At 33.1% G+C, this 71284-nt stretch overlaps 6 protein-coding genes across 9 annotated transcripts in view; 4 read left to right on the top strand and 2 right to left on the bottom strand.

Annotated features, from left to right (window-relative positions):
* Positions 1 to 9902, top strand: part of LOC102629651 (uncharacterized) — a 16005-nt gene extending 6103 nt beyond the window's left edge. Inside the window, exons 9-24 of the mRNA XM_006493851.4 lie at positions 535 to 737; positions 835 to 978; positions 1101 to 1189; positions 2154 to 2298; positions 2459 to 2511; positions 2961 to 3016; positions 5595 to 5758; positions 6085 to 6272; positions 6645 to 6702; positions 6782 to 6854; positions 7921 to 8022; positions 8161 to 8257; positions 8346 to 8471; positions 8553 to 8794; positions 8944 to 9084; positions 9557 to 9902. Coding sequence (XP_006493914.2) covers positions 535 to 737; positions 835 to 978; positions 1101 to 1189; positions 2154 to 2298; positions 2459 to 2511; positions 2961 to 3016; positions 5595 to 5758; positions 6085 to 6272; positions 6645 to 6702; positions 6782 to 6854; positions 7921 to 8022; positions 8161 to 8257; positions 8346 to 8471; positions 8553 to 8794; positions 8944 to 9084; positions 9557 to 9736 — 2061 coding nt within the window. The 3' untranslated portion in view covers positions 9737 to 9902. The remainder of the gene's footprint in view (positions 1 to 534; positions 738 to 834; positions 979 to 1100; positions 1190 to 2153; positions 2299 to 2458; positions 2512 to 2960; positions 3017 to 5594; positions 5759 to 6084; positions 6273 to 6644; positions 6703 to 6781; positions 6855 to 7920; positions 8023 to 8160; positions 8258 to 8345; positions 8472 to 8552; positions 8795 to 8943; positions 9085 to 9556) is intronic.
* Positions 9903 to 22725: 12823 nt separating this feature from the next.
* LOC102628321 (protein HEAT STRESS TOLERANT DWD 1) lies at positions 22726 to 27532 on the top strand. 4 transcript variants are annotated; one of them, XM_006493848.4, is made up of 14 exons: positions 22846 to 23130; positions 23809 to 23842; positions 23928 to 24068; positions 24169 to 24332; positions 24643 to 24721; positions 24992 to 25174; positions 25287 to 25385; positions 25503 to 25671; positions 25770 to 25876; positions 26009 to 26148; positions 26244 to 26316; positions 26677 to 26792; positions 26919 to 27036; positions 27121 to 27532. In XM_006493848.4, the coding sequence occupies exons 3-14, from the start codon at positions 24021 to 24023 to the stop codon at positions 27250 to 27252; spliced, it is 1428 nt and encodes a 475-aa protein (XP_006493911.2). In that variant the 5' UTR covers positions 22846 to 23130; positions 23809 to 23842; positions 23928 to 24020; the 3' UTR covers positions 27253 to 27532. The 4 variants fall into 4 exon arrangements, with proteins under 4 accessions (XP_006493908.2, XP_006493911.2, XP_015381336.2 ...); XM_015525850.3 differs by having other exon boundaries at positions 23809 to 23847; XM_015525848.3 differs by having other exon boundaries at positions 23809 to 23863.
* Positions 27533 to 30902: 3370 nt separating this feature from the next.
* On the top strand, positions 30903 to 35059 carry LOC102627827 (uncharacterized). The gene is made up of 7 exons (XM_006493843.4): positions 30903 to 31058; positions 31385 to 31581; positions 31684 to 31880; positions 32014 to 32121; positions 32227 to 33983; positions 34121 to 34193; positions 34517 to 35059. The coding sequence occupies exons 2-7, from the start codon at positions 31476 to 31478 to the stop codon at positions 34670 to 34672; spliced, it is 2397 nt and encodes a 798-aa protein (XP_006493906.2). The 5' UTR covers positions 30903 to 31058; positions 31385 to 31475; the 3' UTR covers positions 34673 to 35059.
* A 2579-nt stretch (positions 35060 to 37638) lies between these two features.
* On the top strand, positions 37639 to 38858 carry LOC102627534 (dehydration-responsive element-binding protein 2F). The gene has a single exon (XM_025093739.2). It carries the CDS (start codon positions 37807 to 37809, stop codon positions 38686 to 38688), a length of 882 nt encoding a protein of 293 aa, XP_024949507.2. The 5' UTR covers positions 37639 to 37806; the 3' UTR covers positions 38689 to 38858.
* A 1747-nt stretch (positions 38859 to 40605) lies between these two features.
* On the bottom strand, positions 40606 to 46609 carry LOC102627247 (uncharacterized). The gene is made up of 15 exons (XM_006493841.4): positions 46438 to 46609; positions 46233 to 46337; positions 46061 to 46129; positions 45294 to 45383; positions 45094 to 45177; positions 44574 to 44738; positions 43838 to 44025; positions 43303 to 43375; positions 42997 to 43050; positions 42454 to 42711; positions 41935 to 42141; positions 41726 to 41829; positions 41470 to 41614; positions 41177 to 41311; positions 40606 to 41051 (listed from the first exon to the last, which is right to left on the bottom strand). The coding sequence occupies exons 1-15, from the start codon at positions 46525 to 46527 to the stop codon at positions 40875 to 40877; spliced, it is 1944 nt and encodes a 647-aa protein (XP_006493904.2). The 5' UTR covers positions 46528 to 46609; the 3' UTR covers positions 40606 to 40874.
* A 376-nt stretch (positions 46610 to 46985) lies between these two features.
* LOC102626965 (adenylosuccinate synthetase 2, chloroplastic) lies at positions 46986 to 50011 on the bottom strand. Its single transcript, XM_006493840.4, has 4 exons — positions 49623 to 50011; positions 48411 to 49103; positions 47945 to 48256; positions 46986 to 47573 (listed from the first exon to the last, which is right to left on the bottom strand). Exons 1-4 carry the CDS (start codon positions 49914 to 49916, stop codon positions 47403 to 47405), a joined length of 1470 nt encoding a protein of 489 aa, XP_006493903.2. The 5' UTR covers positions 49917 to 50011; the 3' UTR covers positions 46986 to 47402.
* Positions 50012 to 71284: the final 21273 nt, after the last annotated feature.

The raw sequence follows: 71284 nt of genomic DNA, 5'->3' as shown, positions 1-71284 counted from the left end.
GATGTTCTGTATTTTAGGAAGAAGGCTTTCCCTTTGGTGCTTCTGTTGTGTGATAGAGAGATTTCTCTTTTTGGCAATTTGTTTTTCATTGAGAAGGTTAAAGGACTTCAAATCATGGACTTCTTGATATATTGATTGGCATATGCATTTGCTTACAAGGTCTAGTGGATGAGGTAGCTATCATCATTTTTTGGAACTGTGATGAGTGTCGTTTCTATTGCTTAGTGTTGATTGACTGAATGGTGGATGTTGATTATATTAGCATTTTTTTATGAGTACACTTGCAGTAGTGCAGTATTGATTTTGATTATAATTATGATTGAATACAATCAGGAGGTTTTTTCGTTTATAGAGAACGATATAGACTTACTGTGCTGAGTACAAGTATCTATTATACAGTTTTGGGAATTCAGTTATCATGCAATGTTCTTATTTTTGCATTTAGATTCTGACTTTGAGAGTTACAGTCTGAAATCGTTGTATAACTGTAAGCATGCTCACATCTTGTTCTCCTTTTTCTTTATTTCCTTGAAGCTCCAATGTCATGACGAAGATGTGATAGAGGGGGTTGTTTGCATATTTAAGAGAGCCCTTTTCAAGGCAAATCATTCCCCTGGAAGCAGTCTCACTGACACCAGACAGATGGATTCTGTGCTACCGTTGCTACTTAATCTTCTAGATGAGCAGGATGGCACAGCTAGAGCTGTTGTTAAGCTCATAGCAGAATATTGCTCCATGTACTTTTTCTTGTAACTTTTTAAATTTTCTCTATTGGTTGTTTGTATCATCAATGAATTATCGTGGTTTATGTTTGATTTTCCTGACTTTCACCAGAAGTGTTGATGTTCACTGCCTTGAAAAAGTTTTGATACGACTCACCTCTGGAAACACCATACAGAGGAAGAACGCTCTTGATGTTATATCAGAACTTATGTGTATATTTTCCCGTTCAATTAATGCAAATTCTCATTTGGCATGGTATGTGGCTATTTTATTAGCTTGTACCATTTATAATTCATTGATGTTTTTACAGTTTTGGTTCCTTGGAACTTAGGGAATAATTTCTTATTTTTTTATTGTAACTTGTACAACTACTGCAGGCAAGATATAGCAAACAAATTGTTAGACCTTCTCACAGATGAAGACGATGTAATTCGTGAACAAACATCGAATTTGCTTCCATTGATTGGTTAGTTTTGAAAGTTACTTTTTACCGTAGCAGGCTCTCAGTATTGTTCTCGTACATGACTTCGCACTTGGCAATTGTGATAGCCATCACTAGGAATAGAGTATGATGGATGTGCTGGTTCTTGTTTGGAAAATAGAATTCTTCATCTGTGAACATTGAAATATCAAATTATTATTCCATGCATGGGACAATTGAAGTTAAAAACCTCTTTGTGGATAACTTCCAGTACTCCTTTTTTGAAGCCTGTGTAACAGTGGGAGGGCTTTACATTTATGTGATTCTTAGAAATCATCGATAGAAAGGCTCCTAGAGAGAATGGAATTGTGGGTGAGTGGCTCATTAGTTGCATTTGGGTTGTTTTCTATGGCCCTTAAGAAAAGAGTGGCTTGCAGTTGAATCTGTGTTTACATGTTAAATGTGAACAGTCACTCTATATTGTACTGGTTCTGAGTTTTAATTCTGTGATGTGGTGACTGAAAGTCCCACAAGAAATGGATCATTTCAGTTACAAATAATTAATGGAAAATTCGCCGATGTAGTTGACTTGGAAAGAACATCAACTTGTTCTATTGAAAACCCACATTTTATATGTAAAGGGGCTACAATACCACAATCATCTTCTATATAAAAAACTTCAACAAGCTTTCAATTGGGTTCTTTTATGAAGGACAATATACAAATGCATTTGGAGGGCTTACTGATAGAAGTATTCTAATGGGCTTCTAAGAACTGCTGCCATATTTATGTCTTTTATTTGTTGTACTGTGTCAGTGCCTTTGCTTAGTTTACTCTTCAGTTGTTGAGTATTCTGGCACTTGGTATTCCTTTCATATTCAACTTGTTGGTAATTTTCTTTTGAAGGTCATATGACCTTGCAGAAAAAAAAATTCTATTGCTTTGTTAATAAAAATTGACAATTGGGGTGCAGTACTTTGCTTTCTGAGTTATTTCTTTCTTCTTACAGACCCATCCTTAGTTCTGCCTGGTGTAGTTCGTCTTGTTTACTCATCTGATGGAAAAGTACAATCTTCTGCTTGTGAAGCCTGCATTGGGGTACTCAAATATCATAACAAATTTGAGGTTATATGTGTACTGCTTGATTGTCTCAGGTATATTTCTCCTTCCTTAATTGTTCCCCATTCCGGAGAGTGCAATCTATTGGGAGTTATATGAGATATACTTTTTTGTGGTAGATCTTTTCTTTGAATTATGCTCTGTTAATATCTTTATGTGCTAATTTTTTTTTCTTTCTATATTTATTGTTTGCAGCAACCTCAACCGGATACAAGAACTTCCGGAAACTGATGGATGTCTAGAGGAAGGCACGTCTCTTACTGTTTTGATGCTAAAGTTGGTCAATATGACTTGTGGTTCTCATCTTCTACTTTACATCATTTTCCATATGAAATCTTCCCCATTATTGGCACATAATCGGCTTTCTTTCACTGTTTGCTTAATATAACCTTTATAATATTGCAATTGTGCCATCTGGCTTGTAAGGTCTTAATGTTGCTCCAGAGTATAAAGAACCATGCAATCCTCTAGATTTGTTATCTAGAAATTGGAAATTGATTCCCCCCACCCCCCTGCAGGTCTTCTGTTTGTTAGCTGGCACATTGTTTTTCTGAAAAAGTTATCCATTTCTTGATGTATGCTTTCCTTTTAGAGTTGTGTTGGATTTTGAATAAAAAAGATGTTTCTAATCACGTTGCATTCATTTTGCTTCTAACTTGTTTCATAAGCTATGGATCTTTTTCATAATACTTGGCAGGAGCGAAGTTGGATACTGATCGAATATTCAAACTAATACCTCAGTGGGCTAAAAGTGTAAGACCACTTCTTTAATCAAGTCTAATTTGCATTATAGTTTACATTGTTAAAACAGAATGCAGTTATGAAGTATAGATACAGGTGTCGAATAATATTGATCCATATGCACTTATCACAATACATCTATTGGCAAAATATTAGAAAATGATGTGGTGAAGATACTTTGATATATAGATTTATGTTCTATGGATACACCTATCATTGGACTTGTCTTTAACACTAATGTTAGGTAAAGCTTTAACTCTTAACACCTATAATGCGAAAAGATTGTGGTCCTTAATATTTTTAGAGAGAATCAAATTGATTAAAAGTCTTCTAGGAAATAGCAACAGAAGAACCCACGTATAAATAGTTGGAATGTTTGCAAGCTTGCTATGAATTGAAATTTGCTAGTTTTGGTTGCTGAAAATCTCCTCTATACCCTTACAGATGTTAAAAATTTATGATAGCTGCTGCATACACCTACGTATTACAAGCACTTTGTTTCAACCATGGTTGGTTTCTAGGAGTCTTGACTTAACTTTTTTGACTTTTTGAAGAGATAGACTAGCCAGCTGGGTTTTGTTAGGTTTGATGTACTGTAGCTAGCATTTCTGAGATATGTATGTATATATATATATTTAGAGAGAGAGAGAGAGAGTGTGTGTGTGTGTGTGTGTGCCGTTCAGATGGGCAATGCAGCAAACCCAGCTGGCATTAAAAGGCTGCAGCAACTTTTGTTTTAATAATTTTTTGATTAAAAATTTGATCTCTCCTCCTCTTCATCTGTCCCCACTTCTTTTTCAATTTTTCCTCAATAAGTCAGAACCATTTTTCAACAAAGACTTTCAACTTAGCCAAAGGATTTAAAATAAAATTTCAAACTGAAAAAAATAAAATGCAACCATGAGAAAGAAACAATTAAAAGAGTTATACATACTTAATGGAAACCAAAATTCCGGTAAGGCAATACCACAATATAAGTTCACATTGAAACTTAAGAATAAATAAAATTGCAAAGTACTTTTATAATTGCCTTCATATATGATCACCTATCCTTGTTCAACTGTTACTACTGCTTTTAACTTGTTCAAAAGAATCCTATGCCTGGATATTGCATAATATTAGATCCTACAATCCGACATAATTAAATATTGGGTACACAAAATGCTAAATATAAGCTAAATAAATTTTTCATTTGTATAGAAAAAATAATAACACCAACATGAGATAGGAGTTCATCAATACTTATCATTATTATCAATCCGAAGCCATATTTTCATCATCAATTGTTGATCTACAAATGAGAAATCAAAGATGTTAAAAATATTTCTAATAATAAAATGAATAAATAATTAAATATAAAGACTAGTACCTAGGTGTAAAAAAAAAAAATATTAGTGAATCAATTGATTGCTTAGGTTCCAAATGTAAAAAGTCGGAGTAAGTGAGCAAGGATGTTTATTCAACTATTTAGTGCTTTCAATGATGAATGAATTTGGTAGTTGAATATACAGTGGGGTTAGTTGAGAAGAGAGGAGAGAGAGTCTTTTATTTAATTTTAAAGGGTTGCCGCGGCCTTTTGCTACCAGGTGGGATTAGGAGCGTGACATCGCCTGCCTTTTCATATATATATATATATAGAGAGAGAGAGAGAGAGTACTTCTCTAATGAGGAATCCCCCATTTTAATACAGCGAGTGTCGAGTAGCAAACTGAAAGACAAGAAAATAACCAAAAAAAGGGGAACTTCAATGCGTTAAAAGACGTCAAAACACTTTATTGTAGTTCGTGTTGTTTTATCTTTCAGCTTGGTTTTCACCTTATTAAAATGAGGGCCCTTTTACCAGAGAATGATTCTATATATGTATATGTGTGTGTATATAGAGTTAGCTTGCAATAAGGGATCCAACATTTTAGTTATAATGTGGGATGTGGGCTGTTAGAAATTTTTTTATTTTTTGTTTTGGGGGGGGGGGATCAAATCCAACGGCCACAATTAGGATCCCACATTTTTCCTAAAATTATGCTAGGTTCCTCAACTTAATTTTTATACTTAAAGTCACGACTTAATTTTTCATTCATTGGATTTGCTCAATCTATTGGTGCTAATCTAAAGTGAAAAGATAGCATTTAAGTCATCATTCATCTATTTGGTGTTTAGATAATTAGATCCAATTGATGAAAAATTAAGTCTTGATTTTAAATAAAAACTTAAGGGAGCCACCCCTACATATATATATTTATATATAAAATAATAGTTCTTGTGCCCAATGACATACGTAGCTTTTGCAGTTTTTTATTTTAAGTTAATCAGTAAAATGATTCATCCTTTTTCTTCATACATCTAAACTGGGATGGAGTTTTACGATAGGGAGTGATAACTGATTCTAGCCTTACATAGGGGTGATTGGGTATACTTTTGTATAGTACAAATAGTCCTAGTTTTTATTTTCTTAGTGGACAGCCAGTCCACTATCTGTTTTATATCTTCTTCATTAATACATTTTTGAGTTTCTTGTCAAAAAAACTTAATCGGTAAAATGATTCAGTGAAGGTCATCTTTTAAGCTTTTTTGTTGTTGTTTAATATTATAGGTTCAAGACTGGAACTCCTTGGTTGGATCATTGATTGATAAGATGTTTGCTGAGCCATCAAATGTGATTATCGTCAGGTTCTTGAATTGTATAAGTGAGTACTTGACGGAAGCTATAGATGTAGTCCTCCATCGTGTGCTGTCCCAGATGAGAGGACAGAAAGAGTGAGTGTTCCCTCATCAATAATTTATCACTTGTCTCATGTTCTTCATTTCGGATTTGGCTACGTTTATGAACGTACTTCATTTTAGGAATATCTACATCATTAGGTAAACAAACTAGGAGTATAGATATGTAAATTCTTTAGTTGTGTACTTCAAGATTATTGTTTGTGGCTGTGATGTACTCTACACTATGCGCATGATCCTATTTATTTCTAATAGCTTAACCATAAAAAAGGTTTTAGCAGGTGTAAGCATAACTGATAGCTATATGGCTTCTTTCTATGTTTGCAAATTGTAATGATTTCCAGCCATTTTTCTCTTATCAGGATTGATCAAAGCTTCATTAAATTGGGAAGTGGAACCTACAAAAGTGACGAGTCTGAGAGGAATTACCAATCTTTATTTGAGCGTCTTTGTCCGTTACTTGTGATTAGGCTGCTTCCACTGAGAATTTTTGATGACCTCAACTTGTCTATCATGTATGGTCAACTTCTCAATGAATTAACTACAAATGGTATGTAAATTTCATACATTTCTATTTCTTCTATTTATCCATCTTCATATGATCCGTTACTCCAACTGACAATGTTGTTAAGCGTCCAAAAGCTAGATTGAAAGTCCAAAATCTCAGGGTTTTCTTCTCTGTTTCTTGAAAACATAATTGCAATTTCCTAACTATTGAATTCTGCTCTGGATCTATTGTGCCATGTCTGCCACAATGTGGGTAAATGCTGTGATTCCTACTAACCAGTATACTAGCTCATATTTTTGTGTATTTCTTTGCCTATGTCTCTCCTTCTAGAATCAGTGACTTGCTAGGATGTTGGTAGAACCCACAACTGAAATAGCATTTTTAGCCTTGATGATTTTTACTTACTTTTGGCAGAATATGGAGACATCAATACAAATGGGCACGAGTGTGTTGTTGTGTTTCTTCTGAACAGGTTGATGCTCTAGCATAAATTGTTTTAAAGCTTCAGTAACCCAAGTGATTATTGATGTTCTTCTGTATTCTAATTACAGGGCATTTTCTACTTTTGAATTTCAAGATGTAAGGAAACTTGCTGCTGAGTTGTGCGGACGCATTCATCCTCAAGTATATAACAGTAACTTTGCCTGGACATTTTTTTGTTTATTTTCTTTAAAAAAGGGTAGGGGATGGGCAGACCCATAGATAATTTTTAACCCCCCACCCACCTCTGGAGTTGATCTTAGGTGGCTAGCCAAACAAAGAGGCTGAAAGCCACTTGGCTGTGCCCCCGGTGGCATACTTTTTTGTTATTTTTTCATCTTAAAATTTCTTAAAATATTATAATTACTGTCTTCAGATTAGGGATATGCGTCACAAATGAGATCTTAGGCCTCTTCCTCCCCTTTCGCTTTTTAAGTGATTGAAAACAACAGTGAGTGACAATGGTGGGTGGAGCTCCTTTCCTCATAATTTTCTCCCCCGTAGGGTTTGATCTGTGAAACTTCAAATGAGAGAAGGTATGACTTTGCTGCAAAGGCTGGTCGTAACCTTGGTTGTAAGTGTCAGAACAGATCTTGGAATTGAGTTTGAGTCTTGTACCCTATTGTATCATCCAGCTCTCAAAGAAAATGCCTGGCACGATATGATCTTGATGAGATATCCAGGTTGGTGTTAAGTGAAATTGATAGGAATAGCAAGTTTCACAGAAAAATGGGAGGAGATTCTTGCCATTCTCTCTTTTCTGTTGTTTTAAATTAGCATTTGAGTTGCGTTAGATCCTGCAGGAAATTGATTTCTCTCTGTCTCTCTCTTTATCTCTGTTTTGTCTTAAAATGATATTCTTGTGGGCATTTTCTGGGCCCTGGTCATATCACCATTTGAATTTACTAAATCCCTTTAGGGAACTATGCTGGAATTCCATATTTTTACTATAATCATTTCATTTTCTGCCTTCAATCTTCATTCCGCATTGATGATAATGAAATCCACGACATATAAAGGTTGTGGGATCTCTGGTTATTATAAAATGACTAAATGAATAAAATCCTCAGCATACAACTTGCATGTTGATATATAACCTAGATGTATGTTTTGCTTTCTTATGCTTTCCCATTGTGCTTAAACTTGATTGTTGTGTTTCTTTATTTTCATATCTGCTTTTCTTAACTCTCCCTGCCATTGGATTCTACAGGTGCTCCTTCCAATTGCTTGCTCTCAGTTAGAGCATGCTGCAGGTTTAAAGGATATTCTAAAGATGAAAGTTTGTTTATTTTCAGTCTGTGCTAGCATTAAGGTAATTGTCTTTTGTCATCATTATATATATTTATGTGATCTGCATTGCAGATTATTTAGCTTTCTCATCTTGTATAGGTGTAAGCTGTCATCTGTTCATTTATGCTGCTGCTAATTTAAAGTTTTTTCTGGTTCCTAGATTAGAGGAAAGGATTCAATTTCAAATCCTGCAATGATTAGAATTAGGAATACATTAGAAGCAGTTCTGTTATGGCCTTCTTTAGTTGATGATGAAGGTATGAACTACTTGGCTTTTCCATTTTTACCGAACCTCTTATTATGATTTTTCAAGTTTGGGGCTGAAGGTTATTTTTCTTCTCTCAGTTCATAAAGCACAACTTGGGTGTGTCGAATGTTTGGCATTGATGATATGTGCTGAACTGCAATCTCCTGAGTTACGCAAAGACTTCACATCAGTGAATAAAATTGCTGGGAAGAGTGTTGATCCTGGTCTGTATCGCATCTTTAATACAGTACAAGCATTTTTGTTGCTGGTTAGATCTAAGCTGACATATTTAGTTCAAATTGCAGGGAACGCTGTCTCTAGAAATTGTGTCCTCGAACATGTCGTTCTTCATATCGTTCATGATGAGAACAAAGGCATTTCTGAGTCTAATTTGGGTTGTGGAATCTCTGCACTACATGGGCCAATGCTGCTCTCTTTCCGTCTGTGCATGGTTAATGTTCTCATTAGTGCTTGTCAGAAGATCTCAGATTTCGGCAAGAAACCCTTCGCCCAGAATTCTCTTCCAGTTCTCATTCATTCCTCTGAGGTATTTGACTTTTTTCACTAATTCATCTACTATGGTTGTTCAGTTCACAAATTACGTTCTTTTCACTTTTGAGTTGCAAATAATAAAGATTCTCATTCTTTTAGTCATATTTTCTCCTGTTTTGCTTGGATAATTGATGTCAAATACAGAGGGTGATTGACCCAGATATTGGAGCAGCCTGTATCCAGTTTCTATTTTCAGCTGTGTACCATTTGAAGTCAGCAGTTCTTCCATATTCATCGGATCTTCTCAAACTCGCTCTAAAATTTCTTGGAAAAGAGTCAGAAAAGGTATTGAAACCTAGTTTTAAATATTTTATAGATTACATGAACGGCCCTTTTTGTTGCAGGACTTCTGTTTAGTCTTATATGACACTTGATAGGAATCAGTGACTTGCTTATAAGGCCCCTAATTTTGGAGCCTAAGTCAAATGTTCGTAATGATATAATTTCCCAATGACTAGGTGATTTTGCCGTCTATAAGTAAACCCTGTTTTTCCCCAAACCGAAGGCAAGTACTTCAATATGATGTATTATGCTGACATCTATCGGTGGAGATGCATCTCTCCCCATGTTTTAACTCGAATAAATGTCCTTACTAGAATTTGAAATAATTTGGACAGTTTTTTTATTGCTTTCTAATAAAGAAATTATGTTTTCTTTGTTTCATTTTTTCTATATTTCTGTTTTATTTCCATGTAATAAGTAAAGAAGAGAAAAATAAAAAAGCTCATGTTATTGGTTTCATTTCATTATTCATCAGGAAAAGATAGCTGGTGTAAAGCTAATGACAGCTCTTATGGCCACTGAAGATGTGATACCGGAGAGTATTTTATCAGAAGGACTTCTAGAGGCAAGATCTCTGTTTTCAAGTATATCTTTGACTGATCCTTCGCTTGATTTGCGGCAATTGTGCAATAAGTTGATGTCATGCCTAACTTAGTCCTAAACTGTTCTTTTCGTAAGCATATAGGACTGTTGTTTAGCTTCATGACCTGCACACTTAAGAAGGGTTGTACTTCATAGATGTACAGTAATATTCTGCATACAGTTCTATTTGGAGTTTCTGACAGATTTGAATAAAAGCAGTTGCGAGTAAAGTTCATTCAGCTCAAATTTGTTCGTCTAGCTTGTCGTCCATATAAGTTAATGCGGTTGCGGTTGTTGGTTTTTGGGCGTGCTTTCACATTTTGTGAGTGCAATTATTTGTAGAGATGCAATGAAGTTGCCTTTTGGAGGACTTGTCAAATACATCTCTTAAAATGCACCTCAAAATTCAAATGCTATTATGAACGCATAGGGCTTCTCTCTCCCTCTCTCTCTCTCTGTCTGTGAGATCCCTGTCTTTCTTCTTTTTTTTTTAACTTTTCCATTTCTGATTAAAATAATATCTAATTGCCTATCAAGTAATTGTTTTAGAAAGTGTGTTATTTTTTAAAAATACTGCTGCTTCTGGAAAACAAAAATGTGACTATTTTAAACCCGCTTCTAGCACATTGAAAGCACTCTCTGGTGCATTATTAAGGCTTTACTTTATACTGAGGTGGTGTTGAAAAAAAAAGGAAAAAAAATTATAACTATAAAATAAAAATTGATATTCCGTCATTATTTTTTTATAGTTATAATTTTTATGAAAGTATTACAAGTATTATAGTTTTTTTATTATACAAATATGTAATAAAATTAATTTAATTTTTAATTCACAACAATAAATATTTATTAATATTTTATTATTATAGTTTTTAAGTTATAACTATCCATCTACCGTATAAAAATTTTATTGTGAGTAAAAAATACATTTATATGTTTGTGGTGCATTCTAAAAAAAAAAAATTAGCTTTCATAAATATTGAGAAGTATTTATTCTATATCCAAATTTTTGGACGAGAAAAATTGAGCCCCTGTTTGTCTCCACTCTTGAACTAACTCACGCCCCACCACTAGTTGAGATCATCCAATGATTAAGTCTCGATAATTAGTGATTTGTCTTGGATAAGAAATAAAATATTTGAGATGATGCTAAACAGTAAGCAAGGTGACGTCGTTCGTTGAATTCTCAAAAATCAAATATTTGGCCAATTCAAAGTGATAATGATTTAATGATGTCGGCATTAGCAAATACTGTAGACACATTAAGACAATTAGATATGGCAACATCGACCACCACCAGTAGTTCTTATGATTAGGGAGCAATTTGTGAACCTCAAATTAGTGATCTGTGATTAGCATATTATGGAAGTTGATTAAGTGTGTGGAGCCACGTATCTTATAATAAGACCGCATGCATCTCAAGCTTTTATGTGGAGATTGTAGTAAACTTCATATACAATTCCTTCCAATAAAAATTAGACACGTGAATAGCTGAAATGCGTGCTTGGAGATTGGAATGGGTTACTTCAGAGGGCCCCGCTTCACATGCCAAACTTCGGTGACCTCATAATGAAGAGGAAAAATGGAAAAACATACAAATGGATAGTCCAGGCACTTATATGTAATAAAATAAAAATTGTGGATCCAAATGTAATTAAGAAACGCCGGATACGAACATAATTCGAGTGCAATCAGACAAACACAGCGCAACCAAATCTAAAGGGGCTTTTCATCGTTTTATTTTTGCCTATATTTGTATATATTCATTCATTCACTTCATTTGTTTTTTTTTTTTTGTCAGCTCATCACAACTCCAAAATCAAAAAAAAAAAAAAGAAGTAAACGAATCAAAATCCAGTTTCTATTTTCTTTCACTTGATATATTGTCGTTGACTTTGTTAACAAAAAAAGAAATTAAAAAAAAAAAAGATGATTGAATTATTCTTCGCGGTGGCCTTCTCGGCGGTGCCGTTGACTCTATACGTGCCGCCGATCAGGAGCCTGAACATCTTCGTCGAGACCGTCGAGCAGTTACTCCGTTGCTGCGCCGTTTACACTCTCACTGCTTATCCCCGCGTCCGCCACGCCTTCTCCCGTCTCTTTAACTCCGCTTTCCGCCGTTTAAGGTAAAACCCCATTTAATTAATTAATTAATTTTTTATGATTGTGAGAGTAAGATTTGTAATCATTTCGTTATACGCGAATGAAGGTTATTATTGTTGTTGTTGTTGTTGTTGCTGCCGCTGCTGCTGTAAATAAATAAATAAAATAAAAATCCATTTTGGGTTTTTTTTGTTTTCCTTGGAAAATAATAAGTTTTGTATTTTTCTTTTTGTAGTTAGTTGATGATTAATTTTTTCCCTTTTTAATATAATGATCTCAATTGGGGTTTTCATTGGGTTTTTTTAATTATTTTTATTTTTATTTGTTCTTGTATGAATATTAATTTTAGTCAGTGCATTGATTTTACAACTGAGTGATGTTTAGGACGACACGTTTGATAGACAAACGATGTGTATACAGTAACATTAACGACGAGATTTCTGTGCCCAGCATTGACGTGGCTTTTGCTGAGTTTGTTTTTATTTATTTATTTATTTATTTATCTAACATATGTGAGGTTGAAACCTAGGACTAGAGTCTGGAGTCTGGAAAAAAATAAAAAAAAAATAAAAACACTTTTTTAAGAGTTTTTTTTAAAATTAATTAATTAATTTAAAGCATATTATAGTGAGATTCGACTCGACTCGACTCCAACTTAAGATTAGAGTCTAATAAAAAGACTGCTTCTCACCACCGCTGTAGCTAGACGTTAACCTCAACGATTAATTTTTCTCTGTAGGTTGTAACGGAAAGTTTAGAGATCGCAATCGCTTTTTATCAAATTTCTTTTTTTGGGGGTTTAATTATTAGCCGGCTTTATTGATGAAAAGTGGACGTATCCTCACATGGAAGTCATGAATAGTAAAAGATGATTTCTTAGATTCTGGTGGTGGTGTTGTTGTGAAATGCTTTTGTCGTGGACTCGTAGTTGGGGGGCATAACATCAACTTTCAGTCGTGTTTGGTGCCAAAAGAGTTTGCTCAATAAAAACTATTGACTGATTTTTGCCCCCGTAAACCCTCATCTATAAAATTTTAATATACATCTATATATATATATATATATATATATATATACCATTTTCAAATGCCAAACTAGCTCTTCACTAAACTCTTATTCTTTAAAAAAAAAAAAACAATTTTACTGTCATAACACTCGAATCCTCTATTCCATCATATAGTTCAGGGAAGGAGGTGGGAATTTAAAGATTCGAGTTGTAATAATTGTAAGTTGTATGCGTGTGTTAAGTGGGTGTCAAGAGTAATTACTGTGTTCTGTCTATTTATGTTATATTGTCTGTAAGAGTGAACTGAATTATGGCTATTTTTGTAATAAAAATTTTCTATTAAAATATGGGTGTTTAGAATATATTTGGTGTGCAAATAGCTGCGCCGTTCGAAAAATTGTGCATGGATTGGTTTGAGAGACTTGTTATAATCTGAAGGAAAAATAATTAAGGATTCTAAAAATATCTTTCTTCTTGAATTAAGCAGCAGAGTAATCGAGTGTTAGATTGCGTCAATGGTCGGAAAAAAATCCCAGGCGGAAATCCTCCTCTAATCCACAGTATAAATGCCCTTCTTTCTGATGAGTTGTTCAACGTTCTTATTCTTTTTTCTCTGCTCTTCATGTTATGATTTTTAAAGGTAGTTATATATATATATATATAGGAAACTAACATGGGAAAATTATTTTAAATCAATTTCCTTCAACTCCCAATAACCGCACATGGTAACTGTTTTTCATGTGCGGATCGGTCAGGTTGGTCCATCATAGGCGGCCCACCCATTTAACATAATCGATATTAGTTGTCAATCTATCCAATCATTTAATGGATAAATGATATTACTCTTATATTGTAAAAATAGCGGTATTACTGGGAAAACATATTGTTACTCTTTCTTGCAATATTTTATCTATTGTAAAACAATAAGAAATAGATAGAACAATGAACATAAGTTCTTGGAAAATAGTGGAAATTATGGGGCAAAAAAAATTGGTCTTAAGAAAATTAAGAGTTGAGTTTATAATAAACACCAGTTGTATGTGTAATGTAACACCCATATACAAATACATATACCCATATTAATTTCAATAAATTAATAACAATTGACATGGTTAAATTGACCAAATCCTTACCATACGAAATCATGCATTGAGCTTTCGAGATTAGACCCAACCGACAAACTGAATCAATCGAAACGGATGGTTCTATTTACACCTTGTTATGTTGTCCATCCTTCTTTGGTTCAATAATTGTTTGTCAAGATTTTTCTGAAAGATAATAAATAATTATTACAGTGACATTGTATAATACTAAATAGAAGGAATAGTATATAGGTAATAATGCACATTCTAGGTAATTTTTCAATTTTTTTTCTTCGCATTTGATGTTACATTCGTGAATTAGATCAATTTTTATTTTTAAATTAATTATTTCACTATCTTATCGTCAAATTGATGAAGGTCACGATTATTCAAGTTTCTAATTATTTTAATAACGGGTAAGGTTATTTTAACTTAAAATTTTCATACGAATTCTCATCTATTGATCTAATGGAATCCATTTGTGGAAATAAGTTGAGTGGTTGATGCTTTAGTTAGAGCGGGTAAAACGGGTCATCAGGTTGTGTTTGTGTCGTGTCAAATTTAATTTAGGTTGACATAAACACGACCTATTTAATAATCGTATCAAAATACTGAGACCCTAACCCAACATAAAAAATAAATGAGTTGTCTATATATTTATATATTTAACAAAATTTTACATCACACACACAGACACATTTATTTTTATTGATATTATATCCACTGAAATGTTACACATTTACACTATTGAAATTTTAATTATATATATATAAATAATATTATATATCGATATTATAAAATATACATGTTTACCAATATTTTATACATTTACACTATTGAATTTCTAAATCTATATAAAATTTTATAAATGAAACACTATATATATGTTTATCCTTCTAGAAAATAAAAACAAAAAGAGAGAATCATGTCTGAAATTTATATTTCGATGACAAGAACGTATAAATTAATTTACAATAGAAAATATAATTGTGTTATTGATCGGGTAAATAGATTGTTAAGAACTTGAATCCTAACCTAACATGAAAAAAAATTGTGTTGACCCAAACCCAACCCATTTAACAATTGTGTCAAATTTGACGACCCATACTCATTTGTTCATGTCGTGTTTGTGTTGGTAATCGGCTTATGTCTACTTTTACCAGCTCTAGCTTTAGTAAAATCTAAAATGCAATAAACTTATTGATGAAAAATAGGTAGAAAAAATGAGCACAAATTTTACGTGATAGTCATCGACGCTATCTGTTCAAAATCCTATATATATAAATGGCATAGAGTGGTAAGAGTTTAAAATATATGTATGTATGCACACACAAAATGATACCATAAAATCTAATTTATGTGCATTTTAAATTCATATTCTTGGAGGTTTATATATACAAATTACATATATTGAAATGTTGGAAGAAAAAGTAAGGTGTACGTATTTGGACATCTCATTCACATATCCATTTAAACTCTTCACAGAATGTGCATGGCTTGAGCGCCCAACAATAATGGCAAGGGATCTACTAATTGGGCTGCCATCTCTTATAAAAGCTTTTTCTATTTTCTCTTCTAATAAAACTACATTGTGGTGGATGCTGATGAGAACCATCAAAAGAATACCATTAAAACTTCAAGTGATCATTTGCACACTCATGGAGGCCCAATTATAAGAGCAAAAGCCAAAACGATGCAAGCTGCTTTAAATGGATTAATTGAGAACATATGGATTGAAAATGCAATTTAAGATATAAGACATCATGAATTGGGCTTGAAGAGAAGACAAGGCATTGTGGGCATTATTCAAGTTATTGGGCAACCGAATACACAATTTGTATCAAATGTAGAAAGGTCAAATTCGGAATAAAAACTGTATTGATTGAGCCAGAATTAATGTGCAAGCTATATACCGTTGGAAAGATAATTAAGTTAGCTTTCCAATAAATTTTACAGAGCTGGATTTGGAGTTCTCTAGAAAGAGTTATGACTAATTCATTACAGCTTGTTCAGACTTGGGATTTTCAATGACTCATTTGTTTTTCAACTTCATTTGTTTGTTTTGTTTCAAGTTTGTCAATGTGTAAGGTAAGTCTATCATCAATGATGGTGGGCTAACATTAAGTTTGTCAATGATAGCATTAATTATAGTAGGCTAGCATTAAGTTTGTCAAAGATAACATTAATTATGGTGGGTTTGTAAAGACTTTTGAAGCATCCTTTGACAAACCTACTTGGAGGGTTGTTCCAATGTTTCCATTTGTATTTTTAGGATCTTGGGTTTCTTTTAGCCTATTTAAATTCAGCAACCTTGTATGTAAGAATATTAGAGATTAATGTTATTTGAATTTGAAAGATTATTCTTTCTTTGGTTCTTTGAGAACTAGTGAACTTATCAAGAATTTGTATTCTTGTGGCGTTCTAAATTTAGACTTATCACTCACTTTCTCATCTATTTTTTGAGTGTGGCGTCAATATCATTCTCTATACCTTTGGTTCATGTTTTCTTAAGCATTGGGTCAAGGTTTTGTTTGTCATAAATCTATTTAGAACTTTCTTGGGAAGTTGAAACTACAAATTAAGTGTGAGTTTCAAAGTTTCATTGTGGGATTCACATTATTTGGTATCAGAGCTAGTTTCTAATCAGGTTTGAATGTCTTATTTATTTTGATTATCAAAAAGAAAAAGAAAAAAAAGAGAAAAAACGTACAAAAAAAAAGATTACAAAAGGATTCAAGTATTTCTACTTTCATCAAATTGAATTTTAGTTATTCATTTTCCTTGACATAGTTTACACACATATCAATTGTGTTGCTTTCCTTTCTTCAATTTCCTTTTCATTCTTTGTGTTCTCTTAACTTCTTTTCTTTGTTAGTGTGCTGGATTGTCATATTTGGTGTGATACTTGGGTTTTTTTTTCTTGATTTTGTTTATTTAGTTCAATAAAGAACTGAAAGAAAGGATTAAGTGTGGTAAAAGGCAAAAGTTTGTGAGATCATTAGAGGGTAAAAGTCAATTTGTGTGTTAAACACGAGAGTTAAGTGACATCAAATTGAGTGAAACATGTGAGGGAGTGTTGTGAGGTCTTTTTGCTAACATTCTTTTCAGATCACAAATATGTCAAAAGATCAAGAAGCTATAGACCAATCAATCATGCTCAAAGCCATGCAACAACAATTTGAGCACATGAATCTGATGCTTGGAGAGATCTGTGACAAATTGGAGAGGCAAGACACTGCCATAGTCAATCTACAAAGGGGGCAACAACTAATAGCTCATAATGTAAGAGGTAATCAAGGGTGTGCTGTCATGGGATAAGAAGATGGCGATGACATAGATGATTTTGATGACCAGGCCACCGTTAATATGCGTGGAAGAGATAATAAAAGGGCAAGACATATAGATCGCGATTTGGGGAGTATCAAACTGAAAACTCCTTCTTTTCAAGGTAAAAATGATCCGGAAGCTTATTTGGAGTGGAAAAAAAAAGGTGGAGCTAGTATTTGATTGCCACAACTACTCTGAGGAGAAAAAGGTAAAATTAGCTGCTGTTGAATTTACTGATTATGCTATTATTTGGTGGGATCAACTTGTTTTAAGTAGGAGACGAAATCGTGAAAGGCCTATAAACACTTGGGAGGAGATGAAGGCCATCATGAGGAGGAGATTTGTTCATAGTCATTATTATAGAGAGCTGCACCAAAGGCTTCAAAGTCTTACACAAGGTTCTAGAAGTGTGGAAGATTACCACAAGGAGATGGAAATAATCATGATTCGAGCCAACATTGAAGAAGAATGAGAGGCCACTATGGCAAGATTTTTACATGGTTTAAATCAAGATATTGCTAATATGGTTGACTTCCAGCACTATATTGAGTTGGAAGACATGGTTCACATGGCATGAAAGTGGAACGACAACTAAAAAAAAAAGGTTCCACTAGAACCAATTTGGGTTCATCTTCCTCATAGAAGTCAAAATGGAGCAAAAATGAAAAGATTGTTTCAAAGCCTAAGATTGAGCCAATCAAGGATCATAAAGAGGGAGGCAATCAAAGCAAAGGTAAATCTGATTCCCAACACTCTAGAAATAGAGATATTAAGTGTTTTAAATGTTTGGGGACATGTCATATTGTATCTCAATGCCCAAATAAGAGAGTAATGATCTTGAGGGATGATGGTGATGTTGAAACCGAGAGTGAATCATATGATGATCCTATGCCACCTTTGGAGGATGCTAATGATGGTGTAGAATATCTTGTTGATGGTAAATTGATGGTTGCTAGGCGTGCTCTTAACATGCAAGTAAAAGAGGATGCGGAGATACAATGTGATAACATCTTTCATACTAGATGTCACATCAAAGATAAAGTATGTAGTATGATAATTGATGGTGGAAGTTGTACTAATGTAGCTAGCACTAGTTTAGTTGAAAAATTAAATTTGAAAACTTTGAAACATCCGAGGCCATATAAGCTACAATGGCTAAATGATTGTGGGGAAGTTAGAGTAAATAAACAAGTGTTGGTTTCATTCTTTATTGAGAGATACAAGGATGAGGTTCTATGTGATGTAGTACCCATGCATGTTGGACACATTCTTTTGGGTCGACCTTGGCAATATGATAGGCATGTGACACATGATGGTTACTTAAATAGATATTCTTTTGTAATGAACAAAATGCAAATCACTCTCGTACCATTAACACCTAGGTAAGTGTATGAGGATCAAATGTCAATACAAAAAGAGAGTGATACAAAAAATGAAAATGAGAGTACAAAAGAATGAGAGATTGAAAGAAAAGCAAGTGAAAAGATAGAACAAAATATTGTTGAGAGAAAAGAGAGGCAGCAAGTGAACTTGTTTGCAAAAGAGAGCGAGGTTAAGAGGGCTTTCTTTTCAAAACAGCCTATCGTTGTACTTTGGTGCAAAGATGCTTGTTTACACACTAATGAGCTTAACTTTTCTTTCCCTAGTGCTATTGTGACTCTTTTGCAGGACTTTGATGATGTGTTTCCAAATGAAGTCCCTAATGGTTTGCCACCTATTAGGGGAATTGAGCATCAAATAGGTTTCGTCCCTGGAGCTACCATTCTTAATAGACCTGCATATAGAAGTAACCCCGAGGAGACAAATGAGCTTCAAAGGCAAGTTGAAGAACTCTTGGCAAAAGGATATGTGAGGGAGAGCATGAGTCCATCTGCGGTACCAGTTTTACTAATACCCAAAAAGGATGGAACATGGAGGATGTGCGTTAACTGCCGTGCAATTAATAAAATCATTGTAAAGTATTGACATCATATTCCTAAACTTGATGACATGCTTGATGAATTGCATGGTTCTTGTGTGTTTAGTAAAATTGATCTTAAAACTAGATATCATCAAATTAGGATTAGAGAGGGAGATTAGTGGAAAACTGTCTTTAAAACAAAATATGGTTTATATGAGTGGTTAATGATGCCATTTGGGTTATCTAATGCACCTAGCACTTTTATGAGGTTAATGAACCATGTTTTGCGTGCTTTTATTGGTAAATTCGTAGTTGTCTATTTTGATGATATTTTGATCTGTAACAAAGGTTTAGATGAACACATTGAACATTTGTAAAGTGTATTGACTATTTTAAGGAATGAAAAGTTGTATGCTAATTTGAAGAAGTGTTCATTTTGTACAAATCAGATTATTTTTCTTGGTTATGTTGTAAGTGCTAAAGGAATTGAGGTTGATGAAGAGAAGGTAAAGGCTATTAAAGAGTGGCCTACACTTAAAAGTGTAAGTGAGGTAGGAAGTTTTCATGGTTTGGCTAGTTTTTATAAAAGATTTGTGAAAGATTTTAGCACCCTTGCTGCACCATTAACTGAAATTGTGAAGAAACATGTAGGATTTAAGTGGGGTAGTGAACAAGAAAGGGCATTTAATCTAATTAAGGAGAAATTAGTTTCTGCACCATTACTTGCTTTACCTAATTTTACTAAAACTTTTGAAATTGAGTGTGATGCTTCAAGTATAGGTATTGGAGCTGTTTTGATGCAAGAATGGCGTCCAATTGCTTACTTTAGTGAGAAATTGAGTGGAGCAGCCCTAAACTATCTTACCTATGACAAAAAGATGTATGCATTGGTGAGAGCATTGGAAACTTGGCAACATTATCTTCTACCTAAAGAGTTTGTTATACACACTGATCATGAGTCCTTGAAGCATTTGAAAGGGCAAGGTAAGTCGCATAAGAGACATTCAAAATGGGTTGAATTTATTAAGTCATTTCCTTATGTGATCAAATATAAACAAGGTAAGGAGAATGTGGTGGCTGATGCATTATCTAGAAGGTATGCATTTATCTCTACATTAAATGCAAAGTTGTTAGGATTTGAGTACATTAAAGAATTATAGGTTAACGATCCTGATTTTGCTAATGTGTTTAATGCTTGTGAGAAAGTTACATTTGGTAAGTTCTATAGACATGATGGACTTTTATTTAGAGAAAATAAATTGTGTGTGCCTCATAGTTCTTTGCGTGAATTGCTTGTGCGTGAAGCTCATGGGGGTGGTTTAATGGGACATTTTGGCATTGCAAAGACTTTAAATGTTTTAAAAGAACACTTCTTTTGGCCACATATGAAACGTGATGTTGAAAGAATATGTGAGAAGTATATCACTTGTAAACATGCTAAGTTTAGAGTTTTACCCTATGAATTGTATAACCCTTTGTCCATACCTAGTGAACATTGGGTTGACATTTCTATGGACTTTGTTTTGGGTTTACCTAGGTCAAAAAAGGGAAATGATTCTGTTTTTGTTGTTGTTGATAGGTTTTCAAAGATTGCACATTTCATTCCATGTCACAAAACTGATGATGCAACAAACATAGCTAATTTGTTTTTCAAGGAAATAATCAGGTAGCATGGAGTACCAAGGAGCATAGTTTCAGATCGAGATGCTAAGTTCCTGAGCCACTTTTGGAAAACTTTGTGGGGCAAGTTGGGTACTAAACTTTTATTTTTTACTACTTGTCATCCACAAACTGATGGACAAACTGAGGTTGTAAATAGAACTATGTCTACTTTGTTGCGTGCCATTATTTAAAAGAACTTGAAAACTTGGGAAAAATGTTTGCCACATGTTGAATTTGCTTACAATAGAACTGTCTATTCAACTACTAAATTTTCACCATTTGAGATTGTATATGGTTTTAATCCATTAACTCCTTTGGATTTATTACCTTTACCTATTGATAAGCGTGCTAGTATGAATGGTAAAAAGAAAGCTGAATTTGTCAAGCAATTGCATGAGAGAACACGCCAACACATAGAAAAGAGAACTAAACAATATGCTACTCAAGCCAACAAAGGACGTAAGCAAGTGGTTTTTCAGCCTGGAGATTGGGTTTGGGTGCATATGAGAAAGGAGAGGTTCCCAGCACAAATGCGTTCCAAATTGCTTCCAAAGGGAGATGGTCCATTTCAAGTGGTTGCACGAATAAATGACAATGCCTACAAATTGGATCTTCCTGGTGAGTATAATGTGAGTGCTACTTTTAATGTTTCTGATCTTTATCCTTTCAATATAGGTGAAGATTCGAGGACGAATCCTTTTGAGGAGAGAGGCAATGATGAGAACCATCAAGAGAATACCATTAAAACTTCAAGTGATCTTTTGCACATTCATTGAGGCCCAATTACAAGAGCAAAAGTCAAAAAGATGCAAGCTGCTTTAAATGGATTAATTGAGAAAATATGGATTGAAAATGCAATTTAAGATGCAAGACATCATGAATTGGGCTTGAAGAGAAGACAATGCATTGTAGGCATTATTCAAGTTATTGGGCAGCCAAATACACAATTTGTATTAAATGCAGAAATGTCAAATTCGGAATAAAAACTGTATTGATTGAGCTAGAAGTAATGTGCAATCTATATACCGTTGGAAAGATAATTAAGTTAGCTTTCCAATAAATTTTACAGAGCTGGATTTGGAGTTCTCTAGAATGAGTTATGACCAATTTATTACAGCTTGTTCAGACTTGGGATTTTCAACGACTTCTTTGTTTTTCAACTTCATTTGTTTGTTTTGTTTCAAGTTTGTCAATGTGTAAGGTAAGTCTACCATCAATAATGGTGGGCTAACATTAAGTTTGTCAATGATAACATTAATTATAGTAGGCTAGCATTAAGTTTGTCAAAGATAGCATTAATTATGGTGGGTTGGTGAAGACTTTTGAAGCATCTTTTGACAAACCTACTTGGAGGGTTGTTCCAATGTTTCCATTTGTATTTTTAGGATCTTCGGTTTCTTTTAGCTTATTTAAATTCAGCAACCTTGTATGTAAGAATATTAGAGATTAATGTTATTTGAATTTGAAAGATTATTCTTTCTTTGGTTCTTTGAGAACTAGTGAACTTATCAAGAATTTACATTCTTGTAGCATTCTAAATTTAGACTTATCACTCACCTTCTCATCTATTTTTTGAGTGTGACGTCAATATCATTCTCTATACCTTTGGTTCATGTTTTCTTAAACATTAGGTCAATGTTTTGTTTGTTATAAATCTGTTTAGAACTTTCTTGAGAAGTTGAAACTACAAATTAAGTGTGGGTTTTAAAATTTCATTATGAGATTTACATCATATGCACATGTGGTAATCAGTGGCAATTAAAAAATTATATTTATTAAATTAAGAATTATTTATAGGACCTGTCTATGGTACAAATTTTGTAACAAACATCTCCCGTCATCCCACCTTTCGATTGTCTGTTGTTTAGTTTCTCACTCCACGTCCAACGGCTGATGCTGCAGTGTATAGCTTACGGATTCTGCAAGCTAGTCAAGTCCCTATTTACAAGGCAACGACCTGATTCTAATTTGAAACCTACGGCTTTTAGAAAAAGGAAAAATGTGTGTACGATGTATCGGGTGCGCGCGTACCCGACTCGATGGACGATGATTTCGCTTGGATTTCGACCACCCGGTTAAACTCGAACCCGACCCGAATAAGTTAAATCAAATAATAATAAAAAATCCCTATAATAAAAGTAAAACCCTAGACCCACACTCACCTCTCGCAGAACCCCAGACGCCACACCTCCAACGGAGCTTCCCCTTCCCGGCCGCCGCGTCGAACACCGGAAGAACAAGCTTCGCCGTCAACGCCGCTCTCCTCTCTTGCCTGAAGACCAAGCTTTGCCGCAGTCCGCTAACCCTTTCTCGACGGCGCTCTCATTTCTCACCGGCCTCGGACTCAACCACCCCTCGCCGCCTTCGCTGCCATTCGATCAATCTAGGTAATTTTTTTCTTTTTTTCTGCAGCATTTTAACACATACTGTCGATATAATTGTTTTGTTGCAGTGTGTAAATTCGCCATGTTGCATTTTAACAGAGGCGAAAATTTGATTCCAATAAAATTTGTTTCATTTGTTTGATGGACTATTGACTAATAAAATTGAATTTATGATGAGTTGCTTATACTTTTAAACTTTAGCACTCTAAATTCTTTATCCGTAAAAATTTTTGGAATGCTCTCTATTCTCTCTTTGTAATTTGTGAGGTTGATGGTGATGGGAGAATACGATGAAATCAAAGAAATCCGTTATTGGGAAGTTGAATTAAAAATTTTCAGGAATTTATGTTTTCGAGAATCTGTTTGTTTGTGTTGAAATGTTTTGTTGTTAAGTAGTGGGTTTCTTGCGTTTGCCTTTTTTCTTTTTCATTTTTAAATTTAAATGCTTCTTTGCTGATATTCTACTTCATGAGTTGGCTATGAAGAAAATATCTCATGTTTCGATTTTTTTTTCCCATTTCAGCTTTGATTTTAATATGAGAAAATGTGAATATTGCTCTAATTATAGTTTAATGATTTTATATTGTTTACTTATGTATTTTGGTGGACTGTTAATATTAGACTAACAATCATGTGCAAAAGAAAAGACTTTAATTTGCTGTCATTTTTTCATCTTTTCAGAGTTGAAGGGTGAAATCAACATTATGCAGTTATTGTGCGGTCAAACACTGTCAAGGTCTTAAAATGTAAACAATTTAAAAACTTGTGCCAAAATATTGAGACATTTGGTTATTTTGCAGCAAACAACCGGGACTGCAGTGTCAATAACCTGACAACAAAACCCACGATAGCATCATCAGTTTCAAAACCAACTGAAAAATACAAGTGATAAAATGGTTCGAAGCATCAAGAACCCCAAGAAGGCCAAAAGAAAGAACAAGGTTAAATTTGTAAACCATCTCATTTCCAATTCCTTCAGTTAATTATAATTATAATAAACGTTTTTTTCTTTTACCTTAATCATTGTTCACTTCTAAACAGGTCGCAAAAAAAGCAGATGGGTCATCTTCTTCTTCAATTCCGAGTTTACCAACAAAGGTGTGGCAACCAGGAGTTGACAAGTTAGAGGAAGGAGAGGAGCTTCAATGTGACCCTACTGCCTATAATTCCCTTCACGCCTTTCACATTGGTTGGCCTTGTTTAAGGTTCTTTTTTATCTTCATTATATGCGCTCTTCTTTTTCTTAGAAAGTTAGATTCTGTTGCTTAAGTGAAGGTATTGAAAGTTTGGATTCTGTAATGTCATTAAATGGAATAAAAATAAAAACAAAATTGGATTAGGATCATTGAATAAACTGAAAAAGTTGATAACTTTGTCTCAAATATGTTTGTCCTGTTTCTAGCAAAGCAAAGGCTGATATTAGCGATTTCTTTGCTTTTACTCATTTCTTTGAGAACAATGTTGATTATGAGAACTTTATTTAATTTTCTACTGGAATTTAATTCTTTTTGCCAGCTTTGACATTGTGCGTGATACCTTGGGTTTAGTACGGAATGAGTTTCCACATACAGCGTATTTTGTTGCAGGGACTCAGGTGATCTCATATACTCTTAGTCATATGTATATGTTCTGTGAACTAATTTTTCAATGTAGGCTGTTTTGTATTCATCATTTCAAGGTGCTTCTTGGGAATTTTTATACTTTAATTTAGAAAGACATGTCTGTTTTCTGAGCATATGGTGTAGAATTTATGGGTTTAGAGAAAACCCACTGCAGGATTCTCTGGTGGCACAAGTAAAAGATAAATGCATGCTTTTGTCTTATTTGGCCTATTTTATGTTGATTTTCATCTCTTCTCCTGCAGGCAGAGAAACCTTCTTGGAACTCTATTGGAGTATTTAAAGTCTCTAACATTTCTGGAAAGAGGCGTGAATTAGTACCTAACAAACCCTCTAATGATGATGAAGATGTGGATAGCGAAAGTAGCGACAGTGATGAAGATAGTGATGATGACGAGGAAGGTGGGTCTGGGACACCGATTTTGCAGGTAATATACCTTTTTTTTTTATATCCTATAAATTTCATGACAGATCCTATCAATTATTTTATTTATTTTCTAGTCTGTCTTTAGTCCTCAGTTTTCTTGTTCATATCCACAGTTGCGCAAGGTAGCTCATCAAGGATGTGTCAATCGTATACGTGCTATGACACAAAATCCTCATATATGTGCATCTTGGGCAGATACCGGTCATGTGCAGGTCAAAATTACATCCTTAGAATCTGGAGATGTTAATGTTCTGCATCATTTTTGTTTGATTACAACGGCAGACAAAAAAATGACTAAATTTCCATTTTGTTTGGCTATATTCACGTAGGTATGGGATCTCCGATCTCATCTAAATGCTTTAGCTGAATCAGAAACAATAGTTGGCCAGGGAGCTTCTCAAGTTTCTAATCAGAGTCCATTAGTTAAGTTTGGTGGCCACAAAGACGAGGGCTATGCTATAGATTGGAATCCCATCACAACTGGAAGGCTTGTAACTGGTATTGTTAAATATTATGCATTCTGACTATTACCAGTCGGTTACTTTACAAGTACATAATTGGTTCTCATGCTTTCATTTTCTTTTTCATTTCTGAAGGGGACTGCAATAGTTGCATTCATTTATGGGAGCCTGCATCTGATGCCACATGGAATGTTGACCCTAATCCTTTCATTGGACATTCTGCAAGCGTAGAAGATCTACAAGTATGTATTCTAACATGTGTAGCGAAACTTTATTTATTTATTTTTTTAATTTTCAACATTGTGATGTAACATGGATGGCTTATCATCAATTGCTCAATGTTTTAACCGTTTCTCCAACTTATCTCAATGCAGTGGAGCCCTACTGAACCTGATGTATTTGCCTCATGTTCTGTGGATGGACATATTGCAATTTGGGATGCACGTGTGGGGAAGTCAGCCTTAACGTCATTTAAGGCTCATAATGCAGATGTGAATGTTATCTCCTGGAACAGGTGTTTGAATGTTTTTACCAAATTTTTATTCCATTTTAACACTGTTTCTGATTATTTGTAAAGATGTTGATTGGTCATTCATTAATTTTGATTAGGCTGGCTAGCTGTCTGTTGGCATCTGGAAGTGATGATGGAACATTTTCTATTCATGATCTTAGATTGCTCAAGGTACGTCTTGTTTGACCCACGGGACAATTTTTAAAAAAGAAAAAGTCATTTGCATTGGTTGATTCTCAATGGAAGGAATTTTACTGTTCGGTTATGATGTTCTTATTTATATTGCTTTGTTAGGGTGCCCTATCCTTGATGTCTTCAACGTGTCCTCTCTTTTGTTCATGTTCTGTGTGATTCATTATAATTATACTGATACATCCTTTTTGCAGTGATCTTGAAAGGAATTCTATCTGAATATTTTTTTCAACCTTTAAATGAGAGAAAATTTCTTTTATGGATGGTAAATTGTGTTTGTTTTTTAGATTCTTGATGAGGCTGATCCATGTGTTTGTTATATTTTTTTTCTGTGAACAGGGGGGAGATTCGGTAGTAGCGCATTTTGAGTACCATAAGCATCCTGTTACATCCATCGAGTGGAGTCCACATGAAGGCTCAACTTTGGCAGTTTCATCAGCTGATAATCAGCTAACGTAAGTAAAGGGAATCATATGGGAGCCAGCACAAAAAAAATGATGGAAGGAAATGCCAGCTTAAGTTTGGTTTAAGCCCCTTTTAACCAGATTATAATTTCTTCCTCATTTGGTTTCCTCAACCAGGATATGGGACCTTTCTTTGGAAAAAGATGAGGAAGAGGAGGCAGAGTTCAAAGCTAAGACAAGAGAGCAAGTAAATGCCCCAGAAGATTTACCACCTCAACTTCTATTTATTCATCAGGTAAATTCAATTCTTATCTCTGATCCATCATAATTTTCGTTAACTATTCTAGACCATTAATACATGTACCATTTCTTCAAACAGGGACAGAAAGACTTGAAAGAATTTCATTGGCATGCTCAGATTCCAGGAATGATTGTGTCTACCGCAGCAGACGGCTTTAACATACTAATGCCATCAAACATTCAAAATACCCTGCCCCAGGATGCCGTTTAAGAGAAGATCCTAGTCAATTTTGCACTAATGCCCATGTATCAGCATCGTACATAGGTAAATTTTGCAAGTTTTTTGAGTCTGAAGCAAGGGATATGTTTTCTGTTTTGTGTATCACAAGTTTATTTTGAGTTCTATATGGTTGAGTTTTATGCAAAAATTAGCAACCTGATTGAGCAACTAATGTAGTGAAGGATATTATGGTCATGTAGTGAAGGATATTATGGTCATTTGCTCATCGGTTTTTGCATTAGAATCAAAGCAGATTTTTGGGTTTGTTTTATTTTACTTTGCTCGTCCTTTTAGTAATCAAATGAACTGCGTTATAGACATAAAACTGTAAGAACTCAAGGTACCCTATCATTCCGTCTTTGTCCGATTCAAGGTGTGGGGCTAGTGCCTCTTGGTTCCTTAATAAACATAATATTTTATTTTGCTTGTATAAATAGATAAAATAATCACTCTTTCGGATGCTTCAAAAAAAAAATATCCATTTTTTTTCTTTCTGATTTCAGATGATCCACAGCGTAATCCAAGGGATTGTTTACTTATTTGTATAAATGTTCTTACGTGTTTTTTTCAATTTACTGTTACTATTAAAAAAAAGGTAATAGTAATTAATCTGCCCATTATTTTTTCAATTTCGTGTTACCAAATCAGCTTAATACCAATTCATCGACGGAAAGGGAAAGAGAGGGCAGTAAGAGGATTGTAAGTATAATTAATTAGCAAACGGGAGCAAGATTTTTTTGATGGCCAACGTATAGGTAGACACATTAGGTGCAACTTTTCGCACCAATGTCGACCGTATAGAATTTTACTACCAGCGAACAAACGAGCAATGCAACATAAAACAAGATTAGGGGTTTGATTATTGTTCATTTATCTCGCTTAAAATTTGTGACACCACTGATCGTTGGAATTTTTGTTATTCTGTAAAACTGAGGGACATAATGGTAAATTAGCAAACCGAGTGGAACAATAACATAAAAATGTAAACCAAATGGGTCAAAATGCAAACTCGGTATGGAAAGATGTAAACTTTCAGTGAAGTCCATAATCTTTTTGAATTATTCTGGATCTAGGGAGAAGGGAGCCCATTATTCCCTTTCTTTTTTTTTGAATTTTCAATTCCACATAATGTAATATTCATTAATTGGATTATATATTATTGCAATGTTAACAATAATTTATTATCGTATTTTATCATTTTGCTTAATAATTTTTTGTTCCCCAATAAACATTCTGACCATTTTAGTGAAATGTGGAAAAATTATCGATTGCAAATAGGTAGGGGCAAATGAAAAAAGCACACAATTTTTTGTGATTTACCATCTTATAATGTATCAAAGTAACTCTTAACATGTATGGAAGATTTAATAAAGGTCAGTTTTTGACAAGATTTTTTATTCATAATTTTGTTACCCCTCTGAATTCATGTCACTTTAATAAGTTTTACAATTTGTATTCTTTTTTTTTTTTTGAAAAATTGGAGTACATTAAATTGGCTTATGCATTCGACTATTGTCTTTACATATTTTCAGCTTGTTATCGTCGAATTTATGAAAAGGTAATTTCAGTAGTAGGGGAGTAGGGACGTGTTTATTTGCTTGTTAACGTTATGGTTGTTTTATTTTATTTTATGGGTTTTCTTGTCAACTCATTCACCTACATGAAATCACAATTAAAATTCAAACTTCTAATTCAATAAAACACCCAACTCATAAATAGTCAAAGTAAACTTTAATACAAAATAAACACTCAATTAAATAAAAATCCACGATTAAGGTAAACCATAATAAAAAAAAAATAAGCATCCACTTCATAAGGCAAGGATTTACAATCATTTTTTATTTTGCGAGTTTTCTTTTGTAAAAGAAATAATATGGATAATTTAGGTAAAATTTAATGACCATACTTAAAATTGTAAATAAAAAATAAAGAAAGGGGCCCAATAAAATTTAATATCACAAAGAGGCAAAAGCGGGTTACACGCGGCAGTGGTAACGTAGTTTTGCCTTACATTAGATCATTTTTAAGTGTTAATTTTTCTTTTAATTGAGAAATTTTTTCAATAGAAACAATTAAACAAATAAAAAGACATGCAATCGTGCAACCCAACGATGAAAGCCTTACATTCGATGCCCTGACTCCTGAGCATGATGGGCCTAAGGCTCTAGGCAATACATAAATAGCAAAATACAATTTTTTTTTTAACAATTTTTATCGTTTCATGTTATATATGTAAATAATCAAATGGGTTATTTTCAGTTTCCCCCTAAAATTTGGGGTCGTTCCATTTTAATAAAAAGTATCACCGTATTTAATTTGATTATGTCTGTGTTTAAGAGATAACTACAATTATAGGGAAAATTGTACCTATAGTCATTTATGTATGAGATGTTATTTATAACTTCACAAACTCGATTACATATCCTATTATCTACATAAGCATGACTTGTCTTGTTTGTTTTCAAAAAATAGATGAAATGTCATAAATTAAAATTTTCATAAGACGCAATGTAGTACTTTATAGGGTTATAGTCAAGTTATTTATACTTACTGCCTTCTTGGTATGACTAAATAAGCATTTAGTTATCATAAATACTTATTTAATTCTATAGACTCTTATAAAAAACTTTACTATTTTTTCTTTATTTTTTTAATAAAGCTTTCAAATACTAAATAAGTTATTTTTTCTCTACTAACAAAAGTTTAAATTTTGAGTTTTTAGAAATGAAGGTTGAAAAGTTCTTTTTAAAAAAAGTTAAAATATCTTAATAGATTCTCTATTTATTTGACAATCTTATTTCATTATTTTAATAATATAACTTTAAAAAACTTGACTATTAAATTAATTTTATAATTTTTTAATAAAAACTTTCATTGACAACTAAACAACTAATATTTTTTTAGTAAAAGCTCTACTTCTAAAGTCTAAGAATAAAAACTCTAATTAAATAAAATTTATTTGGCATGTTACCACACAGAGCCTTACAACAAGTAAATAACTATAACATGCTGTTGATATTTTATTTTAGAGTAAAAATTTTTTTGAAATATTTTTATAAATTCATCAATATATGGGATTCAGCTATGGTGCAACTATGATACCATACCACAGTTGCTTTCAGCCATTGGATCCAGTTATGGTGAGAGCAATGACTGGATCCAATAGCTGAAAGCACAGTTGCACCATAGTTTTGTCTCAATATATGACATGTCTTATCGATTATGTATGACATAGCATAGAAGTTTTTACTCTTCGGTAAAAATTATATGTCCCGCATAACTCATGTTTTAAATGATTTAATAAATACTCATATTAAAATTTTGTCAAAATTATGTTAGTGGTTAAAGATGGTCAAGAGATGTTTATGGAAAAAAATAATTATTGGATTAATTGTTTAAACTTTTTATCTATTTGAATTAGTTTAAAGTATTGTGAATTTTTTTTAATTATTTTCCAAAACGGATGGGTTTTCGCAAATTGTGGTGAAAATATCTCACCCAAATAAAAATTTATCCAAGTTTTACAAGCATCCGGGGTTTAACATTATTCTATAAACTCCCTACACTCCCAAAATTTATCAAATTAACCCCCAATAACAAGTCCGCGGACGGAAACACCCCCCTCTCAAAATAATCACCATAACCTAAAATTTAAAAAATAATATTAATAATTATAAAAATTAACAAACGATTCGTCCCTCGTACGCTTCCTGTTTGTAGAGAGCTCGATTCAAACGAACACGCTCGACGTTAACGGCCTTTCCTTCTCATTCACTCATACGTTCGAATCTTCCCAGGTAATCAGCTTTGCGATTCTCTCAACATTAAACCCTCTATTGCTTTCAATTTTTCATTTTTTATTTCCTCTCGATTGCGGAAAGTAAATTAAATTTTGAATTTCCATTTAACCCAGGCTAAAAGAGCGAGCTTTGCTTAATATCAGTTCAAAAGAATATTTTTAATTTATTTTTATGTTATCAGAGGCATTACTATTACAACTTTGAAGCAATGGCTGCGAATTGTCTCTGCGTGGTGTCAGAAACAATGTGTTTTTAACTTTTATTATGCAATTCGTGCGTTGCCGATTGTAAAACCCTGAAAACTTGTATTATGATGGTTGTAGTTGACAGGTTGAGCGGATGCGAATCACCTGAATTTAGGTTACCGGAATAATTGTGCGGCTAAGGTCGGAAAAAAATTGTTTTTGATGAAAGATGGATGGTCTGGCTGATTTTTCGTCTGCGGGTTCCAGCCTTCTGTGGCTTTGGATAATTGAGTATTTGGCAAGCTTCAAGGAAGTAGATACGTCTATTTTGCATGGTACGTGTGCATTGCTACTGGAGGATGGATATGATATTTTGAATTGTGTTTAGAAGTGAGGATTGATTAGAGTTTGACGGGGTTTTTTTTTTTTGCACCCAGATTTGATTGAAACGGCTCCAGAAATTCCGGATGATTTGGCAAAAGTCACAAGGGAAATGGTTGCCTTGAGATGCTTGGAGGATTTGTTTGGTTCTAGTGATAAAGTTAATAATGACGGTCTTTCTTGTACGGAGAACAAAGTTGGGTTTGCTTTATCAGAAAGCTGCGAAGATGTTCTCCAGCAAATACTCCAGGAGGTAATGTATTTCAATTTCATTTATTTATTTGATTGCGTATTTTAAAGAAATAAAATTTAAGATACCATTTCATCTGTGAAACCATATTGGCCTTGGTTCTGTGATGTTGAGCCGTGACAATCTTGTTTGTCAGACATCAGCTTCTGATCTGAATATTGCTGGACCTGAGCTTTTGAAATGGGATGTCCATCCCTTTATTATGCATAAAAGAGCTTTGATGCCTAAATGTGCCTTACAACACGTAAGTTTTTTTTTTTTTTTAATTGTTTTTCTTGTTGTAGTACAATGAATTATAACTTAGGAATCTTAATTTGCTGTTTGTGTGGTTTATTTGGTTTACAAACAGCTGAAAGATACAATTCTTGAAGGAACACATCCATTGGCTGCCTCCTTGAAGGAAAGCAGTGGTTTGACGTGTGTAAGTGAGTGTGGCACAGCTCGTGTTGGTGATCTCGATCATAATGCCCTGGCAATGTCAGAAAAAGAGAATTTGCTTCCTTCAACATGTGAAAATAGGGATGGACAACCTAGAGATAATTTGCATATCAGAAATATGTTGCCTTTTAAGAGGAGTAGGGGTGACATGGCTACCAGAGATATGGCAGCACACACCAATGGAGTCCAGGAGAAGTGTGATCTCAATTATAATGCCAAGAAGCATAAGCAGGATGCAATTAGTAACCATCAGTCTGCAGATCAGATATCAGTTCCTACCTGTGGCAAAGAAATGGTGGAACCTCTTTCTGGAAGAGATGTTGCAGTGGCTGGCAGAGAAGGTTCCCATTTTTCAAACCAATCTCAAGATGCAGGCCTGGAGGAAAGCCAGTTTCCGGATGATGGTTGTGACAATTGCGATGACTTGAGGAGGCTTGGGCAGAATGGTGATGTTAATGATGACCAAATCCAGCATAATCAAGCAGAGGATGGCCATAATGCTGCCAGACTGCCTCGAGCCGAACCTGTTCAAAATGCAACAGTGGATGAAGCCAATATTACTGAACGCGTACCCTCTGTGGGTACTCAACACGAAGATACTGAGGATGAGTCTAGAGGTGAAGTGGAACATTCTTGTGAAGAAGAAACATTGAGTGATAATGATGCATACCATAATGATAGAATTGATGTTGCTGTGAAGAAAAGTCATTTTTTGAGCTCCCAAGCTGCATTAGGTCATGATTCCTTGGCTACGAGTGGGTGGACAGAACAAAACCTTTGTGTGAAGTGTAACAAGGATGGTCAGTTGCTATCTTGCAGCTCCAGTACTTGCCCACTAGCGGTGCATGAAAACTGCTTGGGTTTTCCCGTAAAATTTGATGAAAAGGGAAACTTTCATTGCCCTTTTTGTGCATATACTCTCTCCATTTCAGAGTACCTTGAAGCCAAGAAAAGAGCTTCTGTGGCAAGGAAAGAACTAGCTGCATTTATGCAAATGGGCTCTGTGTGTCATCAAATGGACCTTGCCAATAAATTACACAGCAAAGACCCAGGTCATTCAGGAAGCAATGGAGATAAAGACATTCATGAAAATGGGAATGTGGGAGAGCAAGAAAACAACCAAGAAAATCAAAATGGTCAACATTTACATGATGTTAGTGACCAACTATGTCAGAAACATAGAGCTAAGAAGAAAAAGGCAGAGCCTTTACATGATGTTAGTGACCCCTTATGTCAGAGACATAGTGCTAATAAGAAAAAGGCAGAGACTTCTGCATCATGTGTTAATGCCAATTCACCTTGTAGAGAAGAAGAGGCCAATGCATTTAGTGGGAGAGATTGTATCTCTAATGGAGATAAGGTAGTGGAAGAAAATATGGATAATTACTGCCCTTCTGAAAGAGGACTTGAAGGTCAACCAGAACGCACACCTCCTGAGTGTGGTAAACTAGCCTGTACAAACACATATGTTGAGCCTATGGATGATACAGAAGCTGAAGCCAAACTTCAGAAGGAAGATGTACAGCCTGCAAGTAGTGAATCTAGTGATCCACCAGAAAGTCCTGTTATTGCTCTTAATATTGATGAAGAGGAAATTTCTGAAAGTGAAGATGATAAGTTTATTATCTCTAATTACTCGATACGATTCCGAAGGCCGAAAACGCATTAGTAAGTATTTCATCATCCAGAGTTAACAATTTTTCTTGTTGTTACAACTTATGACAGGCATGTCTAATGCCTTGAAAGTATTAGTTGCACATTCCATTGAAGTGAATTACTGATGATAAATGTTGTTCATATTTCAGCACATACCCGCCTATTCCTCAGTTGAGACGAAAGAAAGTTCCATGGACAGCTAAAGAGGAAGAGATACTTAAGGTAATTTCCCCTTTTTTCCCTGGACATGTAAGTCAAAAGACAATAGTATTGGACTTCCTTTCTTCTGAAGGTCATATTCTTCATAAAAATGCTAAATTTTAGATACATCATTGTTTGAAAGTGTGAAATTCCAGATTTTGTTTTCCTTCATGTCTGCTACATTATGGGCACAATGAAATATTAGGAGTCTCTCAGTATTAGCATCATTAATACGAATTTTCACATTATAAATTCTTACCTACAATCTTTTGTAATTATTACTTCCTCCCTTTTCCATTTAGATGGGTAGTATCAGATACTAACCCCTGTTACTGCTTTTGCAGAAGGGAGTGCAGAAATTTGCTAGTGTTGACGACAGAATTATCCCATGGAAGAAGATATTAGAATTTGGTAGTTCTGTGTTTTTCGGTGGTCGCACAGCAATAGACCTGAAGGATAAGTGGAGAAACATGTGCAAAGGAAGCCCAAGGTCTAAATGACGTTTTATCATCCTGTTCAGTTTCTGGTCAGGTTGCTCATGTAAAAAGATTTCCCTGTTTCCTCCACCTCTTCAATTTTCTGGGGGACAGGTGTTTTTGTTGCTCCTGACAGTCAAAGATCATGTGAATATGAAAGAAAGTGATATTATTGTTGTATTTTAGTTTACCCCTTGATCTTCATTTCTGTAAATTACATTGTGTTGTCAATGATGGAAGGTTAGAGGATGATAGCTTGTAATGTCTTAATAATCTTTCTTTCTTCTGATTAGTACTGAATGTTTAATCAGAAGTACACTGCCTTTTTTTTTTTCCCCTTTCTTTTCTATTTCGTGTATACTCATGGGCAAACGATGTTAGGCAATGATAAGCAATCAGCTTGATATTGCTTCTCCTTCTAATGCAATTGAAAAGTTGTCTTTGTTGGGGAAGAGTAACAATTAGCATCCATCTCGAGGAGATTTATGTATTTCTTCTACAAGTTTTCTTAGCATGAAATCACTCTTGGTGGACTTAGATAATGATCATCCATGGGAGGATTGGTCTATTGAATCAAGGTGGGCAGCATAGATAACCAAAACATGGCGAGGATTTTATCAGAATTTACACAGGATCGTCTTTTGAAACATCTAACTCGGTGAGTCTGTGCTGCTTCAGATGAGAGGGGTGTATTTTGCAGTTCGGATTGAACTTCTGAAACAGCAATGATCTAGATTTTACGTGCTCTATGAAATTGTGTCGTTAATCATGTGATTCTGAAGAACCATTTCCTACATAATTTGTTGCAGCTATGTGTGAACCAAGTTGGAAAAGCAAAGATACCCAGATCAATCTTTGACTCTAGGTAATTGTCCTTGTCTGATGAGATCATTTCTCACATTTGGATTGTGTTATTGTGATGCCAAAAAGTGACCAAGAGTTTAGCTCTCTTCATGTTGAATGAGACAATTACAATCGATCTTCTCATCTCTTCATTTATATCAAGAAATTGGGGTTTGTGCTCCTCATTTTGGTTAAAAAAAAAAAAATGTCTTCTGGATTCAGTCTAGGCACTGACAGATAATGCATACATATCTACTCATGTCAGAAAGTAAATATTACCATTTCATTCAATTGAACATGTGACATGACATGAGGATAATTCAAGAATCTGGTGTTGCAGGCCTTGAGAATGAAAGAAAGAAAGAAAGAAAGAGAGAAATGGGATTGCATTTCACTTGCATGGGATAAAGGTGAAGCAAGTCCCGGGAATCAGGTTGTGAAGGTGCAGTACAACATGTGAAAGTGAAATTCAAGCTCGTGAAAATCAAAAATGTTTTTGTGATCTGAGGTGGTGGTGGCATGGCAAAATTCAATTCATCCATTCTCATGCGTATTTATTATGTAAGATTGCAGAAGAAACACGCTCACCACTCACACTACTCACTCCACTTTTATACAAAATAGAGGATCCGAGGGAGAGACGCACTCTCACTGTCAGGCTTCACTTAAAAGCAAAATCTATTTATACCCAAAAGAATTCATTCATTTGTCACCCGAAAGAATCATAATAAACCTCATTTATTTATTTGATGGTTTTTCAAATAGGAAAATTATCATTTGTATACCCTTAGTTTACTCCATTATTAAAAATACTATAATACTTTAATGGTGTATCAATCGTCCACTCTAAGTTGATAAAATATATCAGCCGACCACCAAACCGTTAGTTGCCATTTAAATATGATAACATCAAAAGGGTAATTTGGTCTTTTCATATGATACAAATGATAATTTAAGGGTATACAAGTGATAAAAAGAGAATTTAAGGATATACAAGTGATAATTTTTAAGGGTAAAATCGTCAATTCACTATAATTTCATTAACTTTCAAACGACAATTAACAGTTTGGTGGTCGGCTGATACATTTTATCAATTTAAAATGAACGACTGATACACTCTCAAAGTGTTATAATATTTTTAATAACGAAATAAATAAAAGGTATACGAATGATAATTTCCCTTTAAAATAAAACATCTAAATTTATTCGTTCCCTTAGTTTAGTAGGTCGTGAATGCACCCAGGATTGGCAAAGGTAACAGAACTTTGTTGGCTTTCCGTTTTAATGCTTAAATTTGATGAGGTGTCAAAGACCCACCAAGCTATCATTGACCTCTGTTTTGTTTTCTTCTGAGCAAATATTGAAAATTGAAATTCCATCCTGCCCGTGAGCTACTTTATGCAATTTTATCTGTCGAACTGATGGCATAATAATAATCCGGAAGCTTTTTATGTTAAAGAGTTTCCTGATTGTCCCACCGTGCCTCTAAAACTAAAAGCATGACCCCTATTGGCTCTGTAGGAGTAAGAAATTTTAATAATGTACACAACAAGCAGATCCAATAATCATTCTAAGAACATTCTAATCAATCCACTTCTGATTGGAATTACAGTTACATAAAACTATTTAATTTGACGGGCCCAAAAGTAGTGTACTTGTTTTGGTGATAAGATTTCTTCTTCTAGTTAAAACTCTAATTTGTAAGTAGTAACTTCAACTCCAAAGTTAATCATGAAAATACGATAATGAAATGAAATTATTGCTGTGTTTAGTCTTTAACAATTCTCTCACTCCCCTTAAACAGCCTTGACTTTATTATTAGCACGGCAACAATGGATGGTTTAGCATTTGGGACTAATCTTGATTAACACAATGACGATTAATTGTAGAAATTACTTTTGAAAATCATTATAATCTACCTTACTTAAAAAATTAGAATTAATGTTAATCAACATAACGATAATGACACTTGATATTCAAGGAGAAGTGGAATCCAATTGCACAATTTTATGTTTAGTCAAGTAAATTTTTGATTCTATAGAGTATCTCGATCACATTATTTGTCAATAATAATGACAATAAATAATTATTAAAACAACTAATTTTTTTAAGAAGAAAAAATTCATAGATCTTTTTTTTGGGGGGGATCTCAGTAACGGTCGAATGGGGGCTTAAAAAAGCTTTCCCCAAACGTGAAAACATTTAAATCAAACATCTCTCTCACACTCTACATATTCCGCGCCTTTCTTTCCCGTTTCTTCACACATTCACTCCGTCACTCTCTTTACTTCACTGAGCTTTCACTCAAAATCCCAATGGAGAGTTACAAAAAATCCCCATTAAAGCCATGGAAGAAAGGTCCAACAAGAGGCAAAGGTGGCCCTCTCAATGCTTCTTGCCAATACCGAGGGGTTAGGCAACGAACATGGGGAAAATGGGTGGCTGAGATCAGAGAGCCCAAGAAGAGAACTAGACTTTGGTTGGGTTCTTTTGCAACGGCTGAAGAAGCTGCCATGGCTTATGATGAAGCTGCTAGAAGATTATATGGCCCTGACGCTTATCTCAATCTTCCCCATCTTCATACTGACAATAATAATCCTTCATCAAACAATAAGTCACACAATAAGTTCAAATGGGTGCCTTCGAAGAACTTCATTTCAATGTTCCCTTCTTGTGGGTTGCTTAATGTAAATGCTCAGCCTAGTGTTCATGTTATTCACCAAAGGCTTGAGGAGCTTAAGAAAAATGGGGTTTTTAATCAAACCTCTTCTTCTAGTTCATCTTCCGGGGAATCAAAAGTCGAAGCTCCAACTACATGCATTGGTGACAAAACCCTTTTAGAGGCTGTTTCAGTGAGGGAGAAAGAGGTCGAAATTTCATCTGGGAATATGCTGGGATGGCGTGAAGAGAAGAAGCAGATTGATCTAAATGAGTTTCTGCAGCAACTGGGGATACTGAAAGAAGAGAGTCAAGCTGAGGTAACTGAAGGGACGGAAGGTTCTTCAGGAGCAGCAGAATCAGAATCTTCAATGAAAGATTATGGTGAACTTGCAGCCTTCGCAGACACGAGTTTCAATTGGGATGCACTGATCGAGATGCATGGAAATGGAATTGCAGGTCATCATCAACTAGGAGGCTTCCAGCTTTATGATGTTCAAGAAGAGGTGACTTTGCCTACCTCCATTTGGAACTTCTGAAAGAATCAGCTGATTTTGAACTTGACGTTTGCTTCACCAATCACTATATTGTCATAGAAATATAGTATGTTATCAGTCAGACTAGTCTATAGAGTACTTGGTTCTAGATCTACTGCAGGCTCTGCTTTAATCCCTATCTGATAGTACTAAAGAATCATAGGAGAAATTTCGTTACATTGTTGACCATTAAGAAAGAAAGAGGAGACATGCTGTAGAAGCTGAAAGTTCAACTTTCCAGGCTTGCAGCTATAGTAATGATCTTGTTTCCACTTTCCAGTCTATATTTAATTCAGTTGCATGAAGAAAAATGAGCATGAAAAATGAAAAAATGTATTGCCGGCCAAAAAATAGTTAGATGAACAAATAGTTAGGATTGGATCTTTACGTAAAGATGTTATAATCCAAACTAATTATGACTTGAGTTCTCAAGTCTATGAAGTACAATGACAACTACAAGTTTCATTAAGGCATATCACTGGAGAGAAATTAATGCATCGACAAACATACCCACTAAATATATATGCCACGTTGCAGTAATAATTAAGAAAGCAAAGCTCTGTTGGCAAGCTTCCCATGACCCTTTACAAAATTCCCACATTAATTGTTACTCTTTTGATTGGATATCTTTTTTTTTCATATTTTTTTAGTACTTAGATATACTTATAGTCAAAATTCTATTAAGACTATCAATACTAACTAGGCTATACTAAAAGGATATTTATTCCACCCTATTAATAAAAAGACATTTTTATCTCTGCCCAATTCCACCAATTTAATTAAGAGAAGAATTTAGTCCCAATCAAACTCATGTATTCAAACTAGAGTGCACGGGTTATGCCAATCGAGTTCTGCTATTTATCTCGGGTCAAACCTCGGGTTAAACCTCAAAGCCAATAAACGACACCGTTTCAATCCTTTTTTTTTTTCCTTTCATTCTCCATAAAACGACGTCGTTTTAGCTTGGTTAAGGCAGCAACGACAACCCCAAATTACTCAATTGGATCAGTTCATACTTCATAAAGCAGGAAAACTGGAAAAGAATTCTTCAACAAGAAAGAAGCTCAAATGATTTAAAAATTTCTGCATCCTTCTGGGTTTCTGAAACCTCTCCGACAAATTCAAAAACCATAAAGGAAAATCAGACAAAGTTAAATAAAAAATCTGTTGAAGAACTTCACAAAATTTACAAGTTTCGCTTTGACCACTGTGATTGTTCTTGCTTCTAAGAATAGTGATACTACATTTTGATTATAGTTGTTGTACTATACTTCCAGAATTTATTTGTCCATAAGTTTCGCCTATGATCTGCTTGGGGATTTCAGATGTTTCTCTTAGCCCAAGCTCTTTTTGCATAGAGTGAGAAAAACCCAAATAAAATATACATGTAATGCTGACATCTCATTAAATTGCTAACTAAGTCTTCATGCAAGTATCATTTACCAATGACAATGATACCAGTTGTGAAACGAAGGGGAAGAAAGCAGTGGTCTAACATAGAAATAGAAGGAGAATGGCTGTGGTGAGAGTAAGACGAAGAGGAGAGAAAGCAATTTAGGGCAACGAGCAATTTGGGACTGTCGTTGCTGCCTTAACCAAGCTAAAATGATGTCGTTTTAGGGAGAATGAAAGCGAAAAAAAAACAAAAAAAATTGAAATAGCATTGTTTATTAGTTTCGGGGTTTGACCCGGAATTTAACTCATGGTAAATAGTATTTTCGCATGCCAATCAGCCCATCGGCATCCTTTTTCTTCTTTTCAGAGTCACTATTAACTGGCTTGGCATTTCTAGTACAACTCCAGACTTCATAATTCTCGTGATGTTATAAGGCTCCCCGTATGCAGTCAATCTAACCGGAAGACAATTTACTTTGGACACAAAATAAAGTCTGGAGCGGAGTCGTTCATTGCATATCGATATTCTTGTAAAACTCATCAACTATCATTATTATCAGCACATGTACACTATACCTGGGTTTAGCATGATGCATAACACAGATGAATGGGGTGTGTCTAACCAGCCTATACTTCATATGACTAGGCAACAACCGCAAGAAATTCAACTTCTGGATAAAATCAACTTTCTACTGCTCCAATTTTCAGTAATTTGATACGCTATGAATCATATTCTACCATCAATAGATTGAAATGGCCCAACAGAGTTTACATCGAGTCTTCTTGGCAGATCCTTATTCATTGAGATACTCTGAGCCACTTAGATACTCAGCATGCTCTTCAAAATACTCAATCAATCGCTTTAAGAACCCATCACTACTTACTGTCTCAGTGTCGCAGACAAGACAACACTGTCTTCTTGCTCGTGTCACTGCCACGTTCATTCGTCTGCGGTCACTCAGAAACCCCACCTGAAATATTTCAAAAGAAGTCTTGAGTTGCAACCATTTTTACAACTTATTTCTTGGGCACAGTGAGACTATTAATATCTAAATGCTAAAAAGCAACAACAGTAGAGCATGGATGGTTAGACTACCTCTTTCTTTGAGTTTGATCGAACCATTGAAATAATAATCGCCTCCTTCTCCCGCCCTTGGAAACCATCAACTGTTGAGATCTCCATATTTTTTAGCTTATCATCCTTACTTCTCAATATCTTCAGTAAGACAACCTGCAGTATAAGTTGCAAAATAAATTATATACAGAGTTTATGCATGAAAAAGTTACTATGTTTCCATTTATTTGGTAACCAATTCAAACAGTCCCTAAATGCGTCGAGTTGTGAAATTAATTGTGATTGTTGAAAAAGTACCAAAGGAACTTTCATACCTGCGCAGCATAAGGGGTAATAATTCCAATATCAGAAGCATGGACTCCACTTTGAATCAATCTCTTTGCATGGGCCATGGCAACCTCAGCTTCACCTTCATTCATTGTGCTATCTTCTTCGTCCTTCTTTTCTTCCATGTCACATCTGAAGCAGATCAACATGAACAATTAACAATATTCATATGCATCATAATGGAGTTTACAGCTTATGGGGAACACAGATTAATTTAAAAAATTCCAGCAGTAAACAGTGTACCCGGCTATGTCTATGAGAAGAAGGGTTGGTTCTGTAGAAGATGTCCTCTTTACACCCTCAAGATCAAAAAGCATATGTGCTGCAACACTTGGATGGGCTTTGATCTGTAATCATTAATGACTGTGAACTATCATGAAAAGCCAAAATTTGACTTCTGTTTATTTACTTATTTTAACTATATAGCCTGCATCCAGAAAAGATTGGAGTACCTTGCTGTTGTAAAGCTCCTTAGATGACCAATTCATAATATGCTCATGCATGCGATACTGTACAGTCAGCATAGACGTTACTTCATCTCCATAAAGGTCTGCAAGACGCTCAAAGAGAGTTCTTCCTAATCCTTTCTTCTCAGCTTCCACACTTTGGACGGTTGGAGGAAGCTGAAGATGGTCTCCTGCGAGTATACATCTTGAACCCTGAAACAAGTACATATTGTTTGAGGATTAGTACCCAAAACCTTTTTCCCCTGAAATTCATTAATTCACCACAAATATGTTAACAAGAAAACACACATATCGGAAGCAAAAACAATTATGTCAACTCTCTTTGAAGATCACATTCATATTGCAATAGCCACCCAAAAAGAATAATCATTAACAATCCGATATGAGTAAAAATTAGTGCATTAAGATCCTGTAATGTAAGCCTGTGACTGTTTGTTTTAAGTGTATAAACATGTTTTCGCATTCAAAAGCCTATGCATACATTCCTGCAATAAGCACCAGTACCTTCAGTAGAGCTATCCAGCATGCTATCTCAAGTGCCTGAGCAGCTTCATCAATAATTACCAAATCAAATGATGTATTATCCAGCTTGCGAGAAACTGCACCAGTCAAAGTTGTCAACACTACATCTGCATTTTTAATCACATCTGTCACAGCTAACTGCTGTCTTTTACGCTCTTCTTTGGAAAGAGTCCTAAGCTCCTTCTGGATTTCTCTCCTAGTGTTTTTGTCCTTGGTTTTCAGCAATTTCCCATTTAATGCCTAAAAAGAACGTAAAGACATATTGAGATATTTATAAAATCAATATTGTCAGGCAAGCATGAAATTCATTCTTGCTCATATAAAAAATCAAAAGAGGAATGCCAACTAATGACTTCCATGAACCATTGGGACTGATTAGCTTATAACAGTGGTGTATCATCTTTCTGGAAAGTTCTCAATCTCATATCCAGGCAAAAGTAAATCATTAAAAATTTTAAAAAAAGGGCAAAGAAAACTTATAGTTGAACATCAAATATGAATAATAGTGTAGCTCTAGTTCTATACCTTCATTTCTTTTCGGATGTCACTTGCAAGAGAACTATTATCCCCTCGCAGAACCTACCAGAAAATAACCAAGTATAAGAATGTCAAATAACTGAATAATCCAGAAGGAAATATTCCATTACACTGCCATATTCAGTAACTAGAAGAGAGAGTTCTAGCAACTGATAACAGAGTATGCATTCATTTTTCATGAACGTATGAGTGCAGTGAATGGGCGGTATTTAAAATGTACCCAAAAAAATTAATGAAAAATTGAATTCCGGTTTTCTTTTTTTCTCATTTTCAAATTTGCAGGTTTATACATACCTGTGCATCCAGTGCACTTTCCAACACTTGAGGTAGTAAACGCGCAGGATGCCCTAGTCTCACCAGCCTTACTCTAATCAAAGAAGTGGAAATGAAAATACATTTTAGGTATAATAACTTACCACATAAAACCAAGTTAACACATACTATATGAAATCGAAATACAGACCCTTACAAGTTATTTTGCAATCCAGAGTCATTTGATCAGGATGGTAGTAATTTATTCAAGTCAAAGCACATATTTTCACTATTAAGGAAAAATTCAAATTGTGAAAATCACAGAAGTGTACCAAAACCACAAATTGGCAGCATAGTTCAAGAGTATAACATTTTTCATTCTTAATTATTTAATCAAGCTGCATTGCATGCCATCACTATGTTATCCATAACGGTAAACCATGTTCATACGGAAAAAGGACAATATTGGGATTATGATAAAATTAGAACATCTATGGCTTTGCCAAATACTTTTACCATAGTCCAAGTCAAGATTTAACATATGATATCATTTCCTAACGTATAAAGGCATCTATACCTGTGAGGAACAAGCCGTTCAACAATGTTATCAACAGCAATATTTGAAGCAGCACATGCAAGAATCTTTGATCCACGTTTCACTTCTTGTAAGATAATTTCTACCACTGTAGTGGTTTTTCCAGTTCCAGGGGGTCCATGCAGCATGAAGACATTCTTTGATGACAGGGCCTTTGAAATGGCATCTTTCTTGAACAAACATAAAAATAGACAAGTGAAACAAAAGCAAAGCAGAGAACGTGCTTTAGTTAGTGAGAAAAGAAGCATGGGATAAACCTTGCAACTAAATATCCAAATATATAAAGCCAACATGCATGAAGAACAAACACAAACTTAAATCACAGGATTCTATGTATCTGATCATTTGGACCATGCTAATTATCTATATAAGGCCCAACCGTCTGATTGCCTAATTTGAGCCAAAATATCTGAGCAGGATTACTTCTCTACTAGACAATAGAGTCTGCTCAGTAATCACTAAGATATACCAAAATACAGAATTTCTAAATAACAAGCAGAATTAGATTTTCATATAAAAAGAGAATGTTATATGCTCAAGTGCAAAATACTTGTATGATTGGAGAGTTAACATGTTCTGATATCAAAAATATTTTCACCATTGATCATATTGAAAAGAAATAAATATCTTGAAAAACAGTAACAAACTAAACAAGAAGAATAAGAAAGACTCATGAACCTTCCAGAAAGGAGAAATATAGAAGTGTTTTCTTATTCACCTGAGAGTGATCAAGGTTAGAGTTAAAAGGTTTGAAGGCAATGTCCTTTTTCAACACTGTTGGCTTTTGCTCTCCGAATAAGACAGGTATTAAGCCAGCAGCAGGTCCATTCTGCACACCTTTGCTCAACTGAATCAAGGCATCCTTCATCCTACGGTAAGTCACCTGTATATTATGCCCGTTTCAGTAAGCAAGCTCATTCTATTTGATGACTGAACTAACACCTTATAACCCACTAGGTGTTATGAATTAGCATCATACCTTTTCTGAATTCTGTGGCTTGTACAAGCCATATGTACAGTAGAAAATTATGAATGTAGAATATGATACTTCTATTAAAGTTCAACCACTGCTATTCACATGATACAAAGATACGAATTCCACACGAACATTACAAAAGGTATGATGCTAATTCCACACGAACATTACACCAGGAAATAGAAGAAATCCAAAAATTTAAACAAAAATGATTTTTCATCTCATACAACTCACAACAGATTATAAATTTCAAAAAGCATACCTCATTTGCCAGCTTCTCCAGGCGTAGAGGACTATTTAAACCTTCTTCTGGGATGTCATCAAAAGCAACAGTGATTGAGGAGTCCTGTTCATTAAAACACCAAATCAGTGATCACGAGGCACCAAGAGGAAGATCATGCACAACTGGAAAGATGAGTAAGAACAAATTCACCCGAAATCCTGTTCCAAAATCAAAATTACCTTTAACCGGTAGACTACACCTTGTCCAAGAGCAGGAGATCCTAAATCAGCTTTATTTGGTTTTAACACAACTACATCATGGGTTCCAAACTGCACCAGGTCAACGATACATCAGGAATTCCCAAAAGAGGAGTAAATGGGGAATTGAAGCAAAAGAATGTTATAAATTTCACTATGAGTCAACATAAACACAGTCAGGATCATTTCCTAATAGTTAAGAAATAATGAATCCCTATCTCCAGTGAGAAGAACAAGGAAAACGAGAACTACTTGAAGGGGAACAACAACAGACTGAAAACTACAGTATCTAATGGCAGATTTATAAGCCCCTTAATGAATTGTCCAGTGCTAACAAATTCTTTTCCGTATATCGATCATATGATTGATGGATTTTGTATGATTTCGTGATGAAAATTCTGTTAATGATGCTGGAGAGATTTTCCTACTGCTAAAATTGGTCACCAAACTAATAATGAAATTAGCATGGAATGTCACATTGGTAATATAACAAATGAGAACAAGAAACCTTATATGGATAACAATAACATTAATCCTTAAACTGTTAACATGTTTACGAATCAAACATGAAGTGTGCACACTGTAGTCAGACCCATAATGGAAGCAATAAAAATAAAATACTTTACTCATATCTGATAAAACAATCATATTATGCCTCACCAACCTTCAATTCAATTGCTAACACTAAAGATACCATGCTTCAATTTTCATTGCAGTAATGAAAACAAAATGGGACAGAAATGAAACACCTTGTGAGCAGGAAGAACATCTCCTTTAGTGGATTGAAACTCAAGAAGAGTTTTCCCCATCAGTCCTGTCTATTATCATAATCAAATTCAAAAAGTAAATAAATCTCTAATTTTTTTGGCCGTTAAGAAAATTATATATAATAAAAATAAACCCGTATAAATTTAGTAGAACCTGAGCATCAACACACTTCAAATTAAGAATAGTGGAGCCCTTCTTTTGAGCTGTATCAAGATTTCTCGACGCCCCAGAAGTGATAGAGGCTGATATTTCGGCTTCCTATGACCAAAGAGACCGTATTTAATTGGTTTGTGAGGTAAATGACAATGAGAAAGTAAAAATGAAAAAAAAAAAAGAGAATTGGGTTGATAAAAGAAACCTTCTCTAAGTCAATTAAAGGGGCCATAACGGAGACGAATTCTTGAAGAGACACAGCTGATTGTTTCTCCTTCGTCTTCCTTCCCTCCATTGTGTTCTTGCTGAGTGATTCTCCGCTTTCTGTCTGCTTTGGCTTTAGAGACAAACAAAGAGAGTGAAATGGCGAAGCGTGAAGCGGGTCTGCGTTTTTAAAAGCATCATATTTTTTAAAAAAAACATGTGCAAAACATTTTTACTGTTTTTCATTTCAAACACAAAAACACAGAAAATGAAAGCGTTACCAAATAAACCGTTTTCTCAATATTCCCTTTTAATTTTTTTAGCAATGAATGGATAATAGATTTTCTCCTTTCTGATATTTTGATATGCGTAGTCGTAATACTAGTTTTTTGTGAGCATTCACTATATTGATATTGGCTAAATCTAAATTAATATTGATATAAAATGTCCAAACTAAATTTTAGCCAAATTTTCTTAGCATATATGAAAAATGATGTGCAATCAATCTTTAACTTACAAAAAGGGATTTGCAAAAACGTACTTACAGAATTATCTAAGATTATAAGAGGCCAGTTTTGTTATTGATGGTAAGTAATAGACCTGAGATTCGACTCTTAATACAGGTTTGAGAAAATAATAAATTATTTTTGTAACCCAAATGCTGCCTGAAAGGAGTGTTGAGGTTGGCTTTTCGAAACTCTCCCTTCTGTCAGCTTTCTAATCTCTTGTAGCAGCTCAACAAAATTGATTGATACAACAATCAAAATAATAACGCAATGCAACACACTGCAATGCAATGCAGAGTGGCCTCAAGATGTGGAGACACATAATTGGTACACTAAATTCATGTAAACTAAATCAAATTCTGCTTTGCCCCCAAAATCTCTGTCAAGTATATAACTGGGGAATAAATTCAATTAAAATTCCTTGAAAGCTTTATGGAGCACTGCAACTTCAATTGTTATCCTACTTGTATATGAGAGCATCACGCCCAGGTCCAACGCCAATATAATTGATTGGAACGCCAACAAGTTCTTCTATCCTCTCCACGAACTCACGTGCTCCCTTTGGCAGGTCTGAGTAGTTTCTAACAGAAGAGATATCAGACTGCCACCCGGGTAAAACTTCATACTCGACCTAAACGCACAGGAAGGAAACAAGAGTTACAAAGAGGAATCAAGTACTTGTACCTGAAATCAAAAGGTAATTCCTACAATTTTACTGGCATCAAATTGAAGTTTCAATATGGTTGTCAGGCAGTATTACAGAACCAATGGTGGGATGGGAGATATCTTTATTCTTAACTACTAAAGCTTTCAATTGTCTTTCACTGTTTGGGTAGCTCAAATGAAGAAAAGGCCATCAACAGATGACATTTTTTTCCCTTCTGTGCTTCCTATTATGTGTGATATTCAAATCAGCAACAAACAATGATAGTCAATGCAATATATAATATTACCGTTTTAACCATATTAAGTATCTAATGAGTTGGGAAAAAACGAACTTGCCTTCAATTGCTCAAGCAGTAGAAGATCTGCAGGGAATGATTTGACTGGTGTACCATCAAATTGTTTATAAGCAACACCAAGCTGAATTTCAGGAAGCTCTGATAAAACATCCAATTTGGTGAGATTCAAAGAAGAGAAACCATTAATTTGACAGCAGTACTTCAATGCAACAACATCAAGCCAACCACAACGGCGAGGGCGACCAGTAGTAGTGCCAAACTCCTGCCCGGCCAACCTAAGGCGGTCACCTCCTTGCCCAAAAATTTCAGTCGGGAAAGGACCAGAACCTACCCTAGTAGTGTATGCTTTTACCTGCATAGAAGAAGAACAAAGTTAAGAGCTTAAAAAACCTTTGATCAACATGCTTTTCCTTTGAAGAATCAAGCCTATTTTCACAAAAGAAACAATTCCCTGACAAAAGAGAGAGAGAAACCAAGAGGAATAGATGAACAAAGTAACCACTAACCACACCAATTAGATCACCAACAACTCTTGGAGCAATGCCGAGACCAGAGCAAATCCCGCCAGCTGATGGACTAGAGGAAGTCACAAATGGATAAGTTCCGAAGTCAATATCCAGCATGGTTGCCTGACCACCTTCAACCAGAATCTTCTGCTTCTGAGCAATGGACTCATTCATGAAATGCACTGTATCAGTGATGAAAGGCTCCAGCCTCTTGGCAAATCTCTTGTATTTTTCAACTTCTTCCCTGAGAACGTCTGGGGTATACTTAAAACCTGGGAATCTTGCAGCTGCATCTGATAATAAAAGATCAAGCTTCTGTGGGAAAGTATCCATGTGCCTCAAGTCACATACTCTAATACCATTTCGGATCACCTTGCTGGAGTAAGCAGGTCCTATTCCTCTCTTGGTTGTGCCAATAAATGATTTAGCAAGCTCAGCTTCCCTAAGTCCATCTATCTCTTGATGAAAATCAAAGAGCAGGTGAGCCCGATCAGACACCAAAATCCTTCCCTTGCAGGAGACTCCATTAGCTTCCAGGCCATCAATTTCATTGAACAAGCCTGGCAGATGCACCACAACTCCATTTCCAATAACACATACAGTATCCTCATTCAGAATGCCTGATGGAACAAGATGCAGGGCAAATTTCTTTCCCTCTGCATTGTAGATAGTGTGACCAGCATTAGCTCCGCCCTGTTATCAGCAATGCTTAAGGCTTACAATTACCAGAAATCAAAATAACCATCTGATTACAACCTAAATTAACATTAACCCAAAAAAAAAAAGGTTCAGCAAACTGTTCCAAAATAACTGCTAAAAGATAGAAATCGGCCTTAAATGTTGTAACGCAAACAAACCATTGAATTGTGTACGGCAAAACAAAAGCACCTATACGCACAGACATTAGTGTACGGGTTGTCACAGTACAAAAATTCTACAACTGAACAGTGTGTTTGATAGTACTTTTGTAGACAGCCCTTTGGAGCAAAAATCAAATCTCACAAGAGCATGTAAAAGCAACTTCGCGTAAAAGCCCTTTCAAGTAAAGCACTTCTCACCAAAACACTAGAAACACAAGTAAAATCAAGGCACATTTCTCGTCAACTAAAGCACTTACAAGTGTTTTTTTTTTTTCTCCTTTCTGAGCAAATAAAAATCTAAAATGATCATAATAATTAATTAAATTTTAATAAAAGAGAGGTGTGGTGTTACTTGACAGCGAGCAACGATGTCGAAGTGCTCGGCAAGGATATCGACGAGCTTGCCTTTGCCTTCATCGCCCCACTGGGAACCCAACACGCCCGAGACCTGACTCAGCGACTCGATTTGACTCGGTAACTCGTTGGCCGTCACGGTTAACGAAGATGGAGCAGCCCCCGCCTTTGTCCTTGACTCGAAAGAAACGACGTCGCTGTTGCGGCGGAGGTGGAGAGTGGGCCTAAAGCCGGCCCACTTGGGTCCCGTTATAGGGCCGGCGTGGTTGAACTTCACCGAGGAGATATTCATGCTGCGTAGTAGTTGAGCGAAAGAAAAAGTGAAAAAGTGTGCAACCGAGAGAGAGAGAGAGAGAGAGAGAACAAGTGGGCTTTAGAGAGTGACCGCGCGACTAGGGATGGGCATATTTTAACCGAATTGATTTAAATCGATCCAAATCGATTATTTGGATCGGTTTGGATTAGTTTCATTAGTAAAAAAATTAGTTTCGGTTTATTGAATTACAAACCGACATCATTCGGTTTGGATTTTGGTTTGAAAGGATTCTAAACCGATTCAAACCGATCCAATCCAAAAATATTATATAATTACATTATATTCTAAGTTAAGCAATCTAACTAATTATATTTATCATTTTATGCAGATTTTCACAAATTCAAAACTAATTAGGCCATAAGTTTTGACGGACAAGATGCACAATATTTTAATTGTCAAATGTTGTTCAACTTTATTTTAATTTTGTGAGTTTATTTTGAATGAATAGGTTAAGAACTTCTTTATTAGGATGTATTATGTTGTAAACTTGTCTGGATGTATCTTTGAATTATTATGTAAATGTCAAAGTAGATATGAATAATATAAAAGAGGTATCAATTTGGATTACGGACACAAAAAAAAAAAATTTAGGTAAAATAATAAAAAAGAAGTGGGTTTTTAGCTAATAAACTCAAACCAAGAATCCAAACCGATCCAAACTGATCCATTAGGTAAAATAATAAAAAAGAAGTGGGTTTTTAGCTAATAAACTCAAACCAAGAATCCAAACCGATCCAAACTGATCCAGTCAGTTTGGATCGGTTCGGTTTGAAAAATTTTTAAGTTGATATCGTTTGAAATATTTTCAAACCGATAAGTTTGGATCGGTTTGAGAATATGTCTCAAACTGATCCAAACCGACTTTGCCCACCCCTACGCGCGACGGCGTGAGATATTATTTTAATATTTGTTGTGGGTGACAGAGAACAAAGTCACCCACTGGATACGCTACAGAAGAGCTAGTACAGGGTTTAACGGATAGTTTTGCCGTCCGCTAAATACCAACGCCGTCGTTTACATTAAATAGTACGAAGTATTGTCGAGATTTTATTAACCTGTAAGAGCAGCTGTTGTAATCATGGGTCCGCCTATGTTGCAACAGTTCAACATACAACAACTTTTCATTTTGTGTTTGATTACATTACATCATCGGCAGCCACTATGTTACATCTTGTGTAAGTAACAAACCGCCTACATGGATCGTTGGATTTGGGAATATGAAATCCAATGGATAATATTGAATTTAACGAAAAATAGATTACAGGTTGCATTAGTCCAAGATTATTTCAAACAAACCAGCTGATGAAATAGCCGCTAATCAAATTTAAAAGGGAAAAAAAAATCAAATTATAGGTTATAAATCTTATTTCCATCTTAAATCTATGTCTTTCATGGTGACTCAATGTGTATACTAATTTATAATTTGGATCTATATTAGAGCTAATGCTTCCCTAAATATCTAAGAAAATTTTCTTTTCATTTATTAAATATCTATTTCCAATAGCTTGTATATGTAGGATTTGAAAAGAGGAAAAATAATAGGGATGATAATGAGAGAAGATAGAGATGTTGATTCTCAAATCTAATATTAATGCTATACTTATGTTCCTATACTAAATAAATTATCCAAGGTTCGTGGTTAATGATACGTTGCAAAATTTTAATTTCTATTTAAAGCTTTATCTAATATGGCTTTTCATAAAGCTTAGAGAAAAGTAGAGCTTTTATGAAAAAAAATTAATTAGAATTGTGAATGATAAATTTTATTTAAAAATTTTAAAAAGTACTTTAATAAATAAGCTTTTAAAGTTATATATATTATGAAAGAAATGAAATAAGATTATATAATAAATTAAGAGTATCTTAGATAATTGAACTTAAATAAAAAACTTGCTAAGAGGTTTAAAATTTGAGTTTTTAATAGTGGATATAAAATAGTTTATTTAATTCTCAAAAACTCTACTCAAAATACAACTATGTAACACAAAAATTTTTAATAAATTTTTTGGATTAGTTAAGTATTTTTTTTTTTGAAAAAAAATATTTTTTTCATTGAGTAAATAATACTAAACATGCACTAAAGTGTTAAGACCAGAAGTTGTACAAATAAAACCATGAAATCATATGTTGGTGGATGGATATTTTTCAAATTTGCTGTAGGCTTTTTTTTTTCTTTTCTGCTGGGAAGTTGAAATGATGGCTACAACTTAAATTATGAATGGAGTAATCGGAGAATATTGAAACCCGTTTAATTTGGATCGTGCATTGAGGGACGAAAGGATAAAAAATTTAATTTTGAAATTGCTGTTGGGTACGGTACAATGACTTACCGTTGACAGCTTTTGCAACCGGATTACAATCGGTTAGTTCAATAATTTTATATCCCTATTTAACCGCCACGTGCTGCTGTTACATGGGTCAATTAGTCATGTCATTACTGTTACTTACAGCTGCTGTAACATAACCGGACCCTACATCATCTTATATTTTCTGCAAAATTTATTAGGAATTAAAAGTTACGAACTTTTACATATAAGTTCATTTTTAGAATAAAATGACATTTGAAAATAATTTTAATTTATTATTATTATTATATAAAATTATTGCTATTAAATTTATTATTTTAATTATTATTATTTATGATTATTACTGTCATTATTATTATTAAAATTTATTACTTTTATTATTTTAATTGTTATCATACCATAATTAATTCATTATTATTAATATTTATCTAGTTATGATTAAAATTAATGTTATTATTAAAATATATTAAATTTTTTATTTTAAGTATTATTAATTATTGTTGTTATTATTTTTATTAATAATATTATTATTAAAACTTATTAATAATTTTTATTATTATCATTATTAATATTATTATTTCAGTTAATTTTGTTGTTGTTATTATTGTTGTTGTTAAATTTTATTAATTTTTTGTTTTAATTAACATTATTGTCATAATTATTATTTTTAGTTTTATTTTTATTATTGTTTTAATTATAATATATACAAATAATATTAGGGACACAATTAACAAAGGACATTTTAATAACTTATAATAGTTTATTCCAATTATAAAGTAAGGTAAACACATCAATAGGAATGTTGTTCATTCCGATTCCTTATTACGATTCTAGTTCATTTCGATTCTTATTTAATAAACGCACCATTAGAATGTGCTTAAAACATAGTATTGTATATTGTTATAATATTGTTCACATTAATTTATTACTTACCTATGTTTGGAAGTTTTAAAAGTTAGATTGTGATCAATTGTATAATTCACTACAATGTGCTAAATTTTGTCTTAATTGAAACGTTAAATATATTTAATTTATATTTTTATTTTTACTATAATAATTATAATATTAAAAATAAATTATATTATAATATTATTTTATTTTATTAAATCATATTATATTATATTTATATATTAATAATTAATATAAAAATAATAATTAAAAAAATGAAATATTTATAAATTTGTGGAATAAATAAATGTATTTATCTTTTTTGAAGTTAGGACGCAAACATAAACTTTATTTTATATTTAACGAGTTGTGGCTCTTATAAACTAGTATTGAATCATGCATTGTAATTATATAATATCAATAATAAAAGTCCTCTTAAATTTCCTACTTCTTATTCATATCATTTAACAACTAAACTAATAAATAAAATAATAATAATTATATTTTTTTCTGACATTTCAAAAAACAAGAGGGATTGCAATGAAAATAACCTAAATAAATACACTCTGCCGTTGGATTTGCTTTTACCATTTTTGTCTTGGATCCAATGGTTAAATTACAAAATGACAAAAGAAGTGGTATGTTGCAACTGTTGCAACATAGACGGACCCTGTAATCATTCTAGTTTACTCCATCACTATTGCTCGAACTGCCATGCGACTAATATTACCATTCGTATTTCTTATATTTACTTTATTATAAAAAATAATATAATATTTTAAAAGTGTATCAATTATCTACTTTAAATTGACAAAAATTATCTATCGACCACTAAATTATCAGTTACCGTTTGAAATTAACGAAATTATAGCAATTTGACGTTTTTACTCTTAAAACTTAAAGAAAAATTATCATTTGTATACCGTTAAATTCTCTTATTATCATTTGTATCCCCTTAAATTATTACTTTTATCATATAAAAATATCAAATTACCTCTCTAACATTATCATATTTAAACAGCAAGTAACAGTTTAGTGGACAAAAGATACATTTTGTTAACTTAGAGTGGACGATTGATACACTCTCAAAATGTTATAATATTTTTTATAACGGTGTAAACTAAAGGTATATAAATGATAATTTCCCTATTATCTATGTCGTGCATTAGGGAAAACACAATGACATTTCAATCCTTTAGTGAAATAATCACAAAAATATCATTATTTTTTAAAAATAGATATATTAAAAAATATATTTTATCTGAACATATTTATTCATAAAGAGATTGGTTTAAGACTTGGATTAAAAACATTAAATTAATAAAAGAAAACAAATAAGATATATAGTTATTATCTAATAAGATTCTCTCCCTTTAGTTAAAATATAAAAGAATATTGTTTCAAGAGAGTCCAACTACCATGCAACTGTTGCACGATACATTCTATATTATCTTCTTGTGCTATCACCATTAGATCTAGAGTAGTTTTCAATGGTAGGATGCTGTGGTTTAGTAATTAACATTATACTCCCTGTTGTATATTGAAATTCTAAAATTCAAATGTTTTAAAGTTTTGACACAAAAATTTAGATTGTTTGAAATTTGTAAATAATTTAAACAATAAAAAAATGAACGGATTGTCTCACCTGAAAATTTTGACTTAAAACTAAACATCAGTAGCTAATCTTCTATTTTCTTTAGTCTAAGCAGTGCAAAAAGTGATGATTTGATATTAATATTCAATTAATAAATTAATTTTAAAAAATAAAACTAGCATAATATCACTAAAATAAAATATTAAATAAATAATTATAGAAACTACATATTTTATCTTCTTTTCTTATACCTTGGTTGCCGCTTTAAAATATGTTCAGGTTTGAACTTTTAATAAAAAATAACTATAATATAATTTAGTTTCAAAGTTATTAGTTATTGAAAGACAACAAAAACTTAATTTTTATGCATAAATCTAAACCATTATGACATCAATAGATTTTGTTTGACTATTTTAATTTATGAAATTACCACAATCTCACAATTGCCATCCAAATATTCAATTATACTTATTGCATTTTTTTTTTGGGCTTGTGATGTGAAAAATAATTGAGGTAATTGGTTGATTGATGATATTTTATTTGAAAGGGGTTGCTAGCTAATGGTCAATTAATTATTTAAATGAAGAAAAAATGGGTAGAATATCTTAATATGGAAGAGAGGAAAAGAGAATGGGGATATAAAATTATCATAATACTTATAAATAAGTTATAAATGAAAAAGAAAGTAGGGGTAAAAAAAAAAACAAAATTGTGGTATCGTGCAATAATTGTAACACAATTTTGTCCTTGATTCAAAAGCATTTCAGAACAAAACGTATTATATAACACAATATATTTCATTGGGGTTTAATTTATCACTTATTTTAATAAAGTAAGGATTCTCACTATAAAATTTACAAACACACGCACATTTAAAATCATTTTCAAGTGTGGCGCCCTCATTTTTGTAAAATAAGGACATGTTAAATTGTGCAGTTTAATAGTGTGTCGGCGCTGATTTTATTAGTGTAATTGAAATCTATATTTTTTATATTTTACTGACTATATATATACACATACACACATAGATAGATATTATTACACCATACCTCGTTAGAAAAATTGAAAAGAGTCTAGTTATGTTGAAATTGCTCCACGGTGGAGCACTAATAATAACCGAATGATCATATAAATAAATATTAAATCTATACTTATTGTTATTATTTGATAGTTATTATCAGTGCTCCATGGTGGAACAACTCCACTGTAGCCACTGCCATTTCAAAATCTTGTGACAAGTAAAAGTGAAATTAGGAGTTCTCTATTGCACGTTGATCCCAAGAGCAAAAATAATTGCTATAATTTTCAAGATTTGGATTGCATTCTTAAGGAAATTTGGTTTTTGTGGGGGAACAACTTGAAATTGATTGTGTTTACACCAAATTCTATGTCACTTTCCAAATAAACCAATGAGGTTTTATTATAGGCTCCACTTGTAATACAATGTTGCACTACCTATATCATTAATGATTTTTTTATTTAAAATTGGTTGGCCTTTGGATTGCACTCAAAAGTAATCCAATGGATTATTTTTTCTCTATTCAATGTTGGCTACCGGAAGTATCAGTTGCGATTGATTGAGATGTAGTTTAAATAAGATTTTTTTCCCCTAGCATACCCAATGTTCTCTTTTTATATGTCTCTAAAGCTCAGGAAATTAGGCATTCAATTGATCTCCCGTGTCAATGAAAAATTTGATGGTGTGATGAGAGTGGAAGTTGGTAAATTCTTTCTCTGAATCCCTTTCTCAAATCAAATATTACGGATTGGTAGCCCAAGCAGCAGAACTAAACAATTTAATTTCAACGAAGAATCGGCTCAATCAACGAAGATTCAACCTCAATCAACAACCAAAACAAAAATGTAGTTAAAGAAATTTTCAACTGCATTTTAAAGAAAACTAGTGGTACGAATTTTCAAATTACTCGTGTTATTTACTATGTTTCAAATCTATGCATGCCTTTAGAATCAAAATTAAATTGTCTTTTTATAAGGTAATTTCTTAATTAGTTTGAAAGTTTTCTCTATTGTTCTATTTCTATTCAAAGAAACCTTCCAGTAGTAGGTACGAGTTTCCAAATTACCATATATCCTTTAGAATTGCGAGTTAAACCGCAAGTATAATTTTTTAATATAGAAGAATTAATTAATTGAATGATATAATCTAACTTGCTGTGAGAGGATATGCTGACCAGAGGGGAAAAAAATGAACATGTGTTTATATGATATTCATATGAAAAGAATGAAAAAGAAAAAAGACACTAAAAAGGCAGCAATATATTATATTATTTAAATAGGTTTGTAAAATTTAGTAAAAGAAAAAGAATGAAATGTGTTATTTTTTTTGAAATGTTATATGTTTTAATGGATGGATTTACAATCTTTTACATAAGAATACGAATGGACAATCAGCTACGCAAGCGTAAACGACAACCAATAAACTTACAAACAAGTAATACCTGTCTTTTGAAAGTAAACAATCAAAATGCAGTTCCTACATCCTCAACATATGATTTGTCCCTCACTTATAAGTAATTATATTAATTTATTATCCAACGTCGCATACTAGATAACTATTAATTCGATGTCATGCAGTTGCAATGATGAAGAAGAGCTTTTCAGAAGTCATAATTCTAATTTGTCTACCATTATTGGGGTCAGTATATGTGTAGATTTTTTTTAATTAGTCTGTTCATTAAATCTAGTATGTAGCTTTTTTAATCTTTATTACTTTTGTGACAGTTGAGGAAACACATTAGGAAAGCCAACAGGGAACTTTCAGCAAAACATAAGGCAAGTCACAAAAAGAAATGTGAAAGGATTGGCTATGTAGATGCGTACTCATAAAACAATGAATCAAAGACTCTTAAAGCAGATAAGTTCACCTTGAAAACTAGGTGTGCACCTAACTGATTTTGTTCCCTAGTTGGCATCTTATCAAAAGATAAGAAAAATGTAATAAGAGAAATAAGATTTAGACGCCTACTTGAAATCTAATGCGGTTGACTAAGGAGGCAATTATGTCATTGGTTGGTTGATCAATTTAAACCCGAATGCAACATTATTAAACTTCATGGTCAGAATTTGAAACTGTGCCACATAACATTTTCAATGGGTGTAAAAGATGGAAGTATACCAATACAATTGGGTGGGCCAAGTGAAAATACTGTTGAATTACGAGATATTTTTCAATCAACAGTCAAAGGGATCAACATCAAGATGCTTGAGGATATTATAAAGTAAGAAGATGAAACCAACTGGATTTTCAAGGTTTTTAATAAAGTTGATTTTGGCAAATTTACGCATACACACATGATTATATTAAATCATGAATATCTGTTATATTTCTTTCGCATTATATTTTATTCTTACACCATCTGTATTTTTCTTTAATATTTGCATGTGTAATTTCTATAAAACATTTGAAGCTATTGTGCAATATGAGCACACATCAGTCATTTATCAAACTCAGTCATGTTTACTATTGTTCATTATACAAATAGTAATTTTGATATGAGCAAGTTGCTCTTACTTTGTTTGCACTAGCCACGTTGTTATGCCCAACAAGTGGTTATATATCGCATTTGTGCCTACATTCATGCAAGGATGTTCTCAATGCTAAATCACTTAATTGAGCTTCGTTTTGTTATAAATGGCTGGTAAAGTCCATTAGCAAATATAAGAATTGTGAAACTACATATGTTGGAGGATGTCTTCTTTTCCTACAAGTAATATAATTTTCATAATTGAATTTGAGCACTTTTTTGACTAAGAATTGCATTAATTATACTATTTTCCTAACTATAAGTTATTTATACAGCCTTTTTACCTCCATAATGCTACATACAATTGCATTCACTTGATGGAACTAAAACTTTTGTCACATTCTGGAAAGAATCAATGGTGAAAAGGTTCATGAAGTGATTGAGATATCAGGGAGGGATTGTAGGCAATAAGGTAAATTTTATTTTAGAGTGCTTATTATCATAATTAGCATAATAATGTGTGAGAAATTGGCATTGTCCTTATTTTTTTATATCGCTTATTTGCTAAATTAAATAGATTCAGATGTGCACTACTGGCACTGGTGGAGCTTCTTGATCGAAAGCTATTAAACATCCTAATTTTGAAGAAATAATTCAGAAACAAATACTTTCAATCATAGTATTGACATTGAACATTAATTACCTATCCAATGTGATATATGACTAGACTAAAATGCTAAAAGAATTGCTAGATCAAAGGCAAATTATAGACCGTGTTGCCCCTCATGTCTATCATCTTACCACAAATTACATTAAAACTCCTTCCCACGAGTTTGTGTCTACTTAAGAAGATAATGTTAGGGTTGAGTTTATTGAAATCTCATCAAATAAAAGTTCAGCCCGAGGTTATGATAAGATAAACACTCCTTATGATGGCCCCAGTTTAAACACGAAGGAAAGACAATTATATTAAATATTAAGTATATTGGAAATGATTATGAATTTTGAAGAGATAGATGCATTTCCCTCAAAGAAAATAGAAATGTCCAAGGGAAAACCAGAAGTGATTCTTAAGGAATCTAAGGTATTAAAGTGTCTTTGTTACTATTGATTTTATATTTAGCATAATTATATGCTGTGACATTACCTCATAATATATGAATTTTAATTTTTTTAATTTATAAGAGGGTCTTGTGATGATACAATCAACAGCAAAGGGAAGGCATATTCAAACTTCTAAAGAAAAGAATGTCAATCTCAAGTCTGTCCAATCCTGATTCTTGGTTGGTCCATTTTTAGTTCCCACTCTATTTATTGAGGATGAAAAAAAGCTTATTCTTCACATTTTTTACAATAAGTGCGTTGAAATCTATGGTTTAGTAATAATGAAATGTTATTAACTAAATTGTTTCTAAGATAGAGAAAAATATGTTAATCTTGCTTTTATTCATTGTGATAATGTTGTTCTTTCATGGTGAAGGGATGATGTCGTACAGAATACAGCAGCATAACATGTAGTAGTATGTGCTCCCTCCTGCCTAGAGCATAGATTAATGGTGATGAAATACTTTATGTCTACTGTGTATAATATTTAGAACTGATTCAATACTAATGATGTCATTATTTTCAATTAGTATATATAAGAATATCTCTAAACTAATGTCCACACTTTGATCGCAATAGTTAAAAAAAAAAAATCAGATTATTACTATGTACGCATAATACAAGACTATTAAAGAGGCCCAAAAAGATATCACCTTTCCTCAGTATTGGTTCTTGCCATCATATTATTTTGTAAGATAACCAAAAATTATATATTTCTAATTCAATCATTATTCTTCAAATGAGATCATGTAGATTGTCAACTAACAAAATGTTTTGTATTCTTCTAATTTTTCCGCCTTAAATTTAAAGCAAGTTGTATTGGGTGACTCCAGTGATCTAAACTTTTATCGTCAAGCTTCTAGGTTCTAAGAGCGATACATGCCCCGATTGGAAACCTGTGAAAAGGTTTAGCACATAAAATGATTTTTTTTGTGAATTTTTTGTCATTTGTATTTTTATATAGTTCCTTGATTTATTTTTCATTTTACTAGCTTGATAACAAAACACTTTCATTTTCAACAAAAGAACACAATTGAGTTTTATTTTGTTACAGTAACTTGTAATGGCCATCTCCAAGTCTAAGTTAAATGAATCTGCTCATCTAGGAGGTTGTTTGTTATTTTTTTAGGTTGGTAATTTAAATTATGTCATTAAGGTTAGTTGATTACCATGCATAGGATGGCGCATTATTAATTGTCATATCAATGTGTGTGCATTTGATGCACTAATGTTGTGATTTGCCAAAATGTTTAGATATTTTACTTTCAAAACATTGAAAACTATTACAATAACTAGGGAGGTTTTTCTCAGCATTAACTTGGAATGACAAAGAGACAAAAAACAATGCAATGGCTAAAAAAACAAGATGATGATAATTATGACAATTATTTGGCATATTACATTCTACTTCCTGTTTATATTCCTTAATTTTATCTGCTTGATAAATGTTATTTTATAGTTATGTATTCATGTAACAAATCAATTTTGATTGGGTATAATTTTGTATAGCGCAGAAAAATTTTAGTTTTTTGCTTTCTTAGTGGATACCTAGTCTACTTCACAGTCAAAATTCTTCATCTTTAATATGTTTTTGAGTTTCTTATAGAAAAAAAAGATATTCATGTGAAAATTGAAATCATTAAGTTTACATGCCGATGATTATAGGTGCACATGTGCGCTTTTGAGGGTGTTAGACTGTCTGTTCAAGTACCTATTGACATGGTCGAGCTGGTTAAGCACATTACAAAGCAATTTGAATCTATACGGTTCTTGACAACGAGTTTTAACAGATTAATTAGTCTCGTTTTAAATTTAGTAACAGCGGTGAAGCAATTTCTTACCTAGAGTAATAAAGCAAGCTCTAAATCAAAACCAGTCCATCATGCTCCAACAAAAGAAAATATTGTACCACCACCAATAGTAACCTTTAAAATTAATGATGATAATCCAACAATTGATGATTTTTTCAGAGATATTGTGGATCCACCACATGATGTTCGCAAATAATCTTAGGAACATAATATCTGAAGATAGAAACCCCATTATAGTGGAGGCTTTTTTTAATGATGATGTTGGCTTGTCGGCTAATAGTGCACCAAATGAGGCTGATGCTAAAACAAATATGGAAGCATTGAATAATGATAAATCTATGCATGCACGTATTGCAGATAATTTAGTTAAGTGATATAGTATGGGTGTTTGACCACTTTTATTTCATTTTTTTATAACTTGGCGTTTTTGTCACAACTAATCTTGTAATGTATTCCTTCTGTAGGAGGGTAACATTACGGAATATATAAAACAACCAGTGTTTTCTTAGACAAGTCATAGTCTTCACCGTTTGATAGGGTGAGCAACATGTATGTTAAGCCTTCTTATTGGCTAGGTCCATATGTGGTAACATCGTCTATTACTGAATCTCAATTGTAAGTGGTTAACTATTTATTTGAGCACAGTCTTGATGAAAAGTAAGTATTGAATTATTAGTAAGTCATTGTAAATGTTTTTTCATTGTTATTAATTGAATTGAGCCATTTTGAATGCATTTATCTTTTCATGATTTTTTAGATATTGTTTTTAATGTTTCATTAACATTGTGTTTTATATTGTATGATGTAAGTGACAATATGTGCATAATGTTGGTTGTATAGACTAAATAGTGTATTAGATTAAATATTATATAATGGACTAATGGGGGCTCAATTGTTTGTAATACATGTTAACAGTGAACTCCTTGTGAGTATAAAGCACAACATGTGAGTCGTACTGTCATGTGCTTATTAAAGTCGACCAACTAGATTCACAACGATGTTAGTCTTGTTATGTATAAAACTTATTTCTAATTCGAAAACATATTAGTAAACGGTAGTTTTCAATATGATGTTTTGGTTGCTAACTATATACTTGACACTAGGTTATCAGCATGTATGCTAAGTACAAGACAATCGAAGAGCTACGAAATAACCTAATTGGACCACGGGTTTGGTTCTTATCTGTTTACTTCTTAGTAAGTTGTTTATTGTTAGTATTGATTTAGTGTTTGAAACAAAATTAAATATAGTTATATATCTTAAAAGATTTTAGTAGTAGTGAATTTCATAAGACGATAAATTATTAAAAAAAAAAGAATGTTTGGTTTAGCACTAGTGATGTCTTTTGTAGAACTCCGTATTACACTCAACATAAGTCAACCTAACTCCATTACATAAGGGAAGTGGCTGGGCTGATCGATTCATGTCAAACATGGAGACATGTGAGAAGGATTGCAATATGGTATTGATGGTTAAATTTTGTGTGAGCTTAAAAATGTTGTAGAATTTTTTTTAAATAATTCATAAAAAATTATAGATTTTCATACCAATACACGATGGTTCATCACATTGGTTTGTGCTCGTGATTAACATCCATTTTAATTCTGCTCAGATATGGGATTCACAACTTTAAAGTCAGCATAAGCATAAGATTACACAAAGTTGCCTGGCAGTGGTAAGTGATGTGAATTTGGAAACATTTTGTTCAGTTGTACATGTCCAAGCTCTGATAAATGATAAGCATTTATTTTGACTCAAACTAAATTGCTATGTTTTTTTATGGCTCAAGGCATTGGACCATGTACTTGGGGACGAAGGACAACGGATATATGGTTCAAATTTCATGTTTATTCAGTTCCAACTTGGTTGAAATTTTAATTTGCCACAACAACCCAACGACAATGACTGCGGTCTCTATGTCATGAGGTATATGGACAAATCACCCGCTATTGTGGACCATACCTACAAGGTAATTCATTAATGACATGTTTTGAAAAATATTTTATCTCATAATATGGCAAAATAAAAAGATTATTCATGCCCTGAAGTCCATGTTGTTGTATTGATAGTTAATCTTGTTATACATTTTACGAACAACATGACTCAAATAAAGAGCATTTCACAATAGCTCTATATTTAGCTTTATCATAGATGAATCATATTTGCAATATGATTGTAAAGCTAGCCAGTGACTACTATTTTCGAAAGATGGCTGAAATCTCAAACAAGCCTCTTACAGCAGGGAATATTAAATCCAACAGAGACAGGGTAAGTGATATTAATCTTTTATTTTATACAGGGAAAGTGTTATTTATTTTTTAAATATTTATTTATTTATTTATTTTTGAAAATGAACCATCAATCTAAATTAATGTTATTATTTCATAGAAGAAAATTTGTGTTATTATTTCTTTGGAAAAAAAAAGTGGTATGGTACAATTATATATTTGTACAAAAGCATACACGTGATCTAGTCATGTGTGAATTATTATTCAGCATTAATCGTACGGTTCAAAATAATGGGAAATGAATATTTATGCTTTTAGTTTCGATGTAAGTTTGTATAATATTACTCATGTTGAGAACATTAGATTTTATTATGTAATTTTATATATTAATCATATTGTCATTTTTTTGAACAGGTTACAAGCAACGCCTTACTCGAACGTGGATTGTATTTTTTTATTGTAAATGTTGGCTTTTGTAGTATTATACAATTATGTGCATATTTTGGGTAGATGCCAATTGGGTGGCAACAACATAATCTGTGAAATATTTTTTTAGGTGCGTTAGGGTAAAATGTTACGCTAGTACATGTAAATGTACATATTACATGGTTATAAATACATTTTTTGAAAGTTAATCTGCACAAAGATACAAACTTATTAAATAAGTTATTTGCATTAATCAGTAACAAAAAAAAAAGAAATTATTGAAATTATGGGAAAAAACATTTTCTTATGCATTTAATCACGCATAGAAGTAGTATTGCAAATTCAAAATAACTCGAAAGGTTGCATTGAATACATAAGGTTAAAAATGCTAATTCATTTGGTTGCGGGTGATAGATAAGCCTACAATCTGAGGGGCATACTGGGCAACATTGGGCGATAAATAGGCCTATCGCCCGACACCCAAATCTTTGGTTTTAGGTGAAATAAAAGAAACTTAGATTTTTTGCGATTTCTACTGTAAAGTGCTTGTAATATAGTTGTTAGCACAATTTTAACTCAAAAAAGCAACCTAAAGTAAAATAATTTTATGCAGCATTTTATCAAACATCTACTGTGCATTATATGTTTGCACTATTTTTTTAACATTGGTTTTTTTCTAAATTCACCTTATAAACTCCAATATCCTTAATGACTAAAAACAAACTTTACAACTTCACACAACTACCAATACAATCCCACAACAATACAATTACAATTCCAACATTACACAACTATCTAGTTCAATAAACAAAAATGCGTTAAAATGATATTTGAAATCGTCTCTAAAAATCATATGTCGATGACTAAGCTTAAGCCAAAATGCTTCTTTTGTTTGCTAGAGAGCTTGATGCAGATTATGAAAATAAAATTGAGTGAACCAAGTATGAAAGTTGTGAGTGTGGTTATTTTCCAAATTTTAACATAGCAAGTTTGTATTAGTATAACATTCTAAAACCATGAGTTGAAAAATATATGACAGATAATAAAAGCTTGGCAATATGGTAGTTTGTATCCTTACAATGTGTCTTATGTCGCATTGTGTCCCAAGTGGTATTAATTTTAACTGCAAATATGATAAAAAGAAAAGAAATGTTAATATAACAAGATATGTTGTTCTATAAAACATATAAGCATATGGTAAAATTAAAAAATGAAAGTGGAATAAGATTAATAAAAGTTACCTGACATTATAATGCCAACACACATGCCACTGGGGTGGTAAGCTGCTACCTCTATTGTTCAGTGATAAATCCTGTGAGGGAAAGGTAAAACCGCTAGAGCTTTGTTAATTATACCTATTCAAAAAAGGCAATACAAAGCTTTCATTATGGTCTACTTCTGTGCTGGCAGTGCCCATGGATATGTCATCACCCCATGTTGAAATGTCTAAGGTTGCAATCGTTGTCACAACCGTGGTATTAAAGGCATTTTCAGAAACAAAGTGAGTACAGAAACTTGCATTATTAGTGTCCAGATTACCCTTTATTCCACTATTTGACTATAAATTCACTTTGTATGGCCAAGTTGTTGACAAGTACTACAAAGACGTTTTTTAACAGATGCCTTGGTTGTTTTGGATGAACCTTTAGTCTTAATAATCAATGGATCCTTAATAATATCGACAAGTCTACCTTTAGCAGAAGCTCTAGGAATAGCATCAATGTCTAATACATCGTGAGCTCGCAACATCAGCCCACATATAACCTGAATGGCTTCATTGTAACTATCAACTGTCTTGGCTGCAAAGTGGATCAAGTTTCGACAAGCAATGGTTAAAGATCCAATGCAGGCAGCCTTATGCATGCTTGGCTTACTTGAAAGATATTGCAAATAAGACTATGCAATTTTGGCATCTTTTGTCCAACGAGGCAAAATCATACACTTGGGTATCTCAAATAAGTTTTCTGCCTTCATAACTAAGATGGCAAACAAATTCGGGTCGACCCAAGCCAGACCCTCACACATCAGGGCCTGGACAAGGGCCCAAGGAAAAAAAGCACGGGCCAGGCCTAGGCCCACTATTTTTTTTTAAAATAAATTCATAAATTAGAATAATAAAATTAAAATTGAAAAGTAATTTAAAAATAAAAAAAGAAAACTTAAATTCTTAACTTATAAATCAATGATGATTCAAAAAAACTAAAATTATGATACTAAATTCTCTCTTTTGTGTTAATTAATTAAAAGAACATTTGAATTAGAGAATCCAATATTAAAGAAAGGGAAAAGGACAAACACACTCCCAACGTTTAGGCAAAGGGACAAAAATCCCCTAACGTTTAAAAAAAGACATTTACACCTTAATTTATTATAATTTTACCATTATACCCTTCTAGCATATAAAAAAATTATTAGATTATCTAATTTGTCTATATATTGTTAATAAAATTATAAATAGACAAGTTGGATATTATAAAAAAAATTATAAATATACCTTCATTGCCCAATTCCTCTATTTAAATTTTTATCAATAACTAATTTTAAAAAAAATCTATACACCTAAAAAAATTGTTAATAAATTATAATTTTAAAAATAAAATTGGTTATTAATAACCAATTTTATTTAAACTTTAAACTTGTGTATTTAACAATTCTCCACATGTCAATCATTTAAACTTGTATATTTATAACTAATTTTCTATGTTATTTATTATGGTATTAATAACCAATTTTATTTTTAAAATTATAATTTATTTACAATTTTTTTTAAGTGTGTAGATGTCTTTTTTGAAAATTGGTTATTAATAAAAATTTAAATAGAAGAATGAGATAATGTTGGATATTATAAAAAAAATTATAAATATACCTTCATTGCCCAATTCCTCTATTTAAATTTTTATCAATAACTAATTTTAAAAAAAATCTATACACCTAAAAAAATTGTTAATAAATTATAATTTTAAAAATAAAATTGGTTATTAATAACCAATTTTATTTAAACTTTAAACTTGTGTATTTAACAATTCTCCACATGTCAATCATTTAAACTTGTATATTTATAACTAATTTTCTATGTTATTTATTATGGTATTAATAACCAATTTTATTTTTAAAATTATAATTTATTTACAATTTTTTTTAAGTGTGTAGATGTCTTTTTTGAAAATTGGTTATTAATAAAAATTTAAATAGAAGAATGAGATAATGAAGGTATATTTATAATTTTATTAACAATATATAGATAAATTGGATAATCTAATAATTTTTTTTTATATGTTAGAAGGGTATAATGGTAAAATTATAATAAATTAAGGTGTAAATGTCTTTTTTGAAACGTTAGGGGGGTTTTTGTCTCTTTGCCTAAACGTTGGGGATGTGTTTGTCCTTTTCCCTTAAAGAAAATTAAAGTTATGAACTTTTATTTACTTTATTTATTATTTTACTTTGAAATATTTATTTTTTTTAATTTATTTATGATTATAATAACTTATTAATCATTAATTTATTTCAAATTTACAATAATTTAAAAAAATTAAAAATAAATAAAGCCCGAGCCTGGCTCGGCCTAGGCCCTCTCGCTAAACTTAAAGTGGGCTTGGTCCTGGGCTTCCTGGGCTTGAAAAAGCCCGGCCTAAGCCCATTGTTTGTCATCCCTATTCATAACAGCAAAAGAGTGATTACACGGTATACCAAGGGACTGTATAAGATTGCATGTGCACACAAGCTTGGAATCTGCTTCATGAAAAACAACCCTCCAAGAACGATCCTCCAACTTGAATTTTTTTAATCACATATACTCGGAGACCAACATCTGACATACGATTAGAGATGTATAACAATCCATCGTCGCGGAGTTCTTTAAGAACACAATTGAATACTCTGCGAGTATATATTATTGCAGCTTGCTGCTCATAATGCTTCTGCAAATGGTGATCAAAATAAGCATTGTCTGCTCATCCTCAGCCTCCTTATAACGTAGTTGTGAAATCAAAAATTTCACTTGCATCACAAACTCAAATAACATAAGTTTGCCACCCACATATTGATTTATGTATGCATTCATAATCAGTTAAAAACCAGTTGTACTGGTACCATGCATGCCTTGTATGAGATCCAGCGCTGCATGGTAGGTTAACTCTTTATTATATTCTATAATTGAGCAAATCCATTATTGCCCACACTTATCACATAGAATCAAATGGTGGCAACAACCAAAGCCAATTGAGTTTCTTGTATGTATGTACATGTATGGGGAATCTCTATAATGGCAAAGCTTTTGTTAGAAATAATATAACAAACAACCAATAAATATAGGTCATTGATTTTGACATTTCTTAAATCCAATGGATGAGAACTATTTTAACGTAAAACCAAGTATAGGTGTGATAGTAATTTATGAAAATTTTATTTTTAATCACATATTTACTTTTTTTAAAATAAGTTCTCATTGATTTTATATAATTAAATAGTTTTGTTGTCCATCTCTTCTACATCTATTTTTAAACTTTATAGAGTTTTTACCATATTTTTACAAAGATCTAATTGATTATCATATTCATAAAGATTCACAAATTTTGAATGTCTTTTTGCACCTGTATTTATAATTTTTTGTCTCTCTTGAGACATAGACAAGATTTTTCTTCTAATGCACACACACACACACATATTCAATCTATTTTTTCAACCTAAACACGTACCATCAATTTTGTCATATAGATTTTGTAATCTAAATTTAGTATCCTAAATTATAATAGATATTATATGTGATAAATATGTTATGAATCTAATAAATTATTAGAAAGATGATACAATGAATTAATTATCGGAACCTCTAATAATTTCACAAAACATAAAAATCAATAAGTTACCACCTTCTAGCTATAAGAAAAAAAGGATTTTTCTATGGAAGATTTAAATCCTGTGATATGATCAATGATTTAGATATGGAGAAATAATCAATTAAATTGAATGTCACTATATTTATTAAATAAATTAGAAAACCCAAATTTATTTATAAATGATATAGAAAGTGTAAAAAAAATTAGAAATTAATAATTTCGATGAAGAAAATATTAAAAAATTAAAAAATTAAACAATTAAAAAATTAAGAGATCAATTGAGTAAATAATTTAATAAAGTTAAACAATTAATGAAAGATTTCAACATTGAAAATCATGATATATTAAAGTAAGAGATCATTAATATAATGAACAAAAACTCAATAGATATAAGATTATATAACTTAGAGATTCAATTAAGTAAAATAAAAAAAATTTTTGAGTAATTTAGTACTAAATTTGTTATAACTATAAAATGAAAAACTTAAAAAAAAATTGAAGTAATTGCAGTACAGATGCCTAGCTGCAGCTTGGGGTTGAAAGTAAAGCATTAGAACTTGTTGAACTTTTTAACAATTATCATATTTTCTAAGGATTTAAAACTTTATGGCTGTCACATATAGCCAATGAAACACAAGCTTTGCTCTCTATAATACATGACAAAGGAAACAGTGGGCAGAAAAGTTAAATTTTGTCCAGCCACTTCAATTTCCTTGACACGTGAACCAGTGCAAACTAAAATGTACGTATGTGTTTCCAACCTTTTCAAATTACAAGCCCCATACTGACATTCACTTCCGAACTCCAAAACAAAGCTAAACCACCTCCTATGCCCATTCTATCTACCCAGGTGGTAAAATGTGGAAATGTACCGGAATTTACGGTCATCCAGAAGCTGGTCAGAAACAGCACACATGGTGTTTACTGAAAAGGTTAGCAGACCATTTTCTTTATCCTTGGTGTTGCTTTGGTGACTTCAATGAAATCCTTTATTTACATGAGAAATTGCGGGGCAATGATAGAAATCTAAATGCAGTAACTGATTTTAGAGACACCATTCAGGCATGTAACTTGGTAGACATGGGTTATAAGGGTTACCAATTCACATGGTCGAATAGGAGGTTCGTGACAGGCTATGTAGAAGAAAGGTTGGATAGATTTCTCTGTAGCAATGATTGGAGCAAAAGTTTCCAGAACCTACCGGCATCACATTTGGCGAATTGGGTCTCAAATCACTGCCCAATCATGCTAGATATTAAAGAGAGAAGCAAGGAGATAAATTACAAGAGAAGATCTTTTCCGAGGGACCATTATGAAGACATATGGAGCTCATATGAGAATTGTCAAAATATAGTGCGGGAAGAATGGGAAACTTATGGGGACAGAAGTTGGGAGAATCCAGTGAACAATTTTCAGAGGGCGGCAAAAAATTCTCTATCCCAGCTCAAGATATGGAGCAATGTAGAGTTTGATGGCAAAAAAAAGAAGCAAGAGGACTTGATTGAGAATCTGCAGAATGCAAAGCATAATAGGGATCAATAAGTAGATGGTGGAGAAATCAGGAAGCTTGAAAAGCAAATCAACAACATGCTGATTGATGAAGAAGTGTACTGGCATCAAAGATCGAGAGCAGATTGGCTCAGGGAAGGAGACAAAAACACAGTTTTTTCACTCCAAAGCCTCGGTTAGGAGAAGAAAAAACAAAATATGGGGTATAGAGGACACTCATGGGAATTGGACAGATGATAAAGAAAAAGTTGAAAGGGAATTTTGCGATTATTTCCAGCAGCTCTTTACTTCCTCCAGGCCAAGTCACAGTCAGACTCAAGAAGCCCTTAAAGGAATGCCCCCAAAGGTAACTATGGAAATGCATACTCACCTGGAGGAACCCTTCACACTAGAAGAAATTGTAAATGCATTATCTCAAATGTGTCCTACAAAAGCTCCCGGACCGGATGGTTTACCTGCAGCTTTTTTCCAAAAACATTGGCAGGCTGTGGGCAGAGGGGTAGTCACAACATGCTTACACATTCTCAACAAGCAAAGTGATTTAGCTTCGCTCAACCATACTTATATTGCTTTAATACCTAACACTGAGAAACCAAAGAAAGTTACTGATTTTAGGCCTATTAGTCTATGCAATGTGGTGTATAGAATCATAGCTAAGGCAATAGCGAACAAGCTGAAACTAATTCTTCCCCAAATCATATCCCCAACTCAGAGCGCATTCATTCACAATAGACTCATTACAGATAATGTGATTATTGGTTATGAATGCCTCCACAAGATTAGACATAGCAAAGGAAGAAGAAATGGGTTAGTGGCTCTAAAATTGGATATAAGTAAGGCGTATGATAGAGTCGAGTGGAGCTTCCTAGATCAAATCATGGAAAAATTTAGTTTCTCGAATAAATGGAGGAGTCTGATTATGAGTTGCATAACCACTGCTCAATTTTCAGTCATTATTAACGGGACCCCCAAAGGCTTAATCCTTCTGGAAAAGGGACTAAGGCAAGGCTGCCCCCTCTCTTCGTATCTTTTCATCATGTATGCAGAGGCCTTTTCGAACTTACTGATCCAGGCTGAGAGGAAGCAGCAGATTAGAGGGCTGAGATTTGCAAAGGACGTTACGATATCCCACCTACTTTTCGCTGATGACAGCTT

Source organism: Citrus sinensis, chromosome 9, assembly GCF_022201045.2.
Source record: "Citrus sinensis cultivar Valencia sweet orange chromosome 9, DVS_A1.0, whole genome shotgun sequence".
Taxonomy (NCBI): domain Eukaryota; kingdom Viridiplantae; phylum Streptophyta; class Magnoliopsida; order Sapindales; family Rutaceae; genus Citrus; species Citrus sinensis.
This window is presented reverse-complemented; position numbering and strand designations above follow the sequence as displayed.

What these genes read in the sequence shown, in the direction of transcription:
- LOC102628321 (XM_006493845.3), top strand. Translation starts at nt 24,021, where the DNA reads ATGGTTCGAAGCATCAAGAACCCCAAGAAGGCCAAAAGAAAGAACAAG. An exon ending in CAAGCGTAGAAGATCTACAA is followed by an intron (nt 25,877 to 26,008) that starts GTATGTATTCTA and finishes ATCTCAATGCAG; the next exon opens with TGGAGCCCTACTGAACCTGA. An exon ending in AACTTCTATTTATTCATCAG is followed by an intron (nt 27,037 to 27,120) that starts GTAAATTCAATT and finishes TTCTTCAAACAG; the next exon opens with GGACAGAAAGACTTGAAAGA.
- LOC102627827 (XM_006493843.4), top strand. Translation starts at nt 31,476, where the DNA reads ATGGATGGTCTGGCTGATTTTTCGTCTGCGGGTTCCAGCCTTCTGTGG. An exon ending in CGAAGGCCGAAAACGCATTA is followed by an intron (nt 33,984 to 34,120) that starts GTAAGTATTTCA and finishes TTCATATTTCAG; the next exon opens with CACATACCCGCCTATTCCTC. An exon ending in AAGAGGAAGAGATACTTAAG is followed by an intron (nt 34,194 to 34,516) that starts GTAATTTCCCCT and finishes CTGCTTTTGCAG; the next exon opens with AAGGGAGTGCAGAAATTTGC.
- LOC102627534 (XM_025093739.2), top strand. Translation starts at nt 37,807, where the DNA reads ATGGAGAGTTACAAAAAATCCCCATTAAAGCCATGGAAGAAAGGTCCA.
- LOC102627247 (XM_006493841.4), bottom strand. Translation starts at nt 46,527, where the DNA reads ATGGAGGGAAGGAAGACGAAGGAGAAACAATCAGCTGTGTCTCTTCAA. An exon ending in ATGTTCTTCCTGCTCACAAG is followed by an intron (nt 45,384 to 46,060) that starts GTGTTTCATTTC and finishes GACCTGGTGCAG; the next exon opens with TTTGGAACCCATGATGTAGT. An exon ending in TTACCCCTTATGCTGCGCAG is followed by an intron (nt 41,312 to 41,469) that starts GTATGAAAGTTC and finishes CTTATACTGCAG; the next exon opens with GTTGTCTTACTGAAGATATT.
- LOC102626965 (XM_006493840.4), bottom strand. Translation starts at nt 49,916, where the DNA reads ATGAATATCTCCTCGGTGAAGTTCAACCACGCCGGCCCTATAACGGGA. An exon ending in ACATCGTTGCTCGCTGTCAA is followed by an intron (nt 49,104 to 49,622) that starts GTAACACCACAC and finishes TGCTGATAACAG; the next exon opens with GGCGGAGCTAATGCTGGTCA. An exon ending in TACTGCTTGAGCAATTGAAG is followed by an intron (nt 47,574 to 47,944) that starts GCAAGTTCGTTT and finishes CTGTGCGTTTAG; the next exon opens with GTCGAGTATGAAGTTTTACC.